The sequence below is a fragment of the Panicum virgatum genome, chromosome 9K, assembly GCF_016808335.1.
Source record: "Panicum virgatum strain AP13 chromosome 9K, P.virgatum_v5, whole genome shotgun sequence".
Classification (NCBI taxonomy): domain Eukaryota; kingdom Viridiplantae; phylum Streptophyta; class Magnoliopsida; order Poales; family Poaceae; genus Panicum; species Panicum virgatum.
Window position 1 is genome coordinate 28,414,669 of NC_053144.1, and position 70,518 is coordinate 28,485,186.

General features: G+C 46.6%; 6 protein-coding genes across 7 annotated transcripts; 4 read left to right on the top strand and 2 right to left on the bottom strand.

Moving 5' to 3' along the window:
* Positions 1–7,415: 7,415 nt before the first annotated feature.
* Positions 7,416–11,541, top strand: LOC120651118 (uncharacterized oxidoreductase At4g09670-like). The gene is made up of 2 exons (XM_039928492.1): positions 7,416–8,099; positions 10,662–11,541. Exons 1-2 carry the CDS (start codon positions 7,605–7,607, stop codon positions 11,280–11,282), a joined length of 1,116 nt encoding a protein of 371 aa, XP_039784426.1. The 5' UTR covers positions 7,416–7,604; the 3' UTR covers positions 11,283–11,541.
* Positions 11,542–12,889: 1,348 nt separating this feature from the next.
* Positions 12,890–18,953, top strand: LOC120651119 (glutathione S-transferase T3-like). The gene is made up of 3 exons (XM_039928493.1): positions 12,890–12,971; positions 16,122–16,631; positions 17,595–18,953. The coding sequence occupies exon 3, from the start codon at positions 17,596–17,598 to the stop codon at positions 18,349–18,351; it is 756 nt and encodes a 251-aa protein (XP_039784427.1). The 5' UTR covers positions 12,890–12,971; positions 16,122–16,631; position 17,595; the 3' UTR covers positions 18,352–18,953.
* A 553-nt stretch (positions 18,954–19,506) lies between these two features.
* On the bottom strand, positions 19,507–24,356 carry LOC120647920 (translation initiation factor IF-2-like). The gene is made up of 5 exons (XM_039924726.1): positions 24,187–24,356; positions 21,680–22,233; positions 21,538–21,582; positions 20,863–21,004; positions 19,507–20,787 (listed from the first exon to the last, which is right to left on the bottom strand). Exons 1-5 carry the CDS (start codon positions 24,354–24,356, stop codon positions 20,715–20,717), a joined length of 984 nt encoding a protein of 327 aa, XP_039780660.1. The 3' UTR covers positions 19,507–20,714.
* Positions 20,007–20,657, bottom strand: LOC120647919. Its single transcript, XM_039924725.1, has 2 exons — positions 20,483–20,657; positions 20,007–20,302 (listed from the first exon to the last, which is right to left on the bottom strand). The coding sequence occupies exons 1-2, from the start codon at positions 20,655–20,657 to the stop codon at positions 20,007–20,009; spliced, it is 471 nt and encodes a 156-aa protein (XP_039780659.1).
* A 33,715-nt stretch (positions 24,357–58,071) lies between the features above and the next one.
* Positions 58,072–60,360, top strand: LOC120651120 (cytochrome P450 78A11). The gene is made up of 2 exons (XM_039928494.1): positions 58,072–59,180; positions 59,325–60,360. The coding sequence occupies exons 1-2, from the start codon at positions 58,158–58,160 to the stop codon at positions 59,946–59,948; spliced, it is 1,647 nt and encodes a 548-aa protein (XP_039784428.1). The 5' UTR covers positions 58,072–58,157; the 3' UTR covers positions 59,949–60,360.
* A 4,813-nt stretch (positions 60,361–65,173) lies between these two features.
* On the top strand, positions 65,174–67,567 carry LOC120651121. 2 transcript variants are annotated; one of them, XR_005665930.1, is made up of 3 exons: positions 65,174–66,835; positions 66,922–67,007; positions 67,090–67,139. XR_005665930.1 is itself a non-coding variant. In XM_039928495.1 (3 exons), the coding sequence occupies exons 1-3, from the start codon at positions 65,269–65,271 to the stop codon at positions 67,357–67,359; spliced, it is 1,923 nt and encodes a 640-aa protein (XP_039784429.1). In that variant the 5' UTR covers positions 65,174–65,268; the 3' UTR covers positions 67,360–67,567. The 2 variants fall into 2 exon arrangements, 1 of the variants encoding a protein (XP_039784429.1); XM_039928495.1 differs by having other exon boundaries at positions 65,174–66,634; positions 66,717–66,835; positions 66,922–67,567.
* Positions 67,568–70,518: the final 2,951 nt, after the last annotated feature.

Consider the following 70,518-nt stretch of genomic DNA (forward strand, 5'->3'; position numbering starts at 1 on the left):
ATCACCGGTTCAACCGGTGTCCCTCTGTTTCTGACTTCGCTTCAGTCATTGCACCGATGTATATCTTTTCTTCATCGTCGGTTTAACCGGTGCAAAACCCTAGCCTCAGCTTCTGGGTCCATTGCACCGACGCCTTCACTCTGCTTCTCGTCGGTTCATCCGGTGCATGCTGCTGCCTTGGTCTTCTCTGAGCTCATTGCACCGATGAGTGTAATTTGCCCAGCGCCGGTTCAACCGGTGATAGCAAATTACCTCTATCTTGGTCCTTTCGACCTGATTTCTTCGGGGTTTTGTATCTTTTCATCCCTTGGACCTATAAACCTGATAATGATCATCTTAACACATATATTAGTCCAAGTGTTGTGTGTGTCATCAATCGCCAAAACATTATATTAAAATATGGCATGAGAGGCCATTTTCGCCACAATCTCCCCCTTTTTGGTGATTGATGACAACACAACCAAAGCAAGCAAGATGAATTGTAAGAATTTGAAATTGATACCAATTTGAAAAGTTAGAAACTACTTAGCTTGCTCGGATGACATTTCAATGCTCAGCTAAAAAGCTACCGTCATTTGAAATTGATACCAATTGTAGAACAATGACTTGTGTGTGGTTTGAACCATATGAGCAATGAAAAATTTTTGTACCTTAGTCCATGGGATCATCAAATTGCACTTCTCCCCCACATTGACTAAGTACCTCCCCCTATCACCATGCATCCTTTTGCATTGCATTTTCCATTCCTCCCCCTTGCTAATGGCATCATTTATTCCAAACCATTTGCTTGCTTTTAGGGTACATTTCTCCCCTTTTGTCATCAAACACCTAAAAGCTTCATAGCCACTAGCAACAAAGAGCATCAGTAGCAAAAGAAATTAACTTGGTTAGAGGTGTTTTACTTAGCCATGCCTCCCTATATTATTTATCTTTTTAACCTTTGGGAGTTATGGCTTGGTCTTCTTCCCTTGTCCAATCTTTCTTGATCAATTGATACCAATTGTAAGATTAATTGCAATGTGCATCATCTTGATATCGAAGGATTGAGTGTATTACCATATGGACTAAGGAGTGTGACTACAACAAATATCACTTTGAAAGCATGTTAGTCACAAAAACACAAGCTATAGAGTTAGCTCCCCCTAAATGTGTGCAATAGTGTTTGAATCACCTCTCCAAATGTATGCACTTGTATTTCACATAATGGGGATCAAACTCTATAACTTGAAAAACATGGCACCAATTGAAAACAACATACCTTTGTTGAATTTGAGATACCACTTGTAAGATTTTATTTGTGGAAGGTGGTACCATTTTGAAGTGCATGTGCCATGCAAGAGTGGTGCATTTCACACCAAGATTAAGCTCATGTAGAATGCTTCAAGAATAAACATTAGTACAAGCAAACTACCATATGAAATTTCTAGGAAGGCATGTCAAAAGAAAGACCAAAAGTAAAGATAAGATCATGCAATCCTAGAGAGACATTGAGCTACAATGATGCATGAAGGATATCAAATGAATTGAGATCATCCTTTTACCTTCCTCATTACCTCATATATAGGGGAGGGGAATTTGGGTCACTAATCTTTAATCCATAACTTGGCTTTACTTCATCTTTGCATGATGCATCCCTACTCATGCATCCCAAACCTTGTCAAGCCTCCAAATTCCCCGTTGCACTTGTTTGGTGCCTAAGTCTTAGGGACCCAAACCTTTTGAGAGCCATCCATGGTATGAATAATATCCTTGGGAACCCAAATAGGCCGGTTCCATCCATATGTTCTCCACCCCCATTACATGAGCCACACCTTGCCATTCTTCTTCTTTTCAAGTATGTAGTGGTTGCTCTTTTGCTTGTTCTTGTGGGTGGGCTTGGTGTACATGTATGAAGCCTTCAAGTATGGAGATGTGTTTTTCTTGATCTCCTTAGCCTTCTTGTGTCCCTTCTTGCTCTTGTTCAAGTTCTTGGGCTTGCTATTTTCTTTGCCCTTTTCTTTGCCCTCTTTCTCCTTGAATTGGTAGGACTTGTGGCCTTCTTTGCAACACTTGAAACAAGTCACAGTTTCTCCCTTCTCAAGCTTCTTCACGCCCGCGGAGGTGTTATCTTGAAAAGGTTGGACTTGCTCTTCAGTGTATTTTCCTTTGAGCCGCCTCAAGTCCGCCATTAGCATTTCTACCTCTTGTTTAAGCTCATCATTTTCCTTAGCAATGAGATCGTCACATGTTTTTACAATCACATCCTCATTGTGAGGGGTTAGATCACAAGAGGTAGATGCATCTACCTTAACAATGGGAATAGCACAAGGAATATTGCAAGGAAAAGATTTATCCGATGATGATTCATTTTTAGATTCAAGACTCTCATATTTCATTTTAAGCTCTTCATGCTCACTGTCTAACAAATTGTATTTGTTTAGCAAGTTCTCATATCTTGAGACAAATGAAGCATGAAGTTTTTCTTTAGCCTTGAGAGTTTTGATTTCTTCATTTTGTTTAGTGAGATATTCTTGTTGATTATGGAGAAGTGTCATCATCTCACTAATTTCATCGGTTTCAACATCAGATTCATCATTGGATTCATCATTGGAGGAGGAGTCATCACTTACATCGTTATTACTTAGTGCCATAAGACACATGGGTGGTGGTGATAATCTCCGAGGGCGATGGGTGGTGGAGCTCTTGGAATTTTTCTTGTGACTTGAGCTTTCACCACTTTTCTTGGGCTTGTAGATGGCGGAGAGAGCTTGAGGTCTTGATTTGTTCTTTTTCTTCGCCATCTTATCCATCCCAATCGCACTCCCTCTAATTAGTGTTTTATACCCAAGCTCATAGAGCTCATGTACATGCTCGGCAATCTTGCGATGATGGTATAGCACGGCCCTTGGGTATTCTTCATCACTTGAACTTGATTCCTCATCACTATCTTCCTCATCCTCTTCTTCTTGTTCACTTGAGCTTGATGAGTCTTGTCGCCTAGGTTGGTACTTGCATGAGTGCTTGGCGGCGAGACTCTTTTTGCTTGAAGAAGAGGTGGACTCTTGCTCTTTCTTCTTTGTCATTCCCATACTATATTCATGGGCAATCATTTGATTGATGACTTGGTTGGGTGTAAGTTTGACCAAGTCTTCCTTTTGCAAGAGTGTATTGATGATATCGTAGTCGGGCTTGCGAAGGCTTCGGAGAATCTTGCGGTTGATTTCTTCATCTTTAACTTGATTCAGACCTAAGGCATTAATTTCATTGACAAGAGTATTTAATCGTGAGTACATGTCATGAGCATTTTCATTTGGAAGTTGCTTAAAGCTACTTAGCTCCTCGCCGAGAATATGATATTTTTGATTTGCAACATCCTTTGTGCCCTCATGATTCTCGACAATTTGCTTCCATAACTTATGAGCATTTTCATTTGCAAATACATGATTAAACACACTATCACATAGAGAAGACAATAGAATTGATTTTGCAATGGCATCATATTGTCTCTCGGCCTTATTCTCATTTTTCATGCCTAATTCGGTGACACGCCAAACATCAAGCCCATGGGCTTGGAGATGTGCTTGCATAAGCATTTTCCAACGTGGAAAATCCGTGACATCGAAAAACGGAGCACTATCGGTACTCATCCCTTCCCCGGACATTATACTCACTCGATGGTGAAGTCGACGGGTCTCCTACGAGCTTTCTCACAAATTTACCAATGGAGTTGACTAATCCTCGTAAGAGGTATGAGACCAAACTCTGATACCAATTGTAAGGATCACCGGGGTGTCCAACCCTAGAGGGAGAGGGGGTGAATAGGGTTGCTAATCGCTTTCTATTCTAGGGCTCAATCTATTTGCATGAGATAAACCTAACACGTCCTACACATGCTAGTTATGACTAAGATTTATCTATGCTACTCTCTACTTACCCCTAAAAGACTTGCAACATATAGCCAATCATAATCAAACTAACTAGGAAAATAAAGGCACGCAAGATAGAGTAAATGCGGAAACGTAATACGATAAGTAAAGAGGTGAGGGAGAGAATATGCAAACTCCCGTGAAGACACAAAGACACACGATTTAACGTGGTTCGGTTAGGACACCAAGTCCCTCCCTACGTCCACGGCCACTTGTCCAACAAGAACAAGTGTGATGCCAAGTCTCTTCGCTTGATCACCGTCTTGCGTTCGCCACCAAGGCTCCCGGCAGGCAAAGGCTAAGTGACCCCAAGTCACCAAGACAAGGCCACCGCCACCGTCTCTCTCGAAGCGTCACCAACGGCACCATCTTCACTATTGGAGCTTCTCACCAAGAGGGGTCTCTTTCCCCGCACAAAGTGTCGTCGCCGCTCCACACCAAGTTGGAGGGTCACACGACGAGTACACAAGATGCTTGCCGCAGCAAGACTTTCACTCAAGCTAGTTCTCTCAAGAACTAAGCCTAATCAAGCACTAAGCACTCTCACAAGTGTGCTTAAGCCTATATGATGTACAATGAAGCTCTAAGGTGGTTGGAGATGTTCTTCAAGTGTAGTATGCTTCAGCAACTCCAGCAACCTCAAATGAGCCGTGGGGTGGCATATATATAGCCCAACCCCTCAAACTAGCCGTTGGGAAAAGGCTGACGAAATTCCTTAACGCCGGTTAAACCGACGCTCCAGTTTTGTCTTCACCGGTTCAACCGGTGAATCCATTTTTCCCAGCAACTAGCCGTTACTGCTCCAACGGCTACTTGATCAATGCACCGACGCTCTTGAATTGATCGTCGGTTTAACCGGTGCGTGTAAGCTCAGAAACCCCCGAAAAATGGAGTCTCTAGACAACTGCACCGATGCTCATTTTTCTTCATCACCGGTTCAACTGGTGTCCCTCTGTGTCTGACTTCGCTTCAGTCATTGCACCGACGTATGTCTTTTCTTTATCGTCGGTTTAACCGGTGCAAAACCCTAGCCACAGCTTCTGGGTCCATTGCACCGACGCCTTCACTCTGCTCCTCGTCGGTTCATCCGGTGCATGCTGCTGCCTTGGTCTTCTCTAAGCCCATTGCACCGATGAGTGTAATTTGCCCAGCGCCGGTTCAACCGGTGATAGCAAATTACCTCTGTCTTGGTCCTTTCGACCTGATTTCTTCGGGGTTTTGTATCTTTTCATCCCTTGGACCTATAAACCTGATAATGATCATCTTAACACATATATTAGTCCAAGTGTTGTGTGTGTCATCAATCGCCAAAACATTATATTGAAATATGGCATGAGAGGCCATTTTCGCTACAGCGAGTCATCTATAAGGTTACTATAGGTGACGGGCTTTCACAAGTCAAAGGTGATGGGCATCATCAAAGCGCGTCATCTTTGTGATGACATAGGTGACGTGCAACATCAAGACGCATCACCTTTGTGTTTGAAAAATTCAAATTGTCTCAGATTAAAAAAATGGTCTATATACAAAAGTTGTAGGTCTCAACCAGATCTACAACTTTATAGTTGAAATTTTTTCAGTTGAGGTTGTTTTGGCACTCTAATACATGGTATAATTTTTTAATTTTAAATTTTCAAAATTTTCAAATGACCATGGATGAAAAAAAAGTATATATGAAAGTTGTAGGTCACAACTAGATCTACAACTTTGTAGTTAAAAAGATTTTCATTTTTTGAGATCGTTATAGTTGTGAAATAGGTTATATAAGACATTTGAAAGTGATGATAAAAGAAAAATATCTCATTGTTAGTCACATGTGATAGTGTAGTCCAGTGGTGCGGAAGGGCACGCGTGAGACTGAGGTTGTGGGTTCGAATTCTAGTAATGGTAGAAAAAGTCGCACACGTGCATATTCATGCAAAAAAATTGTGCGATGGATACTTGGGTTGCGACAGGCGGTTCTGTGTCTTGTTCTTCTACGCTACCTTACGTAAGAGCTCAATGTCCAATTCATTCAAAACTGAAAGAAAGTATTATTGGAGATGTAATTTGGGATTTTTTTTAGAAAAGATTACCCCTGCTTATAGGACAGCATATAGTTTGTGATGTAGACTCCTTGAAAGCTACACCCATCCACACCAGCTCGCGTTAATGTCCAACTAAACAAGTTCAAAGACCAGCTAAAAAGAAAAGACAAATTAACAGAGACGGAACTACAAACAAAATTAAATAAAAACTTCAGCAATTTGTCTCGTCCTCATAGCGAACACATTCAAAGCTACAATTTTGCTTCCAGATCATCCAAATAGTACTACAAAATAAAGTTTTATTATCATAACCATCCAGTTTGGTTATCTAGTTTCTCTTGGTAACTGTGCCACGTAATTATACACTGGTCCTGTTTAGTTGCCTTCAAACTTTCAAAATTTTACAAGATTTTCCATCACATCAAATCTTTCAACGCATGTATGAAGTATTAAATATAGCTAAACAAAATAACTAATTACATAGTTTATCTATAATTTGCGAGACAAATCTTTTAAGTCTAATTAACCCATGACAAGATAATAATTACCAAATACAAATAAAAGTGCTACAATATTTTACACCCAAAAGATTTCGAATCTAAAGAAGGCCTGAGACCGACCTTAGAGAGACGAGTAACAGAGCAAGTTTGAAAGTCCTGCTTGCTCAATATATAATACAATGTAGTTCTAACCTATGACTTGATTAGTTGACAGCATGACACAGATACCATGGGAGAGGTATTAACTATCAGTGTGATAGACATTCCAGTTAAGGCCTGTTTAGTTCCTAAAAAATTTTCTACAATATACGTCGTATCGATATTCAGACACATACATGGAGCATTAAATGCAATTAAAAATAACTAATTATACAGTCTAACTGATTAGTACGAGATAAATCTTTTAAACCTAATTAATCTATGATTGAATTTTATTTGTCACGTAATAACAAAATGTACTACAGTACCAAACCAACAACTTTTCACCAACTAAACAAGCCTCAACTTTCCAGTTCCCACAGCTTTCCTATTTCTCGACTATTGATCAACTGGATTTAATAGCAATCACTATAAGTGGAAACTTTAATAACGATTAAACTGTTGCTAAAAGTAATCCATCGTGTCACAAATGCGAAGACATTGGCCCCGTCCGTGCTACTTTCTAGCACGAATTTTTTTTGCATTCGTAGAATACTAGATGAAGTCTATTTGCAAAATCTCTTTAAGAGTTGGTGTAATTTTTCACGATGAATCTAATAATGGTAATAAATAGATTATTGGCTATAGTGATGTTACAGTGACCATCCTCAAATCATGCGGTTAAATTTTTCAAGATTCTTTAAAATTCCTAACCCAGGAGTTCTAAAATTAGATTCGTAAACTGTCATTATTTAGTATATCTAATTATTAATCAAAGTTACTACAGTTCTTAATGTAACACAAATCAAACAGGGCTATTGTTGCAGTCTTGCTAGCCGAGCTCCAGACTGTATCGTAGTCCGATATTGTACGAATACAACCTGTCGTGAGGCTGAAAGCTGAACTGAAACGTTCCGAAACGCACCGCAACACACGCACACTGACGCAGACGATCACTCCAGTCTCCAGCCACCGAGAGGGTAGGCGACCGAATCGAGGCCACCCGCCGGCCGCCGCCGCGCCAACCGAGGTCAATGTCCTACCCCGCCGTGCCGGTGCAGCCGGCGGCCCCGCGTCTGGTGCGCTTCGGCATCCTCGGCTGCGCCGACATCGCGCGCAAGGTCTCGCGCGCCCTTCTGATGCTCCCGCCCGGCGCCGCCACCGTCGCCGCCGTCGGCAGCCGCTCCGAGGACAAGGCCCGCCGCTTCATCGCCGAGACCGGCCTCCCCGCAGCGCGCCCCCACGGCTCCTACGAGTCCCTCCTCGGCGACCCGGACGTTGAGGCCGTCTACCTCCCGCTCCCCACCAGCCTCCACGTGCCCTGGGCCACGGCCGCCGCCGCGCGGGGCAAGCACCTGCTCCTCGAGAAGCCCACGGCGCTGTGCGCCGCCGACCTCGACGCCATCCTCGCCGCCTGCGATGCCTCGGGGGTCCAATTCATGGACACCACCATGTGGATCCACAACCCGCGCACCGCCAAGATGCGGGAGATCGTCGCCGACAAGGACGCCTTCGGCGACGTCAGAGTGGTGAGTTCTTGGAAAGACTTTTTCCCTGCTAGATTTCAAATGCATCATGTCATTTGCCAGTATGAAAGAAAAATGATGCCTCATGTCAATTGCCAGTATGAAAAGAAACGCCAAGGAATATGTTTTTAGACAAAAAAAGGAACTTTTCCTATTTACCAGTAATAAGAAAGACTAAAGAACGAATGGATTTCTTGTTTTGGTTACAAAAAAGATCTATAGAGAATAAAATTGACTTCTTTGCATTGTTAATGCCGATCCAGACCGATAGTTCCTATTTATCAACCAACTGCCGTGTTGTCTTAATTTTGTCAGGTTTGAGAGAAATTGAAAGTGATGTGGACCTTATTGTAGGTTTTCTCATGTATAGCAAGGGCTTTTTGTTGAAAGCCTTGACATATGTTGGCTTCTGAATTGAGCAGAAATGACAATGACACAACTTAGCAGTTAATTTCAATTAGTAAGAATGAACGTAGCTGGAATAACAAAAATGCATTCAATTCTTGTAGATATTTTTTCCTGTCATGTTTGAATATTGGTTCTTATAACTGAAATTTGATGTTTTATATTCCACTTGATGTTGTTTCGTTTTGAAAATTCCATTCTTATTCATTTAATTTTTCTCCTCGAATACGCAAGGTTGGCTTCCTTGCCGGCTATGCTTACAACTCTCAGAATGCTTGGAAATATGCTGTTGAATATGCAATCTTTCCTGTGGTTTCAAGTTAGCTATGACCCAAGGATCACTAACGATTTGAGTTCTCATTTCACTGGCTTAAGCGACCATGCTACTGAAGTTCATCCACCAGTATTTGATGTCCATGGCAGTAGCATGTGTGAGAGATCATGCAGACCAAATCTTTAAAGGAGGAAGAACCAGAGCTATCTTGACAAAACACTTTAGGTTAATAGGTGTTGGATGGCACCCGCCTCTTGCTCACATGGAAACAAGATCCTCTTAACATAATTGAAATCATGTCAACGAGACCTTCAATGTGCATCATTGTTCTTTCAGTATCTGATGGCGGCATCCGTGAAAGGAGTAGAATTCACCGCCTGGCCATAAGAAAAATTTATGCCATGACTACTCGGTTCGGACCATTTGCAGACCTTTCGCCTCATGGCCACAGACGCCACCCGCTGGCTGTTGGGTGCCGGTGGAGCAGGTCCCTGAGGAAGACCCCTCTGCCTCCTTGCCCCTCATCCCTCTGTGCACCCCTAAGTAGCAGGCCCCTGGCCTGACCTTGCGGTGGAGGTCGAGTGCAATAATGACGGCTTTAGCACCTCCTGGTTAGGGGATATCGTCCTCAACTTCATGCCCGCGCGCGGCTGGCAGCGGCAACTGATGCCAAGCCTGATCCAAACCAGATGGATCGACATCCAAACAAAGACTTTCAGAATACTTCAATTATTTGGTTTCATCAGTAATACAGAATGTTAACTGATAATATTGTTAGTTTGATAACAAAGTTCAGTATGACAGTCCGATAATATCTAGCAGTGGTGCAGAAATAAGTTACAATCCCAATTCGCATCAATTACACCGCCAATTTGGCATTTTGCAAGCCCTTTTGTGCTCCTTCTGCCTGCCTGCCTGCAGAGCTGTTTCTGCACAATGATGGAGAGCACCAATACGGCATTACACCAAGGCAAGGGAAGCACCACAACGGCTATCCAAGAAGAGTCGACGGCACTGGCTTCGCTGCCTCGTTTGGGTGGCGGGCACGGCCTCCACCGCTTGGCGCCTTGGCGGCGCTCGCTCCTCCTCGATGGGGTGAGAGCAAGGCAAGAATGATCGGCCGCAACATTAGACCTTGCTTGTTCGGTATTGCCGAAGGGGGTAAGCGGCGCGCTCGAGCTTGCCGTCAGATGCACCATCAACGGCGATGTGCGTTTGATGTTCCTCGGATGTAGTTTCAACAATGTTAGAGGATCCGGTTCCGCTCACACTGTGTACAACTCTTAGGATGTGGCAGTACCCTTCGGGTAAGTTGAACGCTGTCCAACACCAATTACGGACTGCTAGCCATAGGAAAAAATCGTATTTCCTCAGAGCCCATGATTCCCATTAATGTTCCCATGTCTCAAAATGAATGGACTCCTCGAAATATGCAAGTTAAGCAGATTTTGCAGTGTACTGCACATATCATGATTTTTACACCATACTTCAACTTTCTGATGGATAGAGTTTAGCTATACCATTCCAGCTATTAGGACAAGTATGGCTATATCATTTCCATCTACATAGAAAAGAATAGATATTGATAATTGATTCCACAGTGAAAAGTTCATTAATCTCTTGTTATTAGCTTAATTAGAGCAGGGGCAAATAGTAAATCAATGTGATTCTTGGTTTATGCGGATGGAAAATTTTCTTAGAACCATTAAAAACAGCCATAGAAATTGCTGGTTGTAGGACATATTATTATGGTAGTATTGTGACTTAGGAAGGTATATGTAATGTTATAGGTTAGCATGTGCTTTGTGGCCTCAATGTACTATAGTCATTTTTCTACAGAATTTTAAAGATTGACAAAGGTCATGCCTTTTCTTTTTCGGCTGCAGATACACAGTATGTGTGGCTTTCGGGCATCCGAATATTTCCTCCAGAATGACATCAGGGTAAAGCCAGACCTTGATGCCCTGGGTGTGCTTGGTGATGTTGGATGGTACAGCATCCGTTCAATCTTGTGGGCTGTTGAATATGAACTGCCTGAGACTGTGATCGCTCATCGTCATCCTGTCAAGAACCAAGCTGGCGTAATTCTTGCTTGTGGTGCAACATTGTACTGGGCAGATGGCAAGACTGCCACCTTCAACTGCTCTTTTCTTACGAACCTCGCTTTTGATGTCACCGTATATGGAACACATGGTACACTCCATGTGACTGACTTGGTCATTCCGTATGAAGAAAAGTATGGGGAGTTCAGTGTGGCCTCAAAGTCAAATTTTGTCAAACCCACTATTGGATGGGATCCTTTGCCAAGTAAGCATGTTGTTACTACAGATTTGCCACAGGAGGCACTCATGGTTCAGGAATTCTCGAGGCTTGTACAGAACATCCGGGATGCTGGTGGCAGGCCTGAAGGGAAGTGGCCGGCTATCACACGAAAGACACAGGTGGTGTTGGATGCCGTGAAGGCTTCTATTGACAAGGGATCTGAGCCAGTTGAGGTTGCCAGCTGAATACAACAAATGGCTGCTCGTACTGGTAAGCTTGTACTTCATGGCTTCAGCATGTATTTGCTACTACACTTCTGTACTGGACATAAACCTAATTGTAATCATTTGAAGGAATCTGGTCAAATTGACTAGTACATTGTTTTGTTCTGAATTGGTGCTACTACGAATAAATTGTGTAAATAGCTTGGGGTTAGGTTAAACCTCTGAGTGATCTGTCATGTTCCGCTATTCTGTTCATGGAAAGGGAGCTTCAGGTATCCGACATTTGTTTGTGCTCACTGCTGCATACAAGCAATGGTAGCTGGCTTTTTTCCAGATGAAGTGTACAAAATGAATGGAGGTTGCAACATTGATACTGCTTGTTCTATGTTTTCGCCGTGCACAAGAAAGTTTTGGACATGCTGGACTTGGCAGGTGTGCTCCATCTACTGCCAGTACCTATATTGTTGGTTTCAGAACTGATGGCTATTCAAAGGACTGGTGTGATGGTTAAACAGGTAAGGATTTGACCAAGGAATGCTCTGAATGGCCATTCCAAGGCTGGATGGAGCTAGAAGCTTAGGACTCTCATATTCAATCGGGAAATTTGTCCACAGCACACTCTGTGAAAATATGGTTTTGTACAACACACATCGTCAAACTCGATTTAGTATCCAGCACATCATGAAAAAGTGTTTTGGTCTGCTGCACACCACACTGAATAAAACTAACTATTTTGCAGCTCAAAGAAAGATGAAAAGACCACTTTACCCTTGGACCCACTTGTCATCTACATCTCCTTCCCTCCCTCAAGTCCCTCCCCCTCCACCACTCCCCGCGGAGAAAATTGTGATTTTAAGACTCCAAACATTGGGCTTCACAATTATAGAACTCCAAACATCGACTTCGCTAAAATGGCCTTTGAAACATTGTCACTTTGCTATACATGACATTTAGTCTTTTTAATCAATTTGGTAAACTGAAATAAATGAATTTGGCACCGTATGACCCTTTTGCCCTTCTCTACTATCGATTCATCTGCTCACGCTCACAAGTCACAATTGAACTGCTCTCTGAGCGGCTGCCGCATCAGCTCGGCGAGCTCAAGCTCCCGCAGCAGGCCGCCGACGATCTCGACGTTCTGTGCCAGCCGCCGGCACACGTCGCGGTGCCGCCACGCCGCCAGCGCGGCTTGCACGACGATGCACACAAGCACGAGTGCGTCCACGCCGACCGGCTGCGCCACATTCGAGGCCAGCCCCAGCACAGTCCACAGGCCGCTCGAGCTGTCCAGCAGCACCATGGCCAACTATCCTTCTCGATGCTGCCATACATGACTTGCAAGTGACACACTATATATCAGCAAACCATATAAATTAGTAAACAACAGGCCCAATCAAACACAGAGTACGTAGCCTTACTTGGTTTTCACAAAATCCATAGCTACCATGCACTTTTGTTTTGCTGCCTTGGTCAGAGCCTGGTTCGCCCAGGGGCAAGACTGGCGGCAGCCACGGCCGGCCTCGGCCAGGGGCGAGCGCCCGCCTCACCCAGGGGCTCGCTCGGCCCGGGGCTAAGGCTATTTGCAACGGTGGCCCCAAAACCATCCTGAACCGGTACTGTAGCGTTTTTTTTTCCCAAAAATTATCCGCAACGGCATTCTGGATCCCATCCTCCACTGTCCAGGACGCCGTTCCCTCCCCCAAATTTCGGGAATCAGATCACCTGACGTCGCTGTCGTCGACTTCCCTCGGCAGTCGGCAATATCTGACCGTCCTGCAGCTATCCAAGGGTGAACGCGGCCACGAGACCCCCACGCTTCCATCTACCAGACGCTGTGTCTCGGCCCAACAAAAGCACGGCCAGTTAAAGCCCACGACAGGAGATACAAAAGTACACTGTTTTTCTCCGCCGCCGCCATCTTCCTCGGCGAGTCGTTGCCTCCCGCGGTGATGTCTTCCTCGTCGTGGCTTCCTGGTGGCTTCCCGACGTTGATGTCTCCTGCAAGCTTGTGCCTCCGGCTTCCTCGCCTTCCTGCTGCTTTGGCATCAGGACATCGTCGTCGTCCTAGAGGCATTGGTCGCCTCGTCTGCTGGCCACGCGGCTGCCAGCATTGCGCTCGCCGTCGTGCCATGTCCGGACACTGCTCGGTGGTGTGAGACCAGCATCCCGTTGCCCGCGCACAGCTCCAGATGCTGCCCCCAACGCTCGAGCTCCAGCAGTTGAAGCCTTAGGATATCCTGTACCATTGCACAATCATGGAATGCCGCTTCTGTAGTTTCTTGTGCCTTCTTATAAAAGAGGAAAAAATAATTATGTACAACTGAAATTTTTATCATTTAATACAATTAAATAGAATATATATATTTTTGTGTTGCATACCTCTGAATCCTTTTCTTTATTCTTCCTGCTGCCTTTCTTTGTAAATTTGCGCTTCTTATCAAGCCAAGTTCTTTTGCATTTCGAGGTTTTAGTTTCCACCTCTTTTTTCTTCAGACCTGCTGTAGTAACCATAGATGGGGGAGTGACATTTGTGGCAGTTGTAACTGGATCTATGGTACTTGGACAACCATTGATTTCTTCTTCAACTTGCTTGCTAAGGATGTCAAGTGTACTATTTATTAACAAGGTGCTCCCTGGACGGCTAGCAGGTCTTTGAGCCAAATTGAGAAATTTACGAGTCATTTGCTTGTAGCGAAGAATAGCATCTAATCTTGGATTCTCTATTATGTTTTGTCCTTGGTTGTCTTGTATTGTTACACTACGTGCTTCCCGTGTCCATCACTTCAAAACATATTGTGTAGGGAGTGTTTTGATATTCATTAGATCAAGAACTTTTAGAGCATGGCCACACAATATTACAATTCTAGTAAACTGCCCACAACTACATGTACTGATTTGTTCCAAAGGGTCACCAATAACTTTATACTCCTTCTCAAATGTCAAACTTTCATCAAGACTCCCAATCGCTACAAGATATTCATTGCTGCCTCTAATGTCGTCGTGCATGCTACCATGGACCTTTCATATTCGCCTTGGAAAGCTTCAAATATGACACTAGTGTACAACTTGCTAGCTTGGATTAGCATAGGTGTCCTCATCTTCATACTCATACATGCATGCACTAAAATTTGAGAGAATACTAGGTTCTTCCTTGCTGTCATCATCTACTTTTTTGGAAGATCTTGATTTTTTGTTGCTGCCATCATCTACTTTTTTGGAAGATCTTGATTTCTTCTTGCTGCCCGCAGATACATGCTTGGGAGAAATACTTGATTCTTCATCTTCGGATTCAGCTAAATGTTTGACAGCATTCTGCATAATGTGAAAAGTGCACAAACCATGCCATGTTTCCAAAAATACCTCCTTAACTGTTTTTCCCATTGTAGAATCTTGATCAGTATAGATTGTTTTAGGTTGCTTTCCATTGTGTGCTTTCAAAAAGGTCTGAAATAACCACTTGAAAGACTCAAATGTCTCATCATACATGAGAGCAGCACAAAAAACAACTGTTTGCCTAAAATGATTGAACCCAACGAATACACCAAAAGGTCTGCTCTCTTTGTTTGTTCCAAAAGTAGTGTCGAAACTAACAACATCACCAAAATATGCATAGTCAATAAGCATTTTTGTATCAGCCCAAAATATATTTTCTATTTGTTCATCCCGATCTATCTGCAATGCGTATTGGAATGATGGGTTCTCAGCAATTTTATCTTGAAAATATATAAGCATGCTTCCTGCTTGACCATATGCCATCTCACGTTGCCGCTTGCCTCGCAAATAGTTCTTGTGGTCATGAAGAGTGTAACTAAGATTATGTGAGCCACCAACTTGGATGCTAGCCAACTCATGTGCTGCTTTGGGCTGAATTCCTGCATCATCGGCTGTCTCAATTTCAAAACCTTGTAACTCTGAAATTTTCCTTTGAGACACCATCAAATGCGAGGTTTGTGGCAACTGAAGGGTGTGATTGTGTTCCAAAACCAGATCAGACACTTGGTAGTTTCCTTTCTCCTGGTCCATTACAACACCCATACGAACTTGGCAATCGGTTCTAATTTCGGCTCTTGGACACTTTGTTAGATGATCCCTTTTATATGTATATATATGCCTTTCATTTGCACAAACATATCTGCAAGATCTAACCTTCCCATCTGTCTTTCTTTTATTTGTGTATTTTTTCCTAACCTCGAAGCCTGTTTGACCCCCATAGCTAAGCCAAAACATCCAAGCCTCTTCTATGGTACTGAACTGCATACCAACTTGAGGTAGCAAACTCTGCCTATTACAAAACAAAATTGATTCGGTGGTGAATAAGTAAAATCTATCTCATCTAATGAAGAAAAAGGAACAATCAGGACATCACGCACCTATTTTCTTCCATCTCAAATATTCAGATTTCTTTTTTCATTCAAGCAAGGCTTCGTTCAATCAGTTTGGGCACATCTACTGGGAGAGGTCGAAAGCAACCAAATGAAAACAAAGCGATTGCAATCTGATTATGCAGGAAGAGATGGAAGTGCAGAGTTGCTCACCTTTTCCTCCATCAGTGGCAGCACGATCACCACGACGTTCCTCGCAAACCCTCGCGGCAATCGCGGCCTGTTAATCGCCGTCGCGGCCCTCGCGCCAAAACACAGAGCAACCGCGCCAAAACAGAGCTACGGCGCCAAAAAAAGGGAGCCGGCGCAGCTTAACGGGCCGTGCTTTTGTTGGGCCGAGACCCAGCGTCTGGTAGATGGATGCGTGGGGGTCTCGTGGCCCCGTCCACCCTTGGATAGCTGCAGGACGGTCAGATATTGCCGACTGCCGAGAGAAGTCGACGACAGCGACGTCAGGTGATCTGATTCCAAATTTCGAGGAGGCCTTCTCCTCCGCTACCTCCCCCTCGTCGCCGCCTCCCTCTGGCCGTCACCGTCTCCCCCTCGTCGCCACCTCCCTGTCACCGTCGCCGCCTCTCCCTCCTCGCCACTTCCCCCTCGCTGTCGCCGCCTCCCCCAAGTCCTCCACCCAGTGGATCCGCGCGCTCGCCGGCTCCCCGGTTCTCGACTTCACCGACCGGAACTTCGCCCGCGGACAGCCGCCGGCGCGGGCCGCGGCCACGGAGGGTCGCTACCTCCGGCCCCACGCCGAGCGCAGCGCGCCGCTCGACGCAGCCGCGGTGACCAGGGGCGCCAGGGAGGTGAACGTGGACGCCGTCGCAGGAGGACGCCGCTCACGGGAGCGCCGCCGCTGCGTTCCTAGATCTCCCCGGCGACCTGTTCCATCCACGCCGCCGGCACCACCCGTCGCGCCCGTCCCCGACAGCGACGCAACACCCACCACAGAGGCATCTCTGGAGAGCACCGGATCGACCCAATCGCCTCCAAAGTGATTATGTTTCCTGCTCTACTGCAAATCATTAGATCTAGATTTCTGCTCTACTGCTGTGTGGATGAGCCACCTAGGTTCAGATTAGTTCGCAAATTTTTCACTAGTGAGTAGACCGGATTTTTCAGGTTAGTTCAGATTAGTGCCGGACCGGATTATCAATCAATACTACGCACCACTTGGATTTGTAAGTGAATAGACTAGATGGTGTGGAACTGGCTTTGCTCTTTACATTGCAGAAAGTCAGTGGTAAAGTCTGCAAAATAAAAATGTTTGATGAGATTCTCAAAAATCTATCCATGCATGAAGCGAATGACTACTGACTGCAATTCTGAATTCCTGTTCATGTGGGTTTGATGAGATGTTATTGAAATGCGTATACATCAATAATTTTAAGCAAGAGCCCATACTATGCTGAAACATGTACTTCAATAAATTGATTTGTTCTTTGTGATAGAATGCACATGTATATCAGTAGTTAAAGTATCACTTGAAACCAATGGTTTATGTTTCTGCAATTAGAATAATAAGCTCGCCCAAACAAGTCATGGTGCCATATATTAGCTAACTTTCAGCTCATATTCTTGCAACTATTCAGGTTTCAGTGTCTATTCTTCGCAATCCTTCTATAAGATAGGTAATTCTAGATGTGCTATGCATGTGTATGTTCCTGCTGTTTGAAAGCCTGGCAGCTTGGACTGATATTTTCATCTTCCAAACAAAGTTGGAGAAGAAATGGCAAGGAAAACTTATCAGACACCGTGTTGCTTCTGCCCAGAAGCAGGTGCTGCTGGTGGGAGAGGAGCAGGTGCTCCTGTAGCTATGCAAGTAGTCATGTTTTTTTTTTGCAAGTCCAAAAACAGTAACCATGCTTCATTTATCCTGCCAAAACCATGCTTCATTGATCATCTTGCTCTTTCTTTACTATATATGTTGACTGCAATTTTCTTTGGAACAATGTAGGATGGGTGATTTCTTTATCGATCTCAATGATGCAGCACAGGGTGTTGGTGTTGGAGAAGTTTCTGAATCTTCCATGAGCGGTTCTGCTTCCAAGGTGGGGGCAACAAGGAACAAACAGACCAACTTCTCAGCGTATGAAGACAACATGCTCTGCAAATCGTGGCTGGAAATTAGCTGCGATCCTGTTGTCAACACCGGCCAGAGGAAGGAAGCTTTTTGGATTCGTGTGCTCAACAGATACAATTCCAAATGCGGCAGCTATCTGACGAGGACCCAAAAATCCATTATGAGTCGTTGGGATCACAAGGCTGAAGTAAGCAAGTTCTCCGGATACATGGCTGAGATGATCCGTTCCAATCCTAGTGGCATGTCGGATGCAGATAAGTCAGTGGATGCTGCTGCTGATTTTGCTAGTGTGGAGAAGCACAATTTCACTCTCATGCACTGCTGGCAAATCCTGAAGGATGAGCCCAAATGGATGGAGCTTAAAAGGAAAATGGACACCCCTCAAAATAGTGGTTCCAGGGAAAATGCCCCCCCCCCCCCAGTGTGCAGCGCGACATTTTCGATCTTCGTCCCGAAAAGTCCTCATCAAGTAGCCCATCAAGAAAACGTCCCATGGGGAGGGATACATCAAAAAAGGCTAAGAAGAAAGCTGCTTCATCATCCTTTGAGTACATGTCTAAGATGCATGACCTATCTGTTCAGAAGATTGAGTTGTTCAAGGAAACAGAGGGTGAGCGCAAGACCCAGCTAGATGAAATTGTTACTATAGAGAAAGTAGAGGTAGAGGAAGCTCGTGAGCACCGCAAGATGATGCTGGACATAGAGAGGGAAAGGTTGGCTCTGGATAAGCAACGGCTTCAAAACGAGGCTGAAAAGAAAGAGAAGGAAGAGGACGAGCGCATTTTAGCTATTAACCTTGATCAGTGTCTACCAATGCAACGTATGTACTATCAAGTGCTACAAGAAGATATCATTCAAAAGTTGATGTCTCGACGTCGTGGACCAACTCAGTGAGGAAGTTGGTGGCAAATCATGTCAGTGAGATCTATATATCTGTTGTTGTGTGATCTGAGATCACAGCATCGTCTTCTGTAATGTTATCTGGGATTATGGTTCATAATAATGTTGTCTATGGTTCTGTAGTAATAGCATCTAAGATCACAGCTCTACTGTGGTATTGTAATCTGCAGCTTCTGTAGTAATACATTTCAAACTGCACTATCTGGTGGTTCAGTTTTTTGTTTTCATAATCAGCCGAATGGGTCAGGCTTTTTGTTGGTCCTGAGAATATGGATAAGCCTAGCACTTCAAACTTTGATCTTCGAGTAACATCATATATATGCACTTGGCTCACTGTGTTGTTGTATCAGTAATTTTACTTCACATAATTGACTCAGTTGACAATGCTTCATGTTCCTGAAAGTTTGGCTGTGGTTTACTGACTAGTGCTGGCAGGCGAAACTGCACTCATGTTCTCTCCCTGATTGTGTTTGGAACTTGTTTTCAGGTGAAAGTTATCGTATTCCTCAAACAATTTATACTAGCAGTTTCTCCCAGGAGGCCTGATAGTACTTTCTCAAACTGACAGACAGAACCGCTTCACAAATTATACTAGCAGTTTCTCCCAGGAGGCCTGATAGTATATCATGTTAGCAGAGCAAATGAAATAGGAGGCCTTTGCTCCTCCCAGGAGGCATGTGACCCCCCTGCTCCCTCAGAAAACTGAATCCCCACATGATGAAACAGCAAGCAAACTGCTTATGTGAAGCTGTGCGAACTGAAACAGCAAACATGATGAAACAGCAAACTGCTTTGCTAACATGGCATCTCATTGTTGTTAGTAGTCCATTATTATACCACTGGCAATCAAACCTTTTCTAATGCCTTCCTACATAACAAGCTGAAGTTCCTCCAACAAAAATCATATCTGCTACCATTCAAATAAAAAAATATGTTCTCCAACAGTTTGTCATAAAAAAGCAGCAGCAGAAAATCATCTCAACCATTATTTTACACTAGCAACTGAAAAAATGCTGCATTACCAGTAGCAGAACTTAGGATAGCTGCACTACAGACTCTACTATAACTCAGGCAGGACACAGATACATTCATACAGTAAACACATTACAACTAAAGCAAAAGAAAAAGAAAAAACTAGGTTGAACCATATCGCATCCAATTGTGCTCGATGAGATCCTTCTGAAGTTGGATATGCCGAGCTTGGTCACGCAACTTGTGATATGCTGCTACAAATGCTTCCCGTTCCGCTACATTTCCACCTGAAGGATTGACTTGTCTGCCAATGTTGTCGAAGTTGGTATTGATGGCCTCAGACTTCTCATCCTCGACAATCATGTTATGCATGATAATACAAGCGGTCATAATATCAGAAAGCTGCTCCCTGTCCTATCCATAAGCCGGCCCACAGATTACTGCCCACCTAGCTTGAAGAACACCAAAAGCTCTCTCAATATCCTTGCGCGCACCCTCTTGCACAGCAGCAAAACATTGTGTCTTCCTCTCCATAGGATGGCGAACACTCTTGACAAATGCTGGCCAATCAGGGTATATACCATCTGCAAGGTAGTACCCCATGTCATATGTCCGTCCGTTGACAGTGAAGTGAACAGGAGGTGACTCTCCTCGGATATATGCTGAGAAAATAGGCGACCTCTGTAGAACATTGATATCATTGCAGCTACCTGGAAGGCCAAAGTAGGCATGCCATATCCAAAGGTCATGAGATGCTACAGCCTCCAAGATCATGGATGGGTGCTTCCCGCGTCCAGTGAACATGCCCTTCCAAGCAGTAGGGCAGTTCCGCCATTCCCAGTGCATACTATCTATGCTACCAAGCATACCCGGAAAACCTCATCTCTCACCCTCTTGCAGTAGACGAGCCACATCGACAGGGTTTGAAGAACGCAAGTATTCCTCCCCAAAGGCAGCTATAACAGCACTGCAGAAATGGTTAAGAGCCTCACGAGCAGTTGACGTGCCAATTTGCACATACTCATCAACGGCGTCTAACGGCAAACCATACACCAGTATGCGCATTGCGGCTACCACCTTCTGCAAAGCACTCAATCCTAAAAGCCTAGTACAATCCTCGCATTACTGGAAGTAGCTGTCCACAGACTGAACTGCATTAAGAATGCGGATGAACACATGACGCTTCATACGGAACCTGCAAGATAGAAAATATAAGCAACATGCACATATTGAGAGAAAAGACAATAATTTGACATGCCATGTTCTATACCTTTCACGAAACTTTTTAAGGGTGTAAATAGGATTGGCAGCAAAGTATTGGCATATGATTCTTGCCTCTCTATCAACACGTTCTCTGGGGACAAATCGTCTCACATGTATTGAGCCGTGGTAGGAGCTCTCTGCATCCATGGCTGACACCAGAGTGTGTATGTCATCATCATCATCGAGAAACTCATAATTCGGGTTATCCTCAGCAATCAAGTAACGAACAAGGGTACAATCTTCGTCCTCCATTGTTTGGTATATGCAATCATTGGGTATATGCAATCACTGGGTATGCATCATATATATTCATCATTCTCAGTACAGCTTCTACAATTTAAAATGAAAGGTAAAGGCAAAAAATAGTTGAGGTAGATAGAATGGTGCTACCCTCTCATTTTGAATACATGGTGCTGTGAATTTTGCAAGGTGTCAACTGAATGTTTATTTCTATCTATTTCAAATCTTATATTTCAGAGCTCATATTCGCTATGTAACTTTCAGCTAAAACCAAGCTTAAATTAGTGGTACAGAAATTGATTTATGCTACTGATTGTCTCCATATAGAAAGCATCATTCTCAGTTCAGAAATTGATTTATGCTACTGATTTAGTGCTACTGATTGTCTACAAGAAGAAGTACCATACAATGCAAAAGATTTGGTGTCAGTTATCATTCACACCATATGGCAAGAGATGATGCAACGTATTCCATTCCCTGGAAAATACTGTAGATGATGAATCAAAGATGAGGTGAAGCAATCCAGGGCATTTGCTCCATGGATCAGCTGAAGTAAAGCAAGTTCATTGGAATTGGGTGCGTACCTGGATAGCGCCGACGCAAAAGAGGAACACCAGCAACCACGCGGACCAGCTGGACTTGAAGAAGAAGAGGAACACCAGCGCGGTCTGGGTCTGCAGCTCCACGACCTCGGCCTCGGGATTCTCCTCCCCGCCGAGCTTGGGATCGATGATGGCGCGGCCGCAGCTGTGGGGAGGAGCGAGGGCGCGGCCGCCGATGTGGGGAGGAGCGAGGGTGCGGTCGCCGGCGAGGAAGAGGAGGGGGCGTGGCCACCGGCGTGGGGGAGGAGGGGCCGACCGGCTTCCGGCGCTCGGCGAAGCGGCGGTGGCCCGGCGCGTGCTGCAAGAGCGGAGGTGCGAGGGCCCGGGCGGCGGCGGGGCAGCCGGCGCGTGCTGCAGTGCAGGGGAGCGGAGGACACGGGCGAACGCTGGTGCAGGGCGAGGGCGCGGGCGGCGTCAGCGTCGGCGTTGGCAGCGAGCACGGGTCCCTGGCGGCCGGTCGCCCGGCAGACCGGCCTCCCAGGCCGCCCGGCAGCGGGGCGGCCGCAGCCCGGCAGCGGATTTTTGTTGCCTTGTCTCTAAAAAAAACAGCTACTAGTAGTATAAGCAGAGTCACCTCAGGACATTGCTATCGTGTCGCTCTTTCATGGAACACTCCAAATCCACTCGATAATAACAGGCCGGCTGTCCCCGAGTATTCGTCCGACAGTAAAAAAGAAAAAAGAAAAAAGAAACTGGCCTTGCGGTCTTGGACTACCACATGCAGGCTTGCAGCCAATAATCAACCTAGCTGAGTACAGCGTGTGTTGTGCAATGAGCCAATGACAGCTGTGTTCAGTAGAGAAATCGATGAAGCTCTTGCACCCGAAACAACCGACGACTTCCCTACCCTTGAGCTCTCCAAAAGCACTCGCTCACACTCGCATGATATGGGCTTTTCCAGCGCCCGTCTCGCTCCGCTGCCCTGCAAATCAAACCGGCTGCTAATTCATAAGTGCCGCCCCGCTGCCGGGCTGCTGAAGGACTTGGCCGCCCTGCTTTCTGTAAATTTCCAAATCGAAAATATATTTTTGTAAAAAACGAAAATATAAAATATAAAAATATGAAAACCGCTCAGCCTGTTGCCAGTTGATGGGCATCTCTGGCTTGTCAAGGCCCATTGTTTTTACACTCATATAAGAGTACACTTGACTGATTTTGGCCTATTAACTGGCCCACTACGTTTCATACTCTTTCTATTTCAATGGAAATGAAGTAGTAAGCCCCCGATGAGTTTTTTTTTACTATTTCATCTCTTTTAAATTATAAGTCATTTCAAATTTCTTAGAGAGTCCAACTATTTTTATGTTTGATCAAAATTATAAAAAATATACAAAAATTTACTATGAAAGTATATTTAATGAAGAATCTAATGATCTTATTTGGTATGATAAATGTCAGTACTTTATTATATAAATTTGACCAAACTTAAAATATTTTTACTCTAAAAAAAAGTTGAAATGATTTACAATTTGGAACGGAGGTAGTACAAACTTGTATTACGTGAAATGAATTATGAATACTCACCATTCAAAAGAATATGATGGAACCATCGAAATATAAAAATAATAAGCACATTGATTCCACAAATTCCTCGTCACCGTATATGCACTACACCAATTGTGTTAAACACCTACATCACATGAAAAAAATAAGTACAATATGAACGCCCTAAATCCACAAATGAACTGATGTTAACAAAGCCGCCACATGTGTCTTGCCGTCAATTTGGCATGTCATCTACCACTGCAAAACAACTCATGACTACTGTATTCTTCCTTCTATGTCTAGAAATTAAGAAGATATAGAGTTACTACAAGAAAACTACAGATATCTTCTTAATTTGCAGTGGTTTAATTATTGCCAGTTTGCAGTGGTTTAATTAATTAATTGACCCCAGATATTATCACGGCCATAGTGAGAAACTAGAAACACCGGCGCGGCTTTGCCGCGCCCTCCCTGGAACGGATCAGGCTTTTTGGATTTGTATATTACAATCTAAATTAAAATATTGACAAGGTGAGTGGTTTCTAGAGTCCATGTTTATTATGATCAAAACAAACATAGAAGCCAAATGTTTTAGGAAATATCTTTTCAGCTGTATTCATTCACATCAATACTCTGAAGAAATGCTGCAGCAGGCCTCTCTGAGCATCCGTGTAATTCATTGTGTGGAACTGTGGATTAGTACTAGATGACAAAGAACAATTATAGAAGAAACCAATAAAAACTACAATAACAGGGACAAACAATTTTAGTGAAAATAAATGAGATAGGAGCAGAATCATAATGGCCCTGTTTGGATACTCTAACTTGGTTAGAATTTAGAGTTAGTTTTTAGCTCTAGACTAACTCTAACTTAAGTGGTGTTTGGATGCAAGAGTTAGAGTTAGATTAAAGACACTTTTTCAATAATTTGGCTAGATCTGGTGTGGCTACCTCTTGTGTGGCCTCTTGCTCCTCAAATCGTGTGGCTGCTTTAATTTGCTTGCACCCTCGAAGTCATCCTGGGTGCACGGCACGCGCCGCCGGCCTGCGTGAAGCCGAACTCGGCGGCGTGCTCCATGAGGTCCCGAAATGCTGGCTCCCGGAGGTACCCCGTGGGCACGACGAACCGCTGGGACTCCTCCCCGGCGTACACCGCGAAGTACCCCTTGGGCATGCCGCCCTCCGTCGCGGCCGCGGCCGGCTGCTCCAGCAGCGACTCCCGGAGGACTGCATCCTCGCGCGTCGCGGCCCCGCCGGAATAGAGCGCTCTATTCCCTGGACACGGAGCTTCTGACGGGGGGCGGTCGGTAGGCCGCTCGGACGTGAGGCCGCGCCGGTCGGGGCCTGGGGGGCGCTTGGTCTGGGGAACGCGGCATCAGGGAGCTGCTCGAAGGGGGCCGCGCCGGGGAGTCACTCGAACGGGGCAGCGCTCGGACGCCGCCACTCTAACCCAAATAAGCACCCCTTAGAGGGGATAGTTTTTTGGGGTGGGTTAGATGCATCTAACCCACTCTAACCCACCCTGTTTTGATATTTTTTGGTTAGATGACCCCAATCTAACACAATCTAACTCTAACCCATGGATCCAAACAGGGCCAATGTAGTTTTGATATTATTCCCCCATGGAATTATGACCATTTCTGACAATCTGAAGAGAAGATTAAAAAGAGAGCAACTGGTCTTTGCAAAGTTGCAAGCTGTCAGTCTCAAAAGTCATGATGCGTGGAGCCGAGCCTCTCCTTGGACTTAGGCTCCTTCGTGGCTTCATCTCCTCGGCTAACTTCAGTCGTCGTCACTTTCTTGTTGGCTGGCATAAATAGATCCTAATAAGAAGAGACTTTGTTAGCAGAGACATTTCACCTTTTTTGTTAATCGTTTTCCTTTTACTGGTCCTCTGTTATATGCCAGGAAACAACAATGGACAAAATGCAAAAATCTGTCTTGAACAATTGAATGGTAGTAAATTATTTGATATAGCACATAAGAGTTAACTCGGACTCATTGCTATATTTGCCATCTCTAGCAACCTGCAGTGCAACACAGTCATTTGATTAACATGGTACAAGAAACTGCAACAAAGCAGAAGAATCATCAAAATGAGGTCTCATAGACAAGCAATTAAGCACCTGGGGTGTATCTCCTATGAGTGAATGTATATCTTGTATATACAGATACATCAAGGCCGGCCCAACTTGTGCGGCCAAATGCAATCCTTCATAGCACTCAATCAACTCAATCATGTCTCATGTATAATGGTATATTGATAATGTACAAAAATTTTAAGGGTATTAAAATTGTGTGGTTGCTATTTCAATTGTACTAATTTTATCAGCGCTAATACCATGTTGATTTTATTTAGTTGGAATTTGACCTTGGCATATGCATTGCCCTACATTATTTGTCAACTCTAGAACAATTATCTTGTTCTCGTCAGCATAAGATTTCAAATCGGTATTTCTTATCTGACTGAGCAAGCAATAGAAATGAACCTAGCAAATTAATGGATTTATACTTAATTATTCTGAGCATGTCGGTGGATACTAAAGAGCCCAGAGCATGCCAACGTTGGGGCTAGAGAGGCAGATATAATGAGCTCAAAGAAGATTACTTGCCAGAAATTGAAGAAATGGATGAAAACTAATACTTGACACACAATAATAATTGCTTCATTTGTCAATTTTCACTTGTTTAGCATCAGGAACAAGATCAATAAGTACTTCGGTAAAACATGCTTTGCTCCTGCTCAATCAAATTTATATGCTACATTGACATTTCATCAAACAGTAAATGGGCATGGAAGTAAATGAAGGAGGTCACCAGTAACCACACTTTGGCAGGGCTGATTATATCGGGGGAAAGAAAATTTACCTTTGTGCTAGCAACATATCCTTGTCAAACTAGCTTGCTTGCGGTATAGATGAATGATGTAGTGCGGAGCTTACGGTCTCACAAAAAGGTGCTGGAGAGAGTACAGAACCTGGAGCTGGAGTTGGATGCGTGGAGGTGGTGCCAGCAACAACGCTCGCAGGCTCGCGCTTCCTGGACCCTGCGGCGGAGACGGCGTCGCTACGACATGTGGCTGGGCAGGCGCCGAGGCTATGTGCTCGGTCGCAGGAAAATGGAGTTGACTACCAGTGAGATAGCGGCGGCGGCGGCGTGAGCTTCACCACTAGAGTCCACGGAAGCCCAGCATGGAGGGCAACGAGGGCTGCCGGAGTAGCGTGGACAGCGGCAAGGAGGAATCGACTCCCTCGCCGCACGCCGAGTTCCCGCCGACTGAGGCTATGTGGAATGGACGCTGGGGGAAGCAGTTAAGCAGCATCAGGGCTCGCGAACACAGCGCCCGTCCCCTTTGCCAGGTCGCCGTCCTAATCGATTCGTGCGACCGACGGGCGGCGCGATGGACGGAGTCACGGAGCGTGCTGGAGGCCGGAGCAGGCAGCGGGAGGACGTGGAGCCGGAGGAGGCCAAGCGGCGGACCGACAGTCTGAAACGAAGGATCGCGAAACCATAAATAGGCACCGGAACGACAGCTGGAGACCCTTCGTGATAACCAGTTCCAACCGCTGGATCACAATCGGACGTGTAAGAAATAAGAGCGACGTGGCTGAACGATCGATCGATTTGGCCCGATGGCTGGGTCAAGTTTCGTCTATTAAAGAAGATGGGCCCGAAAGACTCAAGCGACTTGTGGGGGCTCTTGGGCTGCTGCTCCTGCTGCGCGCGCGTGCACACCAAATTTTTCATTTTCTGGGCTGTATTTCTTCTCTAGGCTTGCTATAACAAAGCCATTTTGTTCGGCCCAGTTAAGAGCCCATTGGGTCTTTCGTCTTTCCTTGAAACAAACTGAAACGGTCCGTGGATAAGTTCTTGGCACTACTATAAATACCACTAGTTTTTTTTAGTAAAAATTACTATAAATGCCACCAGTATACCATTTTAAAAGAATTACCGAGATTTCACCATTTTAAAAGAACTACTGAGATTCCCTTTTAAAAAAGGTATATAGGTGCATTTTTAATCTATCGTGGGAGTAATTTATCAAGTCATATTGTGACTATAGCTCACTGTATCGATTATCCAATTGCATTTTTTACAAACCAAACGAAATAGTCAATCCCCCCCCCCCCCTTGCAGCAGGTTCGGACTCAGCGAATAACGGACCGGTAAAAATGTATATCATGTAGTGAATATGCAGTGCTTTGTGAAATTTATGTCTTGATGAGGTATCTAGTTGTGAGAATTATACGCTGCTGCCAGACCATGGTGCTGCTAAACTATAACATTTATCATGGACAATTAGCCTGTGCTGGGCGTATGTCTTCAGACCATGTCGAGCGGTGCTGCATTTTTGCTAAAGTACCCATCACATCGAATCTTCGGATATATGTATGGAATATTAAATGTTAATAAAAAATTAACTCATTACACAATTTAACTGTAAACGATGAGATAAATTTTTTAATCCTAATTAGTCTATAATTGGATATTAATTGTCAAATAACAACGAAAGTGCTAGTACCAAAACTCAAAAAAATTCGCAAACTAAACAAGGCATTAATTAAGTACTCACTCTTTTCTCAAATATATGACACAACAGTTAGGCTAAGATTAGTTCAAAAGTAAACAAGCTTGTCCTCAACATCATGTTGTAGTATTATTTGAGAAAGGGGGTCCATGATCCACATGCTAATTAGTATCTCCCTGCCGCTCATAAGCAGCAAGTCACCATCCCCATCTAGCTAACTTATTATAATTTTTTTTGACGGGTACCTTATTATAGCTTGATACAACAGTACTGTGATGAACTCAGTGTATCTCGTAAGCTTGTCGGTAGAATGCAGGGGGTCAAGACGACGACATCTAGAGACAGGGGCCGTGTTTGGATCAGTCTTGGAGATTCTAGGAACAGTGCACGCACGTTTTTCGATGGAAGAATCTCGCATGCATGGAGTACTAAATGAAGTCTATTTGTGAAACTTTTTTAGAGATGGGCGTAACTTTTCGCGACGAAACTAATGACGGTAATTAATCGATGATTGGCTATAGTGATGCTACAGTACCATCTTCTAATCACGCGTCGAAGACCTCATTAGATTGTTCAGAATTCCTCGCGCAAGATTTTGAAGTTGATTTTGTGAATTGACTTTGTTTGACACCTTAATTAGCGGTCAAAGTTGATAAAATTTCTAGTCCAGATTTTCCTAGTCCAAACCAAACAGGGGGCCGAAAATGCCACCCGGCTTGCATCGCAGGCTACTCAAACAAGATCGATCGTCTTTGACCGCGGCACAGCGTGGTGGAGAGCGACCGCGACCACGCATGTGTTCCACTTTCCGGGACACGACCGGCCATTGGTCAGCCATCCATTGCAAAAATTTGGCAAATCAAGATCCTCGGAGGGGTGCAAGACATGGAAATAGATCTTTTGCCCGATAGCAACCCGGCCCAAACCGAATCACTAAATATATCACTACTTAACCACCGCAACTAATTAATTTAGTTGACCCTAGCTATATAATGTAATGTTAATGTTGATTTGAAGGAAGCTAGATACTTGATGCCAAAAATATTAGAAGTCACACGTCACTGGCAGTCAAACCACCACATAAGACGGAACATTTTTTTATATTGCTGGAAAAATTGTTCTAGCTTAAAAAATTTATTCCGCATTCATAAAATGTTCCGCACAAAAAATTCATCTAAGGCACTAAGTGTAATATTGTTTTGAAGATTTCATCACAAGAAACATAGTGGTGCAGTAGGATTTTGATTTGGACATATGGTTTTGGAAAATATGACTGCGTGACACCTTGATTTGCGACTCCCTAATAGCCCCCCTTCACGCCAGTTAGGGAGTTCACTATAAATGCTTTGATCTGAAATTGATGTTTGATTTCATAGGTACCGCAGTCAATTTTGTTGATTCGGAACATTGTCTTGCTAGTTAATTAAATGCCTAGAAAAACAATACACTATAGGGTAATAGTTGAGTGCAGGTACAACAAACATACATGCAAAAGGATGCCATTGCCACATATATATTTGGATAATAAAATAAAATTATTTCATCGTCTGTATCACAAACATGCTACATCCGTCCCAAAAATACAATTCGTTTTGATTTTTCTAGCTAGAAAAACAAAACAATTGTATTTTAGGACGAAGGGAGTAGTATACTTCCCACCATGTGTATAGAGAGAATGCGGCGGCCGATGGTGACTGTTGACCAATGGGCATACTAGCTAGTATCAACTTGAATGCGAGTCGTTGTCGAATGGAGTAAGCATGCGTATGACATGGCACACTAGTTTACTGACAAGTGTGCATGATCAATTAGGTGCTTAATTAACTAGCTAAGCATGCGTCTTGATGTTAACTAATCCTCCTTGTTTGGCTGCGTGTCGGTGTGTAGTACTCCAAAGCAGACGCTTTCTTTTTCCAGCTTTATATATTGTTTTGAAGAAGCACTGTGTGCCAAAGGTGAGACCCTTTGACCAGTTAGTAGTGCGTGGAAGATCCTCACGGAGGAGGATGTTTGCTACCTTTTGGAGTTTGTAGAAGATTCGGTATATCATGTGCGGTGCGTGGGAAGTTGCACTTCTCCCATTCGCTCCTGCTATTTCTTCTTACTTAAGTTGCTTCTGTATGGCCGGTGCTTATATCCTTTTCCACCATCCTCGCATGTTAGTGATTCTTTTTTTTTGTTCTGTCAGTGATTACTCCCTCCGTTTTACTATAATTATTGTCCTAGTATCTTGTTTATATAGTACTCCTCGCGTCAGTAAACATATAGTAGACAGTAGTAACATGCTATTTAATTTGTTTGTTGTGTTTTGTTACAAGAGAGGGAATCAGTCAAAGATCTATTAGCATGGAGATTATTTCTAAATCATGGTGATCTCTCATCCTTTTCGGTGAGGTTATTAGGTTTTAGGTACGGTCGAGGGTCAAACATTTATATGTCGGAGGTTTCTTCGTTCTAGGCTTACGTTGTGACGGCAGAGGGAGGATCGTTGGCTTCGGTGCTTGCTGGCACGAGACGCCAGCAGGGATATGATGTTGACGACAAGCCTGAGGAAGGTGTTGCATGAACGAAGGTGTCAGGACATGTACAGTTGGATCGAGCAGGGTATGTAGGCTTAGATTTAGATGCTTGTTAGGTGAAAGAGCCAGCCAGCCGAATGATCGACAGTCAAAACGTGTACAGTTGCCAGTACCACCGTATACTCTAGCAAATTGTCTGAGCAACCGGCAGGATGACAGTATTAAACTAACCTTTCTCATGTTTGGTCGGCCGTCTGCGTGTCTGTCTGTCGAAGAATCAACGCGCAGCACTGACTGAAGATGATCGATCCTGCTTTGTAAAGTGAGCACACTTTCTTTAGTCGGTGGCAGTAGCTTAATTAATCTGCTTATTTTCCCAAGCTGTGTCCTCCCCGTGGCTATAATTTGACAATTTCTGGAAGATCCTAGGTTGCTTATTGCTCGTCCCTTTTAGTAGTGCCGATCTGTCCTTTGCTTGACTAATGATCCAAGGACAAGTATGGGCCTATGGCAAACTAATTTTAAACCTAATAAGGCACATGCCAGCTAATGACCTGCCCTTCACTTTGTTTCGCCAACCAAGGTCGTTAACTGGTTCAGTCGGTTTCACATCCCGCAGAAAAGGCTTGTGTCAGCCGCAACGCGGTACTGCGGTGGTGGCTGGTGTTAGCAGTTAGCATGTGTCTTCGCAAATTAGAAGTCTGCCACTACTACAAAACATGCCTTTATTCTAGTCCATTTGTCCCGACAGCCTTTGGGCCCGAAACAATAGGTGGCTTTTGTCCCGAGTCCAACGGCTGGCCGAGCCAGCGAGGGACAGGGGCCTTTTTTGTCCCGGTTGGAGCCACCAACCGGGATAAAAGGCCCCACTTTTGTCCCGGTTGGTGTCTCCAATCGGGACAAAACTCCTTAGCCCCCTTATCCCCTTCCATCTCCCCCCGTCCAAGCCATTCAGCTCACTTGTTCTTGCTATTTTTGGCTCGGGAGAGGGGAGTTCTTGCTCATTTCTTCACCACATTTGTGAAGATCTTTAATTCTCCCGTCCATCCATCGGTGCTAAAGGTTTGGGGTCTGTTTTTCTCTTCTTCCTTGGCTTGTATAGCTCATTTCATACTTTAGAAATAGAGAAAATGTGTAGCTAGCTCATTTCTTGGACATTTAGATTGCATGTGTAGGTGTGATTTTCTTTTAGATTTAGATGAGTACGTGGATAGTAGAAATTTTTAGAATGAGTGTAGACACTTCATGCGATGTACTTGTATATATGACCATATTGTAGATAGTTGATTTTTGTATTCATGAATGAATTAATGAAATGAGTATATTAGAATTTTTTGTATTATGAATGGATTATTTTGACACTCTAGTGTTGCATTCGTTCATGCTCACACTCTAGTGATGGATTATTTGTATATTTTTTATATGATTTCATCGTTATTTGTAAGAGTTATTAATCTGATCATTGTAATTATAATAGTAAATAATATTTGCATTGTAATGGTAAGAATTTATAATTTTGTGGAAAATAAAAGTATTTTCAGTAAAATATGGCTTCAGCAGCTGGAGGGAGTGGCGCCGGTGGGGGTGATCGTTGTCCTTCTGGAGAAAAAGACACAACTCGAGTAGGTCGTCGGTCCAAAAAACCTAGTGCTTTTCATAGGGCAGCGCTCCGTTATTTGGAAAAAAAATATAGAGAATGCATGGCAAGGGGCGAGGAACCTCCATTTGATCTTTAGGATTTATTGCGGCGTTACAGTTCGTCACCACCAAACTCGGAGGTTTCAGCTCCGCCATCTTCTTCTGCACCAGCAAGAAATCCGTTAGAGCATTCTGCGTTCCAACGCAAGGACGGTTGAAAACCTATGTGTTGTTGTCCGAATTTTTAAGTTTCATGTTGAGTACTCCTTTGTTAAGTTCTGTAATGGATTAAGTACTCCTTTTAATTAATCAAGATGTATGATGGATATTGCAGATCTTTTAATTATTCATGTTATGTTACATTTAGTTTAATTTAGATTTGATATATTTTATTTATTCAATACGTGTAAAGAATTCAAATCGATTTCTTTAAAATGCAGATGGACCGGCAATGGATGTACAATGCTGACCGACGTTCGAAAGAATTCAATGATGGCCTGCATTATTTTTTTTGTCTGTAGCTGAGGCAAACAAGCAGAATGATTTTATGTGCTGCCCGTGTGTTCATTGCAACAATAACAAGGATTACTCATCATCAAGAATGCTACACAGCCACATTTTCGCAAATGGTTTTATGGAGAAGTATGTTTGTTGGACGAAGCACGGAGAATAGGAGGTTACCATGGAAGACAATGAAGAAGAAGATTTTCACGACCACTTTCCCAGAAATGCTGAAATCGGTGCATTCGATGACGATATTCCCATGGAAGAGCCCAAAGTAGATGTAGCAGAAAATGATCCCAGCGACGATCTGGGGCAGGCATTGCACAATGTGTGGGCAAACTGTGAGAGTGAAACAGAGAGGTCCGTGCTTCCAACGCAAATGTATAAGCTTTACCAGCACTACATGCGTGCGATAGCCGATTGCATCTTCATGCAGGGCGCAAAGATTAAAGATGACGATTTCTTATGGGGGAGGCCATTATATGGATAAACTGGGAAGAAATTTACTAACTATTCCATCAGGAGGACCTCGACATCTCTGTGGTCGGCTTGTGGGTTCTGTAAGTATTTTACTCTCCTTACGTATTGTTTTGCATGATCTCAACATACTGATCTCTTGATTTATTCGGTATCATGTAGAATGGAGATACAAACTTACAGGAGAAAGGGATAATCTCACCTCGGCTTCATCGACCCAATTACTTGTAATTGGAGGATTCTACGCGACACTTCCGATGAGCTATTCCAAAATTTGTTCAAGTACATAAGCGTTCATCACAACAAGCAAATGATATTGTTTCCTTACAACTTTGCGTGAGTGATTCCTTCCGTCTAACTCTTTCTATTCTGTAATCGAATTGTTTAAACCTTAACTACCAAGAACTGCCTCCGTATAATCTTACAGTGAACACTGGGTCCTAATTGTCATAATTCCCGAGAAGAGCCTACTCGTGGTTATGGACTCATTGAGGAGAAATTCAGAACAATACGAAAATCTTCTTAACATGATGAAAAAGTAATTCTACCACTACTCCGTCGATGACCGATAATTTGAATCACTTTGTTACTTAACTATAATTGTTCTAATCATGAACAGGATTTAGAAACAATTCGCTAAAAATCATCTAGGCAAATTTGACAAGGAATTGAAGATCAAGACAGATTTTGCGGTATGCACTTGGATGATTCGTTGCATGATTCATTAGTTTTATTATATATTCATGTAAATACCTCATAATTTCTTCTCTCTTAAAGTGTATGAGGCAGAAATAAGGCACTAATTTATGTGCATACTATGTATGCGAGAACATCCATGGTCTGGTAGGTACTCCAAGAGGCTGGACAGATTGGGAGGAGGAAGTAAGTAAAAAACTTGTTAATATTTGAACTCGTATTTTAATTAGTTGAAATTAATTATCCCATTTTTCCATAGGTCGAGGAGATGCGTGATAAACTCATACCGGAGGAAAAGATTATGGCGATTCAAGAACAATTGTCCGGATTTATTGTTGAGCAAGTTCTCGATCCAAAAGGCGAATTCTACTATGATGAACACTATCTAATATTGACAATTGCAGCAAATATGATAATATACGTGCATATATATAATTAAGAACGAATATACCTATGTAAATATATATGTGTGTATGTATTATATTTCTATTTATGAGTATGTATGTATTATATATTTAAGCCCTCCAATAATATATATGTTTATATATGGAAACTATCTAGGACAAATATTATATAAGTAACTATATATATGTATATATTAGTGGAGATCTTACACTGAGTTCCAATACATAAGTTTAATTGAAATGTAAAAGTATAATCGAAATAGAAAAACAATTGAGAAAAAAGGAACAAAAAAAATAGATATTTTGTCCCGGTTGTTAACACCAACCGGGACAAAAGGGTGCGCCAGGCACATGGCGCTGGCAGCGCCTTTTGTCCCGATTGGTAACATCAACCGGGATAAAAGGGTGCTTTTTGTCCCGGTTGCCAGACCCGGTTGGGAAACCGGGACAACAGAGGTTTCCCAACCGGAACAAATCAGCGTTTCTGTAGTAGTGTGCTGCGAGCTTCAATTCCCAAGCACGTGAGTAAACTACAGCTGGGTGGGGAAGAACTGGATGGAGCTAGCCTGAAATTCTGTCCAGAGTTGGGTGCAGATCTCCAGTTTCAGGTCGGCTCCATGAGCCGCCAACAAGTGTCTCATGCCCACCGCGAGCAAGCCCTAGCTCACAAAGTCTGCTGCGACGCACAAACCCAGGTCACAAGGGGGATCCGATCGATGAGCGGCTACAACTTGAAGATTGACGCCGCCCTACTGTGCCGACCTAACTTGATCCAGCTACTGGAGTAGTAGTACTACTACGGCCGGGTTGATTTTTTAGCACCTGGACCATGTCATGTGGAGACCCAAAGCATGTATTGGTCCCGTACTCCGGTTTGTTGTGCAGTGTGCACCCTTTACAGCATCTCCAGTAAATTTGGTAAAATTGGATAATTAAAATTTATTTTTACATGCCACAAGTGAACCCCTTTTTAGCTGAATTGAAATTCAGCTTTAACCTCTCTTTGACCCGTTTTATATTTCAAACCATTGATGAAATGAACTTTGGCTCAAAATCAACCTTGAAGATCCTTTCTTTCTCTACAACTATTGTTTTGGCCGAAATTCAAGTTTCAATGCAAAATTTTGAGTATATTATATGCCAGTCAAAATCAAGTTCTTCCTCCTCGGGTAGAGCCGAGCGCAGGCAGCTGCTGGAGCCGCGCCGGCCATCCCCAGCCGCGCCCCCTCCGATTCCGCGCCTGTAGGACCCCCTCACCCCACAGCACACCTCCATCATCCTCGAGCCCAGTCAAGCCCAACCCCATCAAGAATCGGTCATCTCCGGGGCGCCAAAATTGCTGCTTCGTCAACCCTCCGCTCCCGTCCATCGATCTCCTCCTTCCGGTCCTCCTTCGTCCGATTAGAGCCCACGGTGAGCTTCCCTGCAAACCCTAGACTTCCCGGCTGACCCTCGTTGCATCGCCGGGAATGCGGTCGTGCCGCTGTGAAAGTGCATCTAGACCCCTAATGGGTTTTGGTGAATTGAATGGAAACAATGATTAAAGGACTAACGTTTTTATTTGAGATATCATGAGTAGGGATTTATTTGTATACCATTTGTGTATCGTCTCATGTTTGAAAGAATCAAATAAAAGAAAGTTTATTGTTGAAAGTCAAGCATATTGTGAGGAAAGCAAGAGACAAGTGTTCATAAAGTACTATCAAATGGTCTCTATTCATGGCTTGGCACACTTGAGATATAAATTGTTGAAAGCATTATTGCAAGGCTTCATGGGTTAATAAAAGAAAAAAGAGGCATATACTTATGAGCTAGACATATTGGTCTTATTTATGGAAGCTTGCAATGCGTGAAATATGTTTATCATTCATGATTACAACGCAAAACAAAGAAGTGGAGATATGGGCATGAAATATGGAATTCATTGTTGATGTGCAAAACTTAACTCAACATGGCAAGGGTAAGTGATGAAGAAACCAACCGAGATGACTAGTGCGAGGGACTAAGCAAGCTTTGGTCGAGCGACGGCTCACCATGTGTGCGAAATGCTAAGGTGAAGTGCTAGTATCCGTGGGGTGTTCGAAGAATCATATCTAAGCCTTGTTGTGAAAAGCAATGCAATGCATCAAATATTTTATTGGAGTGACTTGAAGATCCTAGGACAGATTTGCAAATGTATTGGGACTCAAAGTCATTAGCTCAAGTATGGATTTTGCTCAAGAAAAAAATTATGCAATGTTGGAATCCCACGTTCGAGAAAATCAAAATATGGCAAAGCTGAAGTGATTAGACTCAAGTGGTTGAATTGTGTTTTATATTTAATCTTGAGTATAGGTATGCCGTACTATCAAGAAGGATGCAACATTGATTATTTGACTCGATCAAAAGTGCTCATAGGTCACCCAAGTGAGATCCCTGAGAGAAAACCCTGTGAAACTAACTCTAGAATATTTGGATGATCAAGTTTTGACTTGGACCAAATAACTGTGACTAACTCAGGTTTGGGAGTCTAGCTTGGACCGGTCTGACCGGTCTGGGAGTAATGGCCAATTCTTTGAATAGACCGGTCTGACCGGTCTGCACTAACTGAGCAACGACTAGTTTTTAGATGTGTGGTATTTATACCCTCAGCCCCCTCTTGCGAAGGCTGCTGGTTCCTTGACATTTCTTGAGCTTCCAGAAGCCATTTCTTGACCAACTAGCTCTCCCCAACACTCTTTGTGAGTTTATTTCAATAGATTGCATATTCTTTGGTTGGGTTGAGAGATTGAGCGTGTGTGAGATTGTTGAGCATTGTGAGAGCTGCGTTTTGAGCAGCAAAGAGCAACCATAGCTTGAGCACTCGTGATCCGTCGAAGAATTCAAGATTGCATTTGTTACTCTTGGAGTTTTAGGCTCCTAGAAGGCTAGGCGTCACCGACTAACTCCCGACGGTGTGGTGAGCAGCGGCAAGTTTGAGCGGGCGTAATCTTGCCCCCTTTGTGGAAAGGATCAAGATAGTGGAAGCAAGGAAGTGGTTGAAAGAGACCTAACTCACGGGATCGAGTTGAAAGAGACTCACGCCCAACGAGTTCCTCAACGGAGACGTAGGAATCACTTTGGTGAATCTGAACTTCGGAAAACAAATTCTTGTGTCTCCCTTGTGGTTTGCCTCACTACTTTGAGTTTTAGCATTTTGTTTATAATTCCGCAGCGATCTACTTTGGTGTTTTGTTTTTGAGTGTGCAGGGACTTGCAATACATTTATATACACCTGTAGGAACACTACATCAAGTAGTATTTGTGCTAGAGCATGAGGAGGGGAGAAACTCTGATATTTGTGCAGGTTCTACGTGTGACCGGTCTGACCGGTCTCACCAACCGGTCTGACCGGTTGGCTGTTGTGCTCAGCGTCTAAGTGTTAGACCGGTCTGACCGGTCAATGTGTTGATAGTGTAGTTTCATGTTTTAATTTGCAGAATTTTTTGTACGCCTATTCACCCCCCTCTAGACGACATCCAAGGTCCTTTCACGCTGTGGCCGGCTCGTTTCCGCCGCCATGCCCAAAGCTCGGCTGGAGCGAAGGAAAGACCGCATAGGGGCTGCTGGAAGGGGGCCGTCTCCTTCCACATGGAGGTCGTGCCTGCTAGAGATGGGGAGAGCGGGGACGACGGTGCTGGCGGCGTGGGAGCGGAAGGGGCGATGCGGCTGTGAAACGAGTCGGGCGGGACGGTTAGCGTCTCCTGCGCGTGAAAAGGAGTTTTAGCAATCCAACCATTGGTTTGGTATATTTGGGTCAAGGAAAGAAAAATTTAGGTAATTTTCTAAAAAAATTTAGGGATAGCAATCCATATTCCAAATCCATTGGCATTGTTTTTTGCTAGATTTTAGATATCCTAAAAATTTTTAGAGATAGGTATACTTGTGCCACATCACTTACAACCAACCTAACAGCCTGTGTCTCAGCTCGCTGCAAGCTTACAGCCCATCTCCTCTCTCCTCCACCTTATCATTAATATGACGTGGACCTCATACAACTCGTTTATGTGGCCTTATAATACTTGCTCTTAAGCATTCTCATTATCTCATACCGCATTACAGTATTATGCAACAAAAATAATTTGGACTTTGGTTCTTAAAAATTAATCATCAAGTTACATTTTGTTAATTAAAAAAATATATACATATATGATATTATATTGGGTGGTAAAAATGTGAACGAATACGAAAAGACTGTATCAAGAAGAAAGTAAAACACAACACTTCGTCAATTCCAGCCTTGCATTGTGGTCTCAGGTCAGCTCCAACCAATTCGAGTCCTCCAGAAAACATGGGGGCATACCCCGTTTTGTCAACACGCTCTTGCTGAAAATACTCCAGCAGCATGCCAGCAGCAATGCAGCATACGTGCACCTTGTTTTCACCATGCAATCTTCAAATTAAACATGCATGGTGACACAAGAGTTTACATCGAGTGGATTGTTAACATCTCACAGCGCTCGAACATTCCGTGCTGATACCAAGGTATATGACGCATATCATAATCGCAAGTTCTTATCCTTAGAACGGACACCTGGCGCTCAACCATGCATGCCACGTCAGCAAAATCAACGATGGCCCCCCTCATGACGGATCTAAAGAACTGGTGATCACCAAACTCTCATGGAGGATTAAACAAACGTCTGTGAAACTTAGAATACACGGAGCAGTTACGTTACTATGCATATATATAACCCAATGTACAGTCAGCTCATGGTTTGTTTAATTGCAACGTGACAAAGATGATTGTGTGAGGTAAGTGTAGTACTAGTTGCTACCAGTATACAATCTAAGTAACTATCGGAATCAAGAGGGTCATCGACGAGATTACTTTGTAACATCGTAGGACATTTATTTATAAACTGGCATCAAATTAGAACATACCATACTTAATTGCTCGACTATATATATTATACAATAACATGCTTACTATGCTGCAGCAGATCAGATCTAGACATGCGTAACTGATCAACTAAAATGAATCAATTATTATCAGCATGATAACTTGGTGCAGCGCGAGTTAAAGTCACATAAAAAACGGACTCCTCATCTCCTTGCCAAGGTTCGGAAGCAAGATCTCATCGAGATTGTCGACGAATTCGTCGAGATCCCAATGTCGAGTTGCCTCAGATACCTACACGGCTTCCTGGAGTCGGCTAGGTGGCTACCACATCTAGAAAAATGGGTATTAGTACCGGGCCGGAACCTCGGTTAGTATCGGTTGGGCATCCGGTACCGTTTGGTCGGTACTAAATGCAAAAAATGCATTTAGTATCGGCCAAAGCGCCCGGTACTAAACGGGTCTTTTAGTACTGGTCGGTGACACCGATCGGTACTAAAAAGCTTTATACCTACCATATCTGTAGCTTTTTTTTCCTTTTCTTTTCTCTTTTTCTTTTTCTTTCCACAGCGTCGGCCATCATAAATTTCAGAATTACACAATCGCAATTTTACAAGAGTTACAACAATCACAAGATTTAGAATTCATTTGACAAGTTACAAGGATCTCAAGACGTACTACACAACAATAACAAGATTTCATTTCACAAGACTACACAAGAATCACAAGATCTGAATCACAAGAATTACAAGAGTTCACGGGCCAAATTTCTTGGTGGCTATGATGCCGGAGGGCCGTGCCCCCGTGTTCCTCTGAGAGGCCGCGCCCCCGGCCTGCTCCGTCGCCGTAGTGGCCTGGCCTCTGCTCCGATGCCGGGAGGCCTCGCTCTGCCGCCGGGTGGCCCGTTGGCCGGCCCGCAGCTCTGCCGGCGCGCCTCTACGCCAGCGGCCCCGTGGCGGCCTGCCCAGCCTCTGCACTGGCAGCACCCATGGCGGCTTGCCCGGTGGGCCTCTGCACTGGCGGCACCCATGGCGGCCTGCCCCGCCGCCAACCTCCCAGCGGATCAAAGTGCGTCCGGTACTAACTGTCGTGGACAAATGAGCCGTTTTCTGGCAGTGTACTGAAGCCACCCAAGCCATTGGCGACGCAGTTCCAGGAGCCAAAGATGAAAGTTGTGCGCTTGTCGAGCGCGGCGCTGGTGAAGTAGAACGATATACCTTCGAGTTCACCGGTGGGTCATTGGTGATTTCCCCTACCTAGCGTGCCAGTTGTCGGTGTTTAGCCACCAAGCCCACCAAGGGGTACCCCAAGATGGTTAGTTTTAGGTGAGGAATCAATGGCATCAGAAACTCGAAGGTGCAAGAAACATGAAACTTTAGACAGGTTTGGGCCGCCGAGAGCATAATACCCTATGTCCTGTGTGTTGTTTAGAGGGAGTTCTGTTCGCACTTATATAGTCCGAGGAACAGGGTTACATAAAAATTCTAGCCAAATACTAGCTTATGTGTCCAAACTGAATATCACTCGGATAGTTTTCTTCTATTCCGACTAGTTCTACTCGTGTCCGAGTAGTTTCATACGTGTATAAATTAGGATCATTTTTTCTGCATGGATGACTACTGACTAGTCCGCCCCTCGAAATCATTTTCCAGAGGTGTATGTTTGCCATGGCGGCCGTCATGAATATTTGGAGTGGGAAACTTCTCATTAGCTCCTAAAATAAAATGTTTGTATAAATTATTCGGTCGTCCTAGTCTAGATGGGTGGCGCTCTAGTGGTGACGGCGCGCACAGTGCCGCACCGTCGCAAACTCCCGAAACCACGCGATCTGCCCCCCCCCCCCCCCCCCCACCTAAAATCGCATATCGTCGTGGATATAAAATCCACCACCGGTCTCGTTCCCTTCAAATAATGCGTGCGTGCGTACATCACATGATTTTCGTTTGTAGATGGCAATAAAATTGGAGATCCTCACGCGTCTTTTCGACATATATCTCCATAAGCCGACATTGTCAAATCGAAATCAAATTAAAATAGATACGGCGCCACATGATACGATCAAGGTTAACCTAACTGGTGGGAACCGGTCCGGTTTGACCGGTTACCGGTCAAACCGGTCCGGTCCGGTTCCGGTTCCGGCCGGTACCCAACCGGCCAAAATTCAAATTTTAAATTTGAATTCAAAAAATGAAAAATTCCCAAAAAATTCCTAAAAATACTTCAAGGTGTGATGAATCTAATGGTGTCAAATTTTCTCAAAAATTCATTCATTTAGTATAGTTTGTGAGAATTTAAAGTTAAATCAAAAAGAAAAAGAAAAAAATGGGCCGGCCCATGAAGGCCCACCGATCAAACCGGTCAAACCGGCCGGTAAACCGGTCAAACCGGTCGGTAAACCGGTAAAACCGGCCGGTAAACCGGTTGCACGGGAGCGTTTGAATTTCAAACCGGTCAAACCGACCGGTAAACCGGTAAAACCGGCCGGTAAACCGGTCGGAACCGGTTGCACGGGAAAATTTGAATTTATTTGAATTTGGATTTGAATTCAACCGGTTTCCACCGGTTACCGGCCTAACCGGTCCGGTAAACCGGTACCGGAGGGCGGCGGTAACCGGTTTCCGGTTGGGAAATAAAACCCTGGATACGATACGATGCCTAATATGTTTTCTTAATTAGGTAGAGAAAAAGGGGGACAAAAATACAGACAGAATTATCAAGCCGGTGAAGCAAATCTCCTGAGCAACCTGAGACGACGAATCGGCACGGGATAAGGTTTTTTTTTTCCGACTGGTTGACCCAAACCACCTGCCACCGGTTCCGGTTTACCGGACCGGTTGGACCGATAACCGGTTTATACCGGCCAAACTCAAAATTGAATTCAAATGTTCCCGTTGAAACGGTCAGCACCGGTTAGCCGGCTGGTTTGACGGTCAAACCGGTCCGGTTTGACCGGTTACCGGTCGGTGAACAAAATAAACCGACAATTTTAAATTGGTTCCGTGGTGTGAAATAAAAGGAAATTTTGGTATGAACTATGCACATATTAATGTAAAATACCACACCAAAATAACAATTTATAATTATGCATAGATATACAATAGTAATGCGCGTGCATACAAATACCATAGTCATAATCGTACCTACAAATACAGTAGTCACTGATACACATTAATAACAGTTCAACGTAAGAATGGGAAGACCCCCATTCTGGACGTCATTTGGTATTCGGCGATGGACATCACATTCAAACCTCGCACTCTAAGCAATTCAGCCTTGTAGTCTTGCCAAGATTGCCCTGTCCACGCCGATGTTGTCTCCCATTCCTGAACTAACATAGTGTAAAAATAGGGTTCTTCCCATTCGTATACCCATCTCGTCCGTGGCTGCATGTTGATGTCAGGTATGGGATAGTGAAAAGACTGCGAGGTATCGCTGTAGGACGAAGAAGAATATTGTGGACTGTCGTAGTCCGTTGGTCCAACCGTTCTCCTCGGCGATTCCGGTGCTCCATGATCGGGGTCCTGAGTAGCATGTGTGAACTGAGTCTCCCCTGCAATTAACCATATATAATAATTAGTACTCATAATCAGAAACAGGTGTGCATATATAGGTGTAATGTATACCTGTGAAACAAATGGGAATACCACCACCACTACCACCACCACCACCACCACCACCGTCACTACCGTCACCAACATCAGCGGAGCTGCTATCCCCAGTCTCCTGATACGGTGGACTACGCTCACCATCGCCATCATCAGTGGACGTGTCGCTGTTCACTGATTTTGCTGTTGCTTTTCCTTTTTGTTTTTGACGCTTCGAGTCACCCTTCGTATGCCCCCTCTGGAATTTCCTCTTCCCTAGGTGAGTGTCACCCACATGTCTACGTGCCCAATCGCTGATGCAAACATCCCCCGTAGTGTCACGTAGATCTGAGAGGTTTATTTGATCCCTGACAATATGAGACGGGAGAGGGACGTCTCCATCATCATCATCCTCGTCCAGAACTAGAGCCCGGTTAGATCGACCATATTCCATCCATTCCTGCACCGGATTATTCTCATCATAAAATGAAAGATTGGTCAGCTGGTCAATAAAATCACCTTCTTCACGTATCGGTGGGCCGGAGACCTCCTCTAGTCGCAGACGAAGGTTGTAGTTGACATAGACCAGCTTGTTAAGTTTCTTGTGCGACAATCGACTGCGAACTTTTGTATGCATCCACTGGACGAACAACATTGTGAAACAAGCCGCATGGCAAGGTACTGCAGCTTTGGAGTGCTTGATCCGAACATCATCCACCACGACGCTGTATGTGCAACCGAGTATGTAAGCAATATATTCAAATAGAGAAAACAACAATATCTTACGGACTAACTCTTACATGGGTATGTCTTTGGATCCATCGCCATTCTCATTGCCATTTCACTGCCAAACTCGCCAAACTTCTGCCGAAACACCTCAAGATCCTGCAATGCTTGCACGGCGCTCTAGACATCCGTCATGCGCTCAAATGTATCCTTGGGTCCACGGAACATTTCTTGAGTTGGATCCATCGTGTATGAATACCTCGGATTTAGGACAGCAGCTGGAAAGTATAAATCACTTCAAATAAGCATAAGTTTAATAGAGTTCCAAAATAGATGACTCGTATAGTCTTACCTGGACCCACATACGTGCCTATGAACACGTCACGCATCCTATCCTCCAAAACCTTAAGATACTCTGCCCGAGTGGAAACATTGTTTCCAAAGAAAGACTGCAGCTCCTGTCTCGTATTTTGGTAGGCCATCACGACTTCGCACATGTTGGGCCGCTTGTCCTGATCAGCGAAGCGAAGGAACTTGTATATTTCTTGAACTGTGTCGATGACATATTTCAATCCGTCCCACCACTCAAAATTTGAAAACCTGGAATGAGTAAATCAACCATCTTCGGTATCTGCCCATTTGCTTTGTAAAAACTCAGTAGATGCCATCCACTGCATGAAACGATCACGTTTCCGATAGATGCTCTCTAGGAACATGTAGTTGGTTCCAAATCGAGTGGCATTCCACTTGACCAACTCACCACCCATTGCGTTCCTCATCATTGTATTCAACTGACTATGATTGTGTAACCAATTTGAAATTCGCTTGCATTGCTTGATCGTACCAGAATGTTCGGGCCTTCGAGCTATATCCTTCAACATCAAATTGACGGTGTGTGCTAGACAAGGTGTCCAAAGAATGTGTTCATACACCTCTCCTACTGCCTTGCAAGCTTTCTTGTAATTCGAGCCGTTATCGGTGACTATATGCACGACATTCTCCGGTCCAATCTCGTCCACCACCTTTCGAATCTCCTGTCAAAATAGGTAGAATCTTTAGTAAGTTTCAAAATATACTCAAAGTGAATGGGACATGTTTAGAGTGTACCCTAAGTAAATATGTGCTATCTTGAGTTCTTCCACTCGCATCAATAGACTTGTGGAACCACATGACTCCATTGCAGTATATCAAAAAGTTGATGACACTCATCCTCGTCGGCCCAGTCCATGAATCACACATCAGCGTGATGCCAAATAAGGGCCAGTCTTTCTGAAATTTTACGTACCTCGTCTTCAAGTCTTGCTCGTTCTGATCAAGGTACTTGCCATCAATATCCCGTCCAGTTGGTGATGCGATACCTTCACCGGCAAATATATGAAAATCATGAGATACAGAAATGTAAGCTCATAGGTCTCATACGAATGAAAGAAAACATACCCCACTTCTATGTCTCCCTGACTACGCTGACAAAGTAAGGATTGTCAGCCTGTCTTCCAGGTACTCCCGCAAAATGGAAAAACTTTGACCATGCTTTACCAATAGCTTTCTTTGCATTCCTACCCTTCTGCGTCCAGGAGCCTGTATCAATTCTTTGTTGGGTCATTCCTCTTCTCCCACCGGATGCCACGTTATAGTCCTCCACCGCAGGACTCTCCCTCTGCGAAGTTGCCCTATGCAACATCCTCTACAAAGGATTCCCCCTTGTCGAACCACTACCCCCTCCATGCTCGTATGCACCTCCTCTCTGTTCCACCCCCCGTCGGTACTCTGCTTGCGCTCTCGATAGGTCCAAGGCACGCTGCAGCTGAGTCTCCTCATCTTCTTCTTCACCGGGATTGTTTCTCTCCGCTGCAGCCTTCTCCCGTCTCAACCTCTCTCGAGCCCGTTCAGCAGTTGCCTTCCTAGCCTTCTCAATGTCACGCTGAAAATAATCCCGCACATTTGGTGGCACATTCCTGCAATGGACCACCTCCGCCACGCGGTGAGCCAAATGTTGTTTCAATCTAGTCGCACCACCTCCTGCTTTCTGCGTATTACAATACTTGCATCGCCATCCGGGATAAAAATTTTCACCATGTTCCCATACAACATCTTTATCTCTACCTGACATTGTCTATCTGCACAAATGGATAACAAAGACATATCAATCACATAAATCCTAAATCAACCTAAATCCTAAAAACATATATGCACCTTAATATTCAATTATACCTAAATCCTAAATAAACCTAAATCAAATCAACCTAAATCCTTACGTCATACACTTAAATCTTACCTAAATCCTAACTACACCTAGGTCATACATCTAAATCCTAAAACAAATCATCTAATATTGTAAATCAACTCAAAGGGAAAAAACCTTCAGACGGCTTACCGATGCTCCGGTCCGGCTTACCGCCTCTAGGGGCCGGCTTACCGCCTCTACCGGCCGGTTAACCGGTGCGGCCGGTTAGATCCGGACGCGGCCGGCTAACCGGTGCTACCGGCCGGCTAGCCGCGATATCCGAGCGGATATCCGGCGTTGAGCGCCGGTCGGGCGTCCTGGCGGCGGCTGGAGGGAGGAGGGGGAAATGGGGTGGGGGGCGCCGGTCTGAGCCTTCTATGGGGGGGGGGGGGCTTAAGTGTCGGTTACGGGCCGTTGTGCCTTAATGGGCCGGCCGTTTTTTTTCTTTTTTGATTTAAATTCAAATGCCCGCAAAATATACCAAATCAACGAATATTTCAAAAATTTTGACACCATTACATTCGTCGCAACTTGAAGTATTTTTTGAATTTTTTTGGGATTTTTCCATTTTTTGGAATTCAAATTTAAAATTTGAATTTGGGCCGGTTTCTAACCGAATCCAAAACCGGTCCGGCCCGGTAAGACCGGTAACCGCGGTAACCGGGCCGGTTCCGGTCGGTTTTTTAACCCTGCCCGGGATACGCATGCATCTAGCCCAACAATTAGTCCGGATTTTAGAGAACTCTATTCAGCTAGGTCCCCAAATAGTAGAGAGCGAAGTGAAAGTGATCGGGTGCTCTAGCCTAAGAGGGTGAGGGCGTGAATTAGGCACTATTAAAATCTTAACTTATGGCTCCAACTAGTTTGCACAAAACTTAAACTAAAACAAGCTATTTAGATGTGCAACTACGGTTCACCTTAGTGTGAAACCCTCATCCCAAAAGAGTTTTGCAACTTATAGCCAATCCTAGCAAAATACTATACTAAGAAACTAAAGGCACACAAGTTGCAATATGAAGCGCGGAAGATTAAAGAGAGGGATGAGAGGAAGCAAACTCTCGACACGAGGATTTATCCCGTGGTTCGGATTGCCACAAAGGCGCCCCTACGTCTACGTTGTTGAAGCACTCACGAAGAGTATCGCTTCCCGGCAATCAAGTCTCTTCCGTGAACACAATCACGGTCACCTTGATCCCGATCCTCACTAAGGGAGATTGCCCACGAAGGAGGGGTCTCCGTCCCCCGCACAATGTCGTCGACGCTACTCCACACCAAGCCGGAGGGTCGTTGACTTGCCGGCGAGCTACCAAAGCTCCAAGGATGGCCGGCGCACCAAGATACAATATTGGTTCACTCTAGAACCACAGCACAAGGATCTAAACCTTGCTTGATCACTCACTCAAGAGTTAACCTAGCACTAACACTCACAAAGCTTGTGCTAAGGACTAAGGATTTGATCTTTATGCACTTGGATGGCTTGGAGGTGTTCTTGGATGTGTATGAGATGTTTTGGGACTCCAGCAATATTCAAATGGCCGGGGTGAGGCATATATATAGGCCACCAACTCAAGAGAGCCGTTACTAGCTGTTGGCCAGTTTTCTGCGTAGGCATTGGAACTTCCGGTGCAGGGGCGTCGGAACTTCCGGTCACTCACAGCAACTGAAGTAGCCGTTGGCTTCCTGACACAGTTGCAGTACCTCCATGGACCACCGGTTGAACCGATGCATAGGGCGTCGGTTAAACCGGTCACACATAGCACCAGGACTAGCCGTTGGACCTCTTTCTCTCCTGCTGACGTCATTACACCGGTGCTATGCTCCGATGTACCACCGGTTCAACCGGTGCTGAAAGCTTGGCTCCTGCGTGCTTGACAGCGTCTCTGGAACATAGTACATCCAATGCACCGATGCCTAGCTTGACGCTGTTGGTTCAACCAATGACCTAACTATCTTGACTTGGTCTATTCTTGATCTCCATTTGCTGCTCAGACTTCCACCGATGTCAAGGCGTCAGATCTTCCGACAACCATCGGATGCACCGATGCTTCGCTTCTTTCTTCACTTGATCTGCAGAGGTGCACAGACTTGTGCCAAAGCCAGGCCATCGGATCTTCCGACAACCATCGGATGCACCGATGCTATAGGCATCTGTTCTTCCAGTGCTACTGATTTCAGTAAAACTCGTCCAATTCAGCGTTTCTTTCAGTTCTTTCTTCGTGTTTTGCTTTGCATGGCCTTTTTACTTCATCCGTGGGATCTAGAAATGTTCACTTAACAAAACCATTAGTCTCATTGATTGTGTTATCATTCGATCACCAAAATCACTCGAAATGGCATAAATGGTGCCATGTTCGTTACAATCTCCCCCTTTTTGGTGATTGATGACAACACAATCAAAGCAAGCATAAAATTTGCAAGAATTGATAAATTTAACCACTTATACTTGGTTGGATGCTTACCATCATCTAATGACGGTTTGGCCTCCCCCTAAAGCCATGATTTCCCCCTTTGTTCCTCCCCCTATTTGCTACTCCTCTCTCATATGTTGACTTCCACTCGGCATGTCTCCCCCTTTGGAATATTTTTCCTTCTTGGGAACATCTCTTCCTCTTTGTTGGGAACATGCATTGCTTTGATCCACATTTCTCCCCCTTTGTAATCAAATCACCTAAAAGTTCTTTCTTCGTATTCAGCGTTTCTTTGAGTTCTTTCTTCGTATTTTGCTTTGCATGGCCTTTTTACTTCATCCCTGGGATCTAGAAATGATCATTTAACAAAACCATTAGTCCCATTGATTGCGTTGTCATTCGATCACCAAAATCACTCAAAATGGCATAAATGGTGCCATGTTCGTTACACGAAGCTTTTGCGTGTGTAACAAGCTTTTTTTAAGAGAACGTGCTTTGGCACGTGTGTGTGTGTGTGTGACACAATACTATTAGTTCGTATCAAAGCAGTTTATTTAATGTGCGTGTGTTTTAATGCTTTTCCTCCGGTATGTTTGCAAATCGGCCAGTTCCACATTCGGGCACGCTTTCTGTACTAAAATTGCTTAATGTTCCTGTGTTGTAGTTGTACTAGGCAGGACGTTGAGCACACTTTCTGTACTAAAATTGCTTAATGTTCCTGTGTTGTAGTTGTACTAGGCAGGACATTGAGCTTGTGTCGGTGTCCCGACCCGGGGGCCCGGATCCCAACTAGTAAATGCTGCGTGTTTCCTTGTCCCAGATGATGATGCAATAGGCAACACAGTAACACACGGTTTATCCTGGTTCCGGCCGCGGGGCCGTACGTCCAGCAAAGGGGGTGTGCGAGGGCACTGTATTATCTTGCACCCGGAGTGCTTGTAGTAGGGGATACAAGCGAGGAGAGAGAGAGGGAAGAAGGCTCCCAAGTCTCTGCTAGAAGTGGAGTCGGTTGAGATGAGTCCTCAGTAGTCCCTGAACGTCCTCTTCGAAAAGAGAAGCCAGAGAGAGAGAGACCAACCCGGCTAAAGGAAGCCCGCCCCCTCATTTTATAGTCACAAGGAGGGGCGGTGCACATGAGTGGGGCATGGAAGTCATCGTTTTTCCCTGAATCGCGGGGTACAGTGATCAGATACTGTAGGAAGTACACTGTGCGATGATTAGGGTCCTGCATGCACCAGCACCAGTGGTAGCGAGGCGCGCGGCGGCCCCGGACCCCCTGGTCGGAGTGCGGGCGTGCACACTAGGAGGTCCGGGGGACGCGTGGAGGCCCCGGACTCCTCAAGGGGGGAGATCCGGGGCTCCATCCATGCATGCTGAGTGCCCCTCTTGGAAGGACACGTGACGTCGCCGGACCCCTTCCCCAGTGGGAGGCAGGTCTGGATGGTCGGTGTCGGCAGCATAGTAACGGGAGCAGTGCCGAGCCTGTCTTGTCCCGCGTCGCAGGTTCCAAAGCCCTGCTACAACATCCGGGATGGCGGAGCGGTGACCGGAGTCAGCTGATGGGACCCCGGTCACATCCACTGTGGGAATGGCGGCCTGATGCCGCCTGTCCTGGTTGCCGTGGCGGAGTGGCTGGCTTTTAATGCCTTCGTACGGCGAGCAGTTGGGCGGCGGGGCTGTTCGTCCTTTGTGCCGAGGGGTGGCCTCGAGCGAGGAGGAGATGAGTCACCCGCTCGAGGGTAGATTCGCCATCCTCGAGCGAGGCGGAGATTGTCCAGCGGGCCCGAGAGGGACCCTCGAGCGAGGCGGAGATCGTTCCGCGGGTTCGAGGGGGATGCGAATGGGCCGCACGCTGGGCTTCTTTGAGTTCTTTGCTTTGTTCCAGGCTGGAAGGAGGCCGTCGGCCTTCGTGGGCCCAACTGCCTTAACAGGTGTTTGTGTTTTTAAAGCGATCTTAGTACCCCGATTATGGTGTCCCTAATCGTGGTACCCGACAGTAGCCACCGAGACTTTGGTCGAGTCAGGGGATTCGGCCAAAGGGTGATTCAGCGATTTCCCCTTTTGACGTGATCAAACGATGCCCGTGCGCCAACCCGGCGGATGTGACAACACGCCGGTCCGGGTAGTACGCCCGCGGGAAGAGTACTTCAAGGCGTGTGCCTCTTTGTTTGTTTGTTTAAAGGACAAGACGTGTCCGCGCGCTGAGGGGGGGCCAGGGTGACGACGGCGCCCGCCGCTCGGCAGCTGGCGCTTTCGTCGCACTGTCCCGTACTCAGGACCTTGGCCCCGGCGTTCCTGGTTGCTTTGCGGCGCGCCGTTCGAGGGCAGCCGGCCAGAGCCGATGCTGCACCGCTTAGCGTCCAGGGGCTCAGCTCCGCTTTATTTCGTTCGGTCGTGTCTCGGTGCGGTGACCGAGGACATCCTTTGCTTGTGGAGCGCCGCGTCGTCACGGGCAATACAAGCCTCCACTCTTCGACAAGCTTGAAGCTTTGTGCCCGGCGCAGCTATAAATAGGGGTCGTGGGGTTCCCTTTGTTCTCCACCCTCCCAGCTCCTTCTTCCGGCATTGCCCAACTCTTGTAATGTTTTCTCTGCCTTTTTGTGACCGGCCCCCAGATGGGGTGGCCTGGCTTTTTTAGGCTTTTGGCGCTAGAAGAATGCTTGCGAGCGGTAGGGGAAGACCGGAGTGGGCGTGCGCTCCATCCCTCAGGTTAAGTGGGATCAGCAGAAGAGCATTGGGCCCGTGGGGTCCTGCTCCCGCGATGTCCCCTAGCCTGAAGGGGGACGGAGATGCCTGAACGTGGCGCTGGTGCCAGGTCCGGCGGCTGTTTTTCGCATCGTCCCCCCCGGTGACAAGGTTGCTCTCGGGGAGACGGTGCGGAGGGCGCTGTCCGCCAGCTCGACCCCCCGCTTGGTCTTCGGTGGAGGAGACGCTAGAAAAAGGCTTGCGAGGAGGGCCCCTCGCTGGTCTCGTGCGGCCTGGGGGCTACTCCTCGCATCCCTAGCAGCCTCGCTGTTGCGTCAGCTAGGGGCTCGGTGCCTTTCTTCGTCGCTCGCTCCTCCCCAAGATAGGGAAAATTGCCACGTAGGTGGCAACGTGTTTGTATCTTTCGACGGCTTCGCGCCGGTAACCCTTTGTAATCTTTATTTGCATTTGAGAAATAAAGTCCCCTTTCTCCTCTACGGGGAGGATTACCGAGGGTATAGGGGTTTACAGAGAGTTACGACCCTCGAATATGTGTGAAGTCTCCTCCATGGGGGCGCGTCAGCGCACCCGCGGGTGTAGCCCCCGAGGCCTTGGAGGAGAGTTTGTGCTCGTCCAAGGGCTATAAACGTTGTCCCACTGGGTAGCTTTACTGGGGTGGCCGTCTAGCGTCTTTTTCAGCCGGCATCGGCACTCTTTCAGCCGGCCTCGGTGTTCTCAGTGCTGGTACAGCGGCCCGGCGTTCAGCTTAACCATTAGGAGAGCGCACGTCAACAGCGGAGGGTTTGTTTAGACACGTGGAGCTTCACAATTGAAGGTCATTGACTTATTCGAGGGTGCGGCTTGAACCGTGGTGTACGAGGAGCCCTAGAGCCTAGGCCCATGTGAAGGCGTTCAGGGGAACCCTCAACTTCGATTACGACCCTCGTCGCCCTTCCGCAGGGAGGAGGGGTGAAGCGCACCATGCTACCCATGCCCGGGCCGCGAGCCATGGCTGCTTCAGTGAGCTATTAGCGGGTTGTTCAAGCGGATGTCCGTGCCCCGTTCGATAGGGGTCGGCTCGTGGTCCATGGACACGTCTCATAAAGCGCTCGCGAGGGTTCACTAGGCGGGGCTCGGACCCATTCGGTAGGGTTCGAGGGCTCGATGCTCTCCCTCGATGGGATCCCCCTTTTAGGCACCCTCGACCGGCCTTAAACACTGTGTCGGATGTCTCGAACTTCGCGTTCGAGGGTAGCTTGTATGGCACATACCTGCAGTCCCTGACTCTGGCGATCTGGGGAGCCTGTCGAACCCCCTGAAGGGCCAGGCTTCGAACCCCTGATCAGTAAGGCCTCGGAATGCGATTCCTTCGAGGGTAAAGAGACCCCCAAAGGAATATTCCGTCTTGATTCAAAAACGTCGCAAGGTCGCGAGTCGCGCGCGCGGGTCTTCCGCTGGTGGTGGGCGACGTGGCCCGATTCATGCGGTGTGGTGTGGGCGTGCCTTCTCAGGCGACAGCCTCGGGCAGACGAAGCGGCGTGGGCGGCGGCTGACGGATGGGATAGTGCAACAGTCGCGCCACGCCCGCCGGTTACCGTGCCACATTTATTGCTGCGTGCGCGCGTGGGAGACTCCGCGGTCGTGGGGCCCATCCGTCAGTGATAGCAAAATCTACCGTATTCAATGCGGTAGATTTGGGCCGTGGCTGCGGCTGCGCCCGTCATGGTGAATAAAAATGAAGAGAAAGGGGATGTTTTGGGTTCACCTGGCCATTTGCCTCCATCCTGCTTCGCCTTCTCCGCCTCCCCTGCATCCTGAGCCCGCAGCCAAGAGCGGAAGGAGGAAGAGAAAGGAGAGAGAGAAAAAAAGGGAGAAAGAGCACCTTAGCCATCCCAGAGCCTTCGCTCCCACATTCCCCCTCGGATCGAAGACATGTCGGACATCCAGGAGCCTATGCCGTGGGGGAAATCCTCCGCCACTGTTGCGGTCCTGGAGCAGTTGGTCGCCGACCGGCTGCTGCCGCGGATCACCGACTCGGGGGCGCCGGCGTGGATTTCCCCACGTCCGGACGAGACCGAGCCGAAGCCACCGCAAGGCTACATCGTGAGCTTCGTGCGCCTCCACGAGCGAGGCTTCGGCGTCCCCGTCAGCAGGTTCATGAGGGCTTTGTGCGAGTACTACGGAGTGGAGCTGCACAACTTCAGCCCCAACTCCATCTCGTAGGCGGCGATCTTCGTCGCCGTCTGTGAGGGGTACCTCGGCATCGAAGCCCACTGGGACCTCTGGATCCATCTGTTCTGCGGCGAACTCTTCGTCGAGAACGCGCGGGGCCAACCGAGGCGGTTCGCGCGCGCCGGCGGCCTGACGCTCCACGTCCGCCCGACCCGGAGGAACCTCTACATCTCGAGCAAGATGACGATGAACAACACCGGGTGGAGTCGAGTGTGGTTCTACCTTCGAAACTACAGGGGCGCGCTCCCGGCGTTCACCAACAGGGTGCTCCGGGAGCGACCGGCGAAGTGGGATTGGGGGTGTCGCCCCCATCGCAACAAGCCAAGCTCGAGGGCCTCACCGACGCGCTGGTGCGTCTTGCGAAGAAGGGGCTGACGGCAGCGGCCATCATCGCGAACTTCCACTGGCAGAGGGTTATTCCTCTCGTGGAAAGGGCCCTGCCAATTTTCGAGCTCACCCCCGGGAGCCAGGTGGAGGGCTCGAGGACGTCGAACAAGCTGCTCCCCCGCACCACCACCGCCTGGAGGGCAAAGTACGCGGTGGTGGAGTTCCCCCAAAATCCCGATGATCTTTGGAGGATCAAGATGCGCCCCGAGCCAGGGTACATTCCAAGGTGTGGGCGTACATGATGTTGAGGCTGCTGCCTCCGTCCATGAGCACCTTGGAGAAGCGGGTGTTGCCGACGATGGGGTCGACAACGAGCGGATACCGTCCCGGATATGGGACATAGTCGGGGTGGTCCTCGCGGCCAAAGGTGATGGTATCCTTCGACCAATCGAGGTAGGATGGCGTGGCTTTGGTAACAGAGAAAACTTCCCGGCGCTCACGCTTGCGCTGCCGAGAAGTCATGTTCGTTGTTGCTCCTCCAAAGATGAAGAAGGCATTCTCCACTGGGGGGGACTCATCATCTCCACCTCTGTCGCCAGCATCCTTCTTCTTGTCTTCGTCACGATGCGCGACGCGGTTGTAGTATTTCTTGAGCATTTCGCACTGCTCGAGGGTATGATTGACCGGACCCTTGTGGTAAGGGCACGACTTCTTAAGCATGTCGTCGAATTGGCCACCACCACCTCGAGGGGGGCTTCGAGGTCCTTTGCGGTCTGGGGCGGGCATCTTTCCCTTCCTCCCCCGCTTTAGTTTTTTGGCGGGAGCGTTGGGCTTGACGTTGCTGCCCTCCGCGGGCGCATCGTCCTTGCGCTTGCTCGACTTGTCGTCGAAGATGGCACCAACAGCCTCCTCGCCAGCGGCATAGTTGGTGGCAGCGTCAAACAACTCATTGGTGTTGACGGGTCGACTTCGCGCGAGCTATGCACCAGGTTCCGGCACGTCGTTCCTTCGAGGAAAGCGTTGATGACCTCGACGTGGGTGACGCTGGGGAGCTCGGTGCAATGCTTGGAGAAGCATCGCATGTAGTCACACAGGGACTCGCGGGGCTTCTGGCGACACCCTTTGAGGTCCCAAGAGTTCCCAGGGTGCACGTACGTGCCCTGGAAGTTGCCCACGAAGATATGGACCAAGTCGGCCCAGTTGTGGATCTGATCCGCAGGTAGGTGCTCGAGCCACGTTCGTGTGGCGTCAGCAAGATGAAGAGGAAGGTTGCGGATGATGACCGCGTCCTCCGTCGCGCCGCCTAGCTGGCACGCTAGGTGGTAGTCATTGAGCCAGACTGCAGGATCAGTCTCGCCCAAGTATTTGACGAGGGTGTTGGGTTGTCGAAAGCGCGGGGGAAAAGATGCAGTTCGAATCTCCCGGCTGAACACCCGGGTGCACGGAGGCTCCAGTGACTCACCCCTGTCGTGCTCGGGGTCGAAGCGTCCACCCCGTCGGGGGGTGTACCTCCTGCCGTCGATGACGTTGCGGGCGTCGCCGTCGCCAGCGTGCCCGCGAGTGTCACGGATTCGCTCCCTGACGGGAACTCTGCCGACGCGCTCGTGCACCGAGGGTGCCTTCGCACCGGGCGCTACGGCTGCCTTGCCCTTCCCTGCTGGTGGTGTGTGCACAGATACCTCGCGGTCCTGGTGCGCAGTCCCACCAGGCTGCTCCGGGGCTTTCGAGCGCATACGAGATGCAGAACTCTCGGCCTGCTGCACGACAGCTTGCTCGATGAGCTCCTGTGCCACGCGGCGCATGTTGCGACCCGAAGGCATCGATGGCTCGGGCAAGGCTTGAAGTAGATAGGCCGCAGCGATGAGCTTTTCGCCAGCCGTCTTCAGTTCCGGAGATTTGTCGACGTTGTCGTCGGCCAGGATGCACTCCCGGGCAACACATCCCGCCGCCTGGGCATGTGCACCACGCGCGGTACGCTGCTGCTCGAGTGCGGCGCGCAGTTCCTGGGTTTGTTGACGCTGCTCGTCGAGCTTGGCTTGAAGCTCATCGAGCTGCGCCAGCTGAGCCTATCGCGCCGCCGAGCTTGACGAAGAAGGGGCTGCAAGCGGCACCACCGGTGGGTTTGCCTGCACGTCCGCCCCGCCGTTCCCGTCGTTGCTCGGGGCGTTGTCATTTTGCTCGTCGGCAAGGTCCGCCATGAAGCACTCCCGGGAAGGATCGAAATCCCCCTTGCTGGAGTCTTCGGAGCAGGTGAGGCAGTAAGCCGCCGCCAGCTGGAATGAGCGAAGTACGTCGGGGTCGCGAACCCCGGAGTAGTCCTCGGCCTCCTCGGCCGTGAAGTTGTTTATGAAGAAGTTGACGTCATCGGCGATCGAGTTCGCCGTCTCAGGGTAGGATTCATCGTGAGACGACGCGATAAGGCTGCGGATCGACAGAAGATGATGACCCGACAGATCCTCATGCTCGATGAAGTTAGCGCTGGTTAATGAGGCATGGGCGGCAGCGTTGCGCATCCCAAAGGGGAAAGGCGACGCCAAAGTCAAGCCCCCCTGGGAGGCACTAGTGCTGCAGCAGGTGATGATGCCGGCGCAGATGACGCCGAGGCACGTGATGACGAGGCGGTGGCCCCGCTAGTTGTGATGCTGAGCAGCGACATGCCTGCCTCGACCCACGTGGGGGAGTTGTGGCGTGCCGCGCGACGCCGCTCCGTCCGTGCCTGTCGCGAATGTTGGCCCGAGCGCCTGTTGCGCCGGGCTGGTGAAGTCGGGGTGACGGGGTTGCGTCCGGGCGAGAGGAGCTGCATGAGGTAGCCGTTGCCGGTTGCTCTGAACTCGAGACTCCCGAACGAGATCACGCGTCCTGTTGGAAGCGGATCCGAAACACCCATGGGGTATGTGTTGGATCTGCCCGCCATCCCTGGAGATCAAATGGGATAAAGAGAGAAAAATGTCACGCCACAAGCCCCTACCTAGCGCGCCAACTGTCAGTATCCTGACCCGGGGGCCCGGATCCCAACTAGTAAATGCTGCGTGTTTCCTCGTCCCAGATGATGATACAAGAGGCAACACAGTAACGCACGGTTTATCCTGGTTCCGGCCGCGGGGCCGTATGCCCAGCAAAGGGGGTGTGCGAGGGCACTGTATTATCTTGCACCCGGAGTGCTTGTAGTAGGGGATACAAGCGAGGCGAGAGAGGGAAGAAGGCTCCCAAGTCTCTGCTAGAAGTGGAGTCGGTTGAGATGAGTCCTCAGTAGTCCCTGAACGTCCTCTTCGAAAAAAGAAGCCAGAGAGAGAGACCAACCCGGCTAAAGGAAGCCCGCCCCCTCCTTTTATAGTCACAAGGAGGGGCGGTGCACATGAGTGGGGCATGGAAGTCGTCGTTTTCCCCTGAATCGCGGGGTACAGTGATGAGATACTGTAGGAAGTACACTGTGGGAAGGTGGCGTGCGTCGCAATCGTCCTGGATATCGTCCTCGGTCCTGCGAAGATCGTGCCGGTCGTCTTGCCAGCCCCTGCAGGCGGCGTAGTCGTCGCTGATGTATGGTCTTTTATATACGGCGCGGTGGCATTCGGTGGGCCCTATGGATTAGGGTCCTGCATGCACCAGCACCAGTGGTAGCGGGGCGCGCGGCGGCCCCGGACCGCCTGGTCGGAGTGCGGGCGTGCACACTAGGAGGTCCGCGGGGCGTGTGGAGGTCCCGGACTCCTCAAGGGGGGAGATCCGGGGCTCCGTCCATGCGTGCTGAGCGCCCCTCTTGGAAGGACACGTGACGTCGCCGGACCCCTTCCCCAGTGGGAGGCGGGTCTGGATGGTCGGTTTCGGCAGCATAGTAACGGGAGCAGTGTCGAGCCTGTCTTGTCCCACGTCGTAGGTTCCAAAGCCCTGCTACAGCATCCGGGATGGCGGAGCGGTGACCGGAGTCAGCTGATGGGACCCCGGTCACATCCACTGTGGGAATGGCGGCCTGACGCCGCCTGTCCTGGGTGCCGTGGCGGAGTGGCTAGCTTTTAATGTCTTCGTACGGCGAGCAGTTGGGCGGCGGGGCTGTTCGTCCTTTGTGCCGAGGGGTGGCCTCGAGCGAGGCGGAGATGAGTCACCCGCTCGAGGGTAGATCCGCCTTCCTCGAGCGAGGCGGAGATTGTCCAGCGGGCCCGAGAGAGACCCTCGAGCGAGGCGGAGATCGTTCCGCGGGTTCAAGGGGGATGCGAATGGGCCGCACGCTGGGCTTCTTTGAGTTCTTTGCTTTTTGAAGGAGGCCGTGGGCCTTCGTGGGCCCAACTGCCTTAACAGGTGTTTGCGTTTTTAAAGCGATCTTAGTACCCCGATTAGGGTGTCCCTAATCGTAGTACCCGACAGCTTGTGGCTGTGTTTAGTTGCGAAAAGGATGCGAAAAATATTTGCGAAAAGTACTGTAGCACCTTTCGTTTGTATGCGGTAAATATTGTCCTACCATAGGCTAACTAGGCTCAAAAGATTCGTCTCGTAACGTACATCAAAACTATGCAATTAGTTTTTTTATTTACCTACATTTAGTACTCCATACATGAGTCATTTGTTATATTTAATGTTTCGATGTGATGGAAAGTTTGGAGCAGTTGGAGAACTAAACATAGCCTGTGTAAAGGCCAAAGATCAGTCCACGTCATGTCACCGGCTCTGTCACAAAAATCTACTGAGGTCTTGGGCTCGATCAGAGCTGTTTAGCTCTGGCCCCACCCGTTAGTAATCCAAATGAAGAGGCACAAAATACAGAAACCGTTTTCATAATAATACACTGGCAGTACATCTAAAAATTAAATGAAGCATAAAGCTAGCAACAGGTATGAAAAATTCGTTAATTTTTTTCTACTTGCTTGTGTACTCTACGAGACCGCATCAAATTGGGTTCTCCTACCCATTATACGATACAAAAGGATGTCAAAATACATCATCTACTAGAACATTCATGTTTGCACCAATCTAGGTTTAGTACACTATCAAATACTCCAGCCCAAGAGAAGCAGTGAACCAGCAGCAGTCTCCGTTCCCAAACCCCCGCCGCCCCCCGCTCCTCCTCTATAAATACCGGCACTCCCGTTGCCCGAGCTCCTCACCCATTCACTCCATAGCCTCATCATCCGATTGTCTAGCAGCTACTAGCAGCAGCCAACAAGAACACCTCACCCATGGCGATGGCCGCCGCCGCCTGCTCGTGCACGGACGCCACGTGGTGGGCGTACGCTCTCCCGGCGCTTCTCGGCGCGGACACCCTGTGCGCGCACCCGGCCCTCCTGGCCGCCGCGCTCCTCCTGGCCACCGTCTCGGCGGCGCTGCTCGCCTGGGCCGCGTCGCCGGGCGGGCCGGCGTGGGCGCACGGGCGCGGCCGCCTCGGCGCCACCCCCATCGTGGGCCCGCGCGGCCTGCCCGTGTTCGGCAGCGTCTTCGCGCTGTCCCGCGGGCTGCCGCACCGCGCGCTCGCCGCCATGGCGCGCGCCTCGGGCCCCCGGGCCAGGGAGCTCATGGCGTTCTCCGTCGGGGACACGCCCGCCGTGGTGTCGTCCTGCCCGGCCACGGCGCGCGAGGTGCTCGCGCACCCGTCCTTCGCCGACCGCCCCGTCAAGCGGTCGGCGCGGGAGCTCATGTTCGCGCGCGCCATCGGGTTCGCGCCCAGCGGCGACTACTGGCGCCGCCTCCGCCGCATCGCCTCCACGCACCTCTTCTCCCCGCGCCGCGTCGCCGCGCACGAGCCCGGGCGCCAGGCCGACGCCGGCGCCATGCTCCGGGCCATCGCCGCCGAGCAGTCCGCCTCCGGTGCCGTCGTCCTCCGCCCGCACCTCCAGGCCGCCGCGCTCAACAACATCATGGGCAGCGTCTTCGGCAGGCGCTACGACGTCTCCTCCGGCGCCGGCGCCGCCGAGGCCGAGCAGCTCAAGAACATGGTGCGCGAAGGGTTCGAGCTCCTCGGCGCGTTCAACTGGTCCGACCACCTCCCCTGGCTCGCCTACTTCTACGACCCCAGCGACGTCGCTCGCCGGTGCGCCGCGCTGGTGCCGCGCGTCCAGGCCTTCGTCCGCGGCGTCATCGACGAGCACCGCCGCCGCCGCCAGAACGCCGCCGCCCCCGACGACAATGCTGACTTTGTCGACGTGCTCCTATCCCTCGAGGGCGACGAGAAGCTCGGCGATGACGACATGGTCGCCGTCCTCTGGGTAAGTTTCAGATCATTTTCATTCTTCAACAGCACCACGCATATATACTTCTCGGTCGGGTCAACAGTTTTGTGTCAGTTGTTTGGGGGGGCAAAAAATGGCTCTGCGTGAGCTGCCGAAAATAATTTGTTTTGGCTTTTGCAGGAGATGATCTTCCGCGGGACGGACACGACGGCGCTGCTGACCGAGTGGTGCATGGCGGAGCTGGCGCGCCACCCGGCGGTGCAGGCGAGGCTGCGCGCCGAGGTGGACGCGGTCGTCGGCGCCGGCGGTTGCCCCACCGACGCCGACGTGGCGCGCATGCCGTACCTGCAGGCGGTTGTGAAGGAGACGCTGCGCGCCCACCCGCCGGGCCCGCTCCTGAGCTGGGCGCGCCTCGCCACCGCCGACGTGCCGCTGTCCAACGGCATGGTGGTGCCGGCCGGCACCACGGCGATGGTGAACATGTGGGCCATCACCCACGACGCGGCCGTGTGGGCCGACCCGGACGCGTTCGCGCCCGAGCGGTTCCTCCCCTCCGAGGGCGGCGCCGACGTGGACGTCCGCGGCGGCGACCTCCGCCTGGCCCCGTTCGGCGCCGGGCGCCGCGTCTGCCCGGGCAAGAACCTGGGCCTCGCCACCGTCGGTCTCTGGGTCGCCCGCCTCGTGCACGCCTTCGAGTGGGCCCTGCCGGAGGGCGCGCCGCCCGTCTGCCTCGACGAGGTCCTCAAGCTCTCGCTTGAGATGAAGACGCCGCTCGCCGCTGCGGCCTTGCCGCGCGCCGCCTGATGGCGCCGACGCGTGCACCAAGGACCGATGCTTTGTCATGTCGCGTCGCGTGTGGTTCGCGTGGGACATGGTCTATCTCTTGTGTCTCTGGTCTTCGCGCTAAGCTATTCGTTGTTGTTTGTTCGTGCCTAGGGCTTTGGTTGCTTGCAAGTAGTGTGCGTCCTAGTCTCACCGTCACCGGGGCTCCAATTTTGGCAAGGTGCGTGTTAGGAGTTAACCCCTAGATATGTTCGTGTCTCCTCACTATCAGGGCCTAATCAGTGTCATATCGATCAGTCACGGAAGCCGTGTGCTCAGATCTGCTATATTGTTCTTGTTCGGCTAGTTCTCTTCTGGTGTGTCCTTATGTATAATCTTGTATTGTATTTGTAATGTAATGATCAAGAGCCGTGTTATATGTGTTGCTGTTTAATTATTATACATGCCAAGTGTGGTTGTTTATGAGGGTTCTGAATTCACCTTTTTAGCTACACCTTTGGGAGTCACCTGAAGGATTTTAAATCAAAGCATGTCATCAGTTCAACAGTTCAATAGGGGAAATGGGGTCCTTTGAAGTCCCAAGAGTTTTGCATCCAGCGGTTCTGGTCTACTGGGTGAATGTTTGCATAATGCATGACAACATCCAGTTCATCCTGAGGCGTTATAGTTTTTTAATTATTAAGTTTCACCGAGATGAAGTCAGCTGAAATGCCATCCAATTCTGAACCCTCAGCTCCAATGGTTTGCGTGCCCATCTCTGATTTCTGAATTTAATCTTTTCTATGACACCAACAGACATGGATTCTGAATCTCTATTATCTCAAACTGCTAACTCTGCTACCTCTAATATTCGATTGAGCTTTATGGCACACTAGAATATGCTACAAAACTTAATTTAATCAATGCCGGTTCCTGGCTCTCATAAGAAACTTCGACAACAACAGTGGGACGTGATGTCCCTTATCGCCGCCATGCCATGATACCAATCAATTATGTTAACTAATCCTTGAATTCATGATTAGTCGTCCAATTAGGCAGGGTATGACTAGGCCAGAGTTGGCCACAGAACATATTGATTTGTACGGTTTTCAACTGTTAATTCGGCCCATTAAGTTTTAGTTATATGCTTGCCCAGTGTCTCCAGAGGAAATCTTATATATCTTCTTGAAGAAAAATAGTTCAAGATCCGTCCAACTCTTTCCGACCAGTATCTAGCTCTGATTCTACAGTATGCATGCCGGCAGCACGGTTGAGGCATGTACATAGGACACATGTCATTCTCTGGTTGGCTCTGGTAGGTGGAGGTTGTTTTTGGATGTCCAACTTTAAATGTATTTTCTCTCAAACTGTAAACTCATTTTTGAATCCATTTAAAACAGTGTTATCAAAAATTAATCAACACCATGAGATCCAATATGGATATATTTTATTATATTTTAAAACATCAACATTTGGGTGAACTAGCCTGATATTTTGGATACTATCTCAACATTTTCATATTAAATTCTGAACTAAATTATTTATAATGTTGAACTTGATTTAGACAAATATTACATCTATATTTAAAATGTTGACCATAGTAGTATTTGATAAAATAATGAATGAATAAACATATTACAATAAATAAAGTTACCTACCACCTAAAACCTGGAGTGTGATAGCAAATACTCTGTCCATCCTAAAAAGAATGCAACTCTCGCTCCCGAGGTGTCAAATAATTTCAAGTGTGACCAAATTTACACAAAATAGTATTAACATTTATGTTACAAAATATGAATCATTAATCATATAATACATTTTCATACTGAATCTATCTGGTGATATAAATGTTCATAGTTTTTTGTATAAATTTTATCAAACTTTAAATTATTTGACTTCTCAAGAAGCGAGAGTTGAATTCTTTTTAGGATGAAGGAAGTACCAAATTACATTGGCGGCTATGCACGCTCCTGTTGTTGGGCGTGGCCATGCTTCTATGATTGTGGGCCATAGTTGGTTGTGCGATGGCAGATGTTCTTATTGCGTGGAAGGTATATAGGAGCGCCCCTCCTCCAGTACTCCATGCAACCTCCCGACCTTCCGCTTTCTGTCTAACCGTGTCATCTCCTGTCCCTTCTACGGGTGGCGACCTCCATCACTTGTCCCTGTAGTGGTAGTCTGCCCACCGAATCCTTATCACTATACCGTCGGATACCAATCCTGCTATGTGCATAAAAGGCACTTAGTCAATCTACCAAACCTAAATACTTCCAACCAAAGTGAACCCAAGTACATAGCTACCCATTTATAGGAAGTATTTATTGCTCTTACTTTGTTGCCATACAAAACAGGTTTCGGGTATCCAATCGGGATTCAGGGATCCGTGGGTTTCGATTTTGTGATGAATTTTCACATGAATCGGTGTTCAGGGTTCAAATTTTAAGTTCGGCTTTCGGTTTTGGGAATCCAAACACTCCACCCGACTCGAACTCGCCCTATTTCCATCCTTACATAGAACCAAAATCTAGTATTATACACAAGACCCTACTGCCCTATCAGAGTAGACAGAGGATCACAGATCGAACTGCACCTCACGTCATGAAAACCTCACTACCCCGCGGGGCACCTGGGGTCGAACCTGTTCGGTTGTTTTTGCTTTGAGTTGGTGATGACTTGGTTTGGCGTACCACTCAGCTATGCATGCGTTCTGATAATAACTGTACATAAATTATGCATACTTAAAGCTGCTGGCATTTGCACATTGACTAATTGTTAATCATACATAGAATAGAAATCACAAAATATTCTATAATTTTAAGTAACAAAGTGTGAATAACTACTTAAATTATAGAGACTCCAACAAGTCTGGCTGAGAACAACATTAACTCACTGCTAGAGAAAATTTCATGACAAAGTCATATGAGAAGCATGTTCCATTACACACATATCCCAACCTAGCAGTAGTAAAAAAAAAATGAAGTTTCAGAAAATGATCAAATGGAGCATATGCACGACACATCTGAACTGTCTCTCATTTTTGCACTCTACAAGATCAACACATGGATCTGAATATTTGTTAGATAAACATCATCGATCTCATCCTGCCACTATTATCGTCAGCATCAATCATTTTGTATCATGGATGAATCCTGCAAAATGAATCTAAACTTTAACTTCTACTGCAGCACTATAAAAAAATGCAGAGTATAAATGTAGTGAACTGAAATTATGGAAAGAGGCAGCATGAAAGCAGTGAACTGAATTGTGTAGAGTAAGCAGCGAACTGAACTGAACTGAACTGCACAAATTATGGAAAAAAATACAGCATAGCACAAATTATACACACAACAACTAAACATACCCTATAGCCGCAAGGCCACACAATTCTTAGCCTTGTGTGGCCTTGTGGCCAAAATCAGAGACTAGGATGTTCAGTCATTTTTAGTAAACATAACAGCAAGGAAATTTTTTGTATTCTAAAATTAATAGTTTGTATCATGAAAGCTAGCAACACAATGTAGAAACTTCAACATAAACTTCAATGAAGATTACCTTATGTAGTATCATGTATTATCCTCGCGCATTATCAAATCATTGATAGATGACATGCTAAACTCTGTTTTTTTACCTTCTTCCCTGAACCAGTCCTGAGTGCAAATGAGTGATTCTATTGTCTCAGGCAGTAAACTGCTATGAAACTTGTTGACTATTTTTTTGCTGGTGCTGAAAGCCGATTCAGAGACCACAGAAGATGCTGGAATGGCCAACAAGTCCCTTGCTATACATGCAAGAGTGGGATATTTGGCTGCATTGCCCATCCACCACTTCAAGATGTCAAATTTTGCAGAACACGAAACTGGGGTCTCATCCAAATATCTATCCAGATCAGTTGTCATCTGTGACTAAAGATCATGGCTAAGCTGTCTATCCCAAGCTGCCCATGGATCAGTCTTCATGGAAGGCACTTCGTGATCGGTTGATCCCAAGTGGCCCATATATGGTAAATCTGACTCTTTTCCTTTAGAAGAATATGCTTGAAACAACTCACGAACTAGACTTTCCACTCTATCAAATTTTTGCTTGGCTTTGGTTCCAAATGATTCACTAAAAACGAAGTCTGTGAATTTGAGCTTATACCTTGGGTCAAAGATAACTTTCACACAAAGTAATACATATGACTTGTTCCTATATTTATTGAATTTCTTCTTCATTGCCTTTAACCAAGGTTCAAGAAATCGCGCTTAATCGCGAGATTACTCGCGCTTATGCGCTACGCGCCGGGTCAGCGCGTCGATTACCAGGTAATCGCGCAATTAATCGCTGGCCGCGCTTAATCGAGCGCGTAATCGAGCGGAAATCGTTCGCACGGTCACCGGCGGGAGGGGAAGCGGGAAGATTGGCGCGCGCGCGGGCGCGGGATCAGTGTACCGCTACCGCTGCGACCTTCCCAATCGATAGCCGCCTCCTTTCCCAATCCAATCTCAGTCGCGCCTCCTGCCCTGCTCGTCCGCCGCGCCTCCCTGCTTGTCCACTGCGCCTCCCTGCTCGTCCGTCGCGCCCTTCCCGTTTGCCACGGCTCTGCTTCCCGCCTCCGCCCTTCCGTCGTCCACCTCCGGCCTTCCGGTCTGCGGTCGTGCGGCAGGAAAAGGTCAGCCGCAGCCCGCGGCCGTGCCTCCCCCTGACTCCCCCGTGCAAGTCTGCCACGACCGTCCCTCCCTGCCTGCCTGTTCGCCGGTGCCCTTGGTGGTATTCAGGTAATCTTCTGCTCCTCTATGGACTGCTACTATAATAAGTCTATTTCTTCAATCTTTATGTTCGTGTGGTTCGGTGGTTATGCATCAATGCATGTTCTTGTGCTCTTGCTTTGCTGATTGCTGTAGGATTGTGCTGATGTGTTCACTGCTATGTTGTGCATGTCTTCCTAGGATGGCTGGGACAGAGGGGCAGGCTGCTGTGGATGCCCAAGTGCCTGCAAGTGATAACCAAAGTGAGTCTGTGTTTCACCTTAAGAGAAAATCAAATGACATTGGATGGAATTGGGGCAGCCTATGTGATCCAATTGTCAAGAATAGATTGAAGTGCCTACTTTGTGGCAATGAGAATAGTGGAGGCATTAATCGATTCAAGCAGCACCTTGCACATGAAGGGACTGCAGTGGTCCATTTGCACCAAAGTGACTGATGAAATTAAAAAAAAAGTGCAAAGAAGATCTTGACCGACCAAAAAGAAGAAAAGGGAGAAGCAGAGGGCAGAGGTAGATCTGAGAGAAGATGTGGTAATTACAGGGAGTAGAGAAGGATCAGATGCTGAATCTAAGGCTGCAAGCTCATCAGGTGGTTCCCCAACTCAAAAACTAGGTCCCATGGATCGATGGACACGACCTATTAATCCTAAAGCAACCAAAGAAGAAGCCAAGAGGCAACAAAGTTTAAATGAAGCACTTTGGAAGGAGAGGACACATCAAGTGCATCAATATATTGCTAGATGGGTATACACTCATGGTATACCATTCAATGCAGTTGACAATGATGAGTTCATAGAGATGGTTGAGGCCATTGGTTGCTTTGGTCCTGGTTTGAGACCACCTTCTCAATATGACCTTCGAGAGAAATTGTTGAAGGAGGAGCATGCAAGAGTGAAAACTTTGCTGTTGAACCGTGAAGAAGAAAAGAACAAGAATGGTTGTTCAGTCATGACTGATGCTTGGACAGATATGAAGAGGAGGAGTATAATGAATCTGTGCACACATACTTTAGAAGGGGCAAGTTTCATGAAGTCCAAGGAGATGTCAGATGTATCACACACAAGTGAGGTCATATTTGAGTTAGTGGACAAAGCAATTGATGAATTAGGAGCAGAAAATGTGGTGCAAGTTGTGACAGATAATGCCTCTAATAACATGGGAGCAAAAACATTGATGTTAGAGAAGCGGCCTAACATTTTTTGGATCTCTTGTGCAACTCACACAATCAATTTGATGCTCCAAGGCATTGGTAGCCTGCCAAGGTTTAAGAAAACAATTGACCAAGCAAAGGCGTTCACTATTTTTGTGTATGGGCATCATCGAACCTTGGCATGTATGCGGTCTTTCACTTTGAAGAAGGATATTATAAGGCCAGGGGTGACTAGATTTGCCACCAGCTACCTTACTTTGCAAAGTTTGATGGAAAAAAGAGATGCACTAAGGAAGATGGTGGTTGATCCAAAATGGGATGAAATACCAGATGTGAAGACAAGAAAGGGAAAAGATGCAACTGCCACTATGCTGAGTGTTCCCTTCTGGAAAAGTGTAGCACTTTGCCTAAAGGTTTTTGAACCTTTGGTGAGGCTACTTCATTTGGTTGATGGGGATGTGAGGCCAGCCATGGCTTTTCTTTATGGTGAGCTAATTAAGGCAAAGAAGGAGATCAAGGAAGCCTTTGGCAATGTGGAGAATAACTACAAAGATGTCATGGCTATTGTTGACAAGAAGATGAAGGGCAGACTTGATTCCAGCTTGCATGTTGCTGCATACTTGCTGAATCCATACTACTCCTATAGAGATGCTGCCATCTTTGATGATTTAAGTGTTGTGGAAAAGTTCATGCTTTGTTGTGAGACATTTTTCAAAGGTGATGAAGAAAAAGAGTACTTGGCTGTCAATGAAGATTTTGACAAGTCTCGGACGAAGCAAGGTTTCTTTGGAAAGAAGATGGCAAGAAGTTGTGAACGATTTGAGTTCAACCCTGGTATTATTCTCTTCATTTCAGCAGCCATTTTGCTTCTTCACTCCACCTTAACTAATCTTATTCGCTTCATTTTGACTGTTAGCATCTTGGTGGAGGCTCTATGGAGGTGGAGCACCAAATTTGCAACGCATGGCTTCTCAAATCCTCTCATTGACAGCAAGCTCCTCCGGATGTGAAAGGAATTGGAGCACTTTTGAGTTTGTTAGTTACTAAAACTCTGCCTATAAAAATATTGCCATGACTTGTCTCATTTACTAATGTTTATTTCTTTCATTTGTACTCTGTAGATACATACGAAGAGAAGAAATAGACTAACAACAGAGCGCCTCAACATGTTAGTCTACGTGCAATTTAATACAAGGCTGCTGTCCAAGAAGGAGAAAATCAGCAACAAGAAATCTTATGAAGTCCTCCTAAGCAATGATGCTGCTGAAGCACAAGGTTTTTTTTATGAGGGAGGGGATGAACAAGCTTTGGTGGTGTTTAGGGACCCAAATGAGGCTGAGGCTGAAGTTCCTGGAACTGGGATGACATGGCGTATCCTTGGAGATGTAGTGGAAGCAGATGAGCAGCTTCAACCTCATAGGAGTGGAAGGAATCAGCCTAGAGATTTACATGAAGAAGAAGAGTTCGAATCTGAAGACGACAGTGACTATGAGGAAGAGCAAATTCCTTTTGAAGATGATGAAGATGAAATACTAGGAGCAAATTCCTTTGAGGATTGAAGCTGTCTGGATTGTGGGCTGCTGCATGTTGTGTTTACCTATCATATTTTGCTTGATTGTGCTATGTACCATCAGCTGCTAGCTGCTAGCTGCTGCTATGACTTTTAAGTTTTTATTTTCTTTGAGTTTGAAGTTTGAACTATGAACTATGCTATGTCGTTATGTGCTACTTCATGTGGTGTGCTGCAGTCTGCAGCTGTTAATTTTATGCTCATTGTCATTCGTTCTTACTTTCTTGGTCATAATCTATTGTTAATGTCTAGCTGTCATGTTCTTTTTTTTTCATGAACTCTAAACTAATTAGGTTGTTGTCATTTATGTAGGTACAGTTGCTGTCCAGCAAAGAAGATGGCTAGAGGGAAGAATTTACTGTTGTAAGACCTCTTGAAAACCTCCTTTTTTTATTTTTTTGGCAATATTAGTACAAACGATTAATCACGTTTAATCACGATTATTCACGATTACTCTTTTTCCATGCTCGAGCGCGCGCACAGCGCGTAGCGATTTTTGAACCTTGCCTTTAACACCATGGCAATTTCAGCATCTTTAATCTATGACTCTTGCTTCAAAGCTAATTTGATCTTTCGTGTTTCATGGAAATAGAGACTTGAAGTAGAATATTGTCCGTCAGAAACAATGTCGTTGCACCCTTAAAGACCTACAGCAGCCTACAAAGGACCGCAACCTTCTCCCACTCATCCGAAGACGGTGCATATGTGTACTTTTGATCCTCACTTTGTAACTTCTCAAAGGCTACCCTGAACTTCAAGGCTGTTTGAAGCATCAACAATGTTGAGTTCCATCTTGTAACCACATCAAGCCCTGGCTTCTTCTTACATGTAATTCCTTCTTGTGCAATTATTTCCTTGAACATCTATTTTCTAGATTGTGAACCATGGATATACGTAATACTTTCACGAAAGTTCACAACAACTGATTCCACAACTCGAAGTCCATCCGATAGTGAAGTAACTTGCCTTTTGCTGGTAGAAATTTCTTATCCACAAGATTGTGCCTCAACAAGTCAATCATTGAATTATTTGTTGCAGCATTATCAAGAGTAATTCCGGACAACTTATCTTCAGTTGACCAATCTTGAATGCAATTTTGGATATTGTTGAAAAGCTCAACACCAGTGTGTGGTGTTTTAACATCGATGAACTTTATTATCCTTTTCTGCAATTTCCATTCAGCATCAATGAAGTGACAGGTTACAATAGTGTAACCCAATGTCTGATTGATTGTCCACATATTCGTAGTGAGAGAGAACCTATAGTTTTTATTTTGCAATGTCTCCTTGAGTGCAACTTTCTTCTCATGAAAGACTTGCATGCATTCATTTCTAGCTGTAGTCCTACATGGAATCTTGAACAATGGGTTTAAACTTGACACAAAGCTTCTAAATCCATCAGAGTCTGAATGGAAACTCATGTAAAGATATCATTCGCATAAGCTCATTTCATGATACATCTGGGTCATAACTCCAATCCTTCAAATGACTATTGCATAGAGATCTTAATATAGAACTCAAGTCTTGCACAATCCTAAGATTTCTATTCCGTTTCTTACATCTTTTCAAATGGGTTAAAAGAGAACTTGTCCCCGCACCTCATTTGGCAGCCATCAGGGTATCACAATGTTTGCACCTTCCTTGCACAACTACCCCATCTTCAATTACTGGTTCAAATTCTTACTAACATTGGGATCTGAAATTTTTAGTTGCCCTTTCAATTGCTGCTCCAATAGATGGATCAGTCCCCTCAGATTGGTGAAGGCTATTGTAAACCTCAATATCACACATATCAATATCTTCATTAAAACTAATCAACAAAAGAGAGTAGATAGTTGTTTTCTGGTCATCTATTGCAAGAAGAGAAAGCCTAGCAATGTTGAAATATCAGTACTTTATGGGTTAAATTATTATAGGGAAAATAAAGTTATGCATGACAGCAAGAACAACATGGGAAATGTTGACTATCACACAACTCTAGCATTGTTTCAAAAATAAAATACAACTCCAGCAATTCTAATCTTTGTTTCACATATTAATAGTTAAACAACACTGGCAATCAAACAGGATGGTTTAATTCAATTTTGAACTTGTGTCCAGCTGCTTAGAATAAATACACTTTCAATGATAATGTCACAAATTTCAACTCAACTAAGTTGTGCAACACCTTCCACAATTAGAAGCATAGACAGATATGCTTAGACAATTTGACTTGTTAAGCATATGCTACAACCAGCAGCTTGTATATAAGTAAATAGCTCGTACTCACCAATAGATGTCATAAGTGAAGCGACAGCCTCTGGGGACACCACGCGGTGTGTTGTCGCAAGATCAGGACTTTCATGATTGTCGTAGGAGAAGCTTGAGGTAAAAAAAATATTATTGTTATTGGCCTCAAATAAGGTCAAATAGACACATAGAAAATCACAGGGATGGAAGGTTAAACTTCACCAAACTTTATACTCACTACTTACAGTTTAGCTTACGTAATTACTTGGAATGCAATATGAAAGCTGCTAACTCTGTACCATTATTAATTGGAACAGTTTTTGGAGCAATTATAGCAATAAATTACCATGTGTATTCATATGGATGAATTTTAGCAATAAATCTACAACTCACTGAAAATCGATATTAATCGATGTTCAGTACAGAGCTACACGAGGATTAAGCCATCACTGAACATATCAGGAGCAAAGCAAAACAGACATAGTGGATCGTAGTATACTACAGGTCAACCAAACATCAAGAAATTGCTATAGGAAAAAGAAATATTTAGCATCTGAAGGAAAGGTTTGTGTAGATATCTCACCATGGATCAACATGCAATGGGAGAGGGGTGGGATCCAAGTTTTGAGGGTTCTTGTTTTGGCAGCGTGGTGATGGAGTCGAGGCTGAATGGTCCGGAGGCAATACCAATGGTGGCTAAGGCTCGGCCATCGAGACCGCTGTAGGGAAGTTTCACTCTTGCTGACGATGGGATCCAAGACCGAGAGGCGGGGACGATGACTCTATTGGGGAGCTCTTGACAGTGGCTCTCCGTTTTGGTGGACGAGGATGATGAGCCATCGCCGCATAGGGAGGAGCCACGTAGTGAGGAGCAGCTAGCAGTGCGAGGCAGCGGAGCGTTCCTGTCCCAAGGGGCGGCG

Bases quoted from the DNA above. Each gene is read 5' to 3' on its own strand.
- LOC120647920 (XM_039924726.1), bottom strand. From the start codon at position 24,356: ATGCCCAAGGGGTACTTCGCGGTGTACGCCGGGGAGGAGTCCCAGCGG. The intron at 22,234-24,186 runs GCAAGCAAATTA...TGTTTTTTTTAG, and splicing joins CCCAGGATGACTTCGAGGGT to AGACAAGGCAACAAAAATCC. The intron at 21,005-21,537 runs GTGTGAATGATA...CTCTGGTGTCAG, and splicing joins GCATCATCTCTTGCCATATG to CCATGGATGCAGAGAGCTCC.
- LOC120651119 (XM_039928493.1), top strand. From the start codon at position 17,596: ATGGGTGATTTCTTTATCGATCTCAATGATGCAGCACAGGGTGTTGGT.
- LOC120651120 (XM_039928494.1), top strand. From the start codon at position 58,158: ATGGCGATGGCCGCCGCCGCCTGCTCGTGCACGGACGCCACGTGGTGG. The intron at 59,181-59,324 runs GTAAGTTTCAGA...TGGCTTTTGCAG, and splicing joins ACATGGTCGCCGTCCTCTGG to GAGATGATCTTCCGCGGGAC.
- LOC120647919 (XM_039924725.1), bottom strand. From the start codon at position 20,657: ATGCGCATACTGGTGTATGGTTTGCCGTTAGACGCCGTTGATGAGTAT. The intron at 20,303-20,482 runs GTGAGAGATGAG...TTGGCCTTCCAG, and splicing joins GGCTCGTCTACTGCAAGAGG to GTAGCTGCAATGATATCAAT.
- LOC120651118 (XM_039928492.1), top strand. From the start codon at position 7,605: ATGTCCTACCCCGCCGTGCCGGTGCAGCCGGCGGCCCCGCGTCTGGTG. The intron at 8,100-10,661 runs GTGAGTTCTTGG...TTTCGGCTGCAG, and splicing joins CCTTCGGCGACGTCAGAGTG to ATACACAGTATGTGTGGCTT.
- LOC120651121 (XM_039928495.1), top strand. From the start codon at position 65,269: ATGGATCGATGGACACGACCTATTAATCCTAAAGCAACCAAAGAAGAA. The intron at 66,635-66,716 runs GTATTATTCTCT...TTTGACTGTTAG, and splicing joins ACGATTTGAGTTCAACCCTG to CATCTTGGTGGAGGCTCTAT. The intron at 66,836-66,921 runs GTTAGTTACTAA...TGTACTCTGTAG, and splicing joins ATTGGAGCACTTTTGAGTTT to ATACATACGAAGAGAAGAAA.